The sequence below is a fragment of the Physcomitrium patens genome, chromosome 25, assembly GCF_059467195.1.
Source record: "Physcomitrium patens ecotype Gransden chromosome 25, ASM5946719v1, whole genome shotgun sequence".
Lineage (NCBI taxonomy): Eukaryota > Viridiplantae > Streptophyta > Bryopsida > Funariales > Funariaceae > Physcomitrium > Physcomitrium patens.
In genome coordinates, this window is record NC_143434.1 from 10,470,502 (window position 1) to 10,541,300 (window position 70,799).

The 70,799-nt window shown below is 34.7% G+C and overlaps 5 protein-coding genes and 1 long non-coding RNA gene across 28 annotated transcripts; 2 read left to right on the forward strand and 4 right to left on the reverse strand.

The window, feature by feature from the left end:
• Nucleotides 1–9,836: 9,836 nt before the first annotated feature.
• On the forward strand, nt 9,837–13,133 carry LOC112277584 (uncharacterized). 6 transcript variants are annotated; one of them, XM_024510100.3, is made up of 8 exons: nt 9,837–10,231; nt 10,379–10,481; nt 11,036–11,175; nt 11,329–11,402; nt 11,648–11,997; nt 12,181–12,258; nt 12,460–12,522; nt 12,663–13,133. In XM_024510100.3, the coding sequence occupies exons 2-8, from the start codon at nt 10,434–10,436 to the stop codon at nt 12,705–12,707; spliced, it is 798 nt and encodes a 265-aa protein (XP_024365868.1). In that variant the 5' UTR covers nt 9,837–10,231; nt 10,379–10,433; the 3' UTR covers nt 12,708–13,133. The 6 variants fall into 6 exon arrangements, with proteins under 6 accessions (XP_024365868.1, XP_090103890.1, XP_024365867.1 ...); XM_090247764.1 differs by having other exon boundaries at nt 11,648–11,931; XM_024510099.3 differs by having other exon boundaries at nt 9,837–10,178.
• A 1,403-nt stretch (nt 13,134–14,536) lies between these two features.
• Nucleotides 14,537–20,983, reverse strand: LOC112277410 (serrate RNA effector molecule). 3 transcript variants are annotated; one of them, XM_024509644.3, is made up of 12 exons: nt 20,307–20,983; nt 19,041–19,078; nt 18,769–18,832; nt 18,562–18,636; nt 18,095–18,169; nt 17,896–17,943; nt 17,676–17,744; nt 16,755–17,552; nt 16,393–16,444; nt 15,759–16,207; nt 15,234–15,461; nt 14,537–15,062 (listed from the first exon to the last, which is right to left on the reverse strand). In XM_024509644.3, the coding sequence occupies exons 1-12, from the start codon at nt 20,609–20,611 to the stop codon at nt 15,002–15,004; spliced, it is 2,262 nt and encodes a 753-aa protein (XP_024365412.1). In that variant the 5' UTR covers nt 20,612–20,983; the 3' UTR covers nt 14,537–15,001. The 3 variants fall into 3 exon arrangements, with proteins under 3 accessions (XP_024365412.1, XP_073387285.1, XP_073387286.1); XM_073531184.2 differs by lacking the exon at nt 20,307–20,983 and adding an exon at nt 19,230–19,664; XM_073531185.2 differs by lacking the exon at nt 20,307–20,983 and adding an exon at nt 19,341–19,506.
• A 15,719-nt stretch (nt 20,984–36,702) lies between these two features.
• On the reverse strand, nt 36,703–38,863 carry LOC141044937 (uncharacterized). Of its 2 annotated transcripts, none has more exons than XR_012216748.2 (2): nt 37,345–38,863; nt 36,703–36,797 (listed from the first exon to the last, which is right to left on the reverse strand). It is a non-coding gene; the product is annotated as an uncharacterized LOC141044937 (long non-coding RNA). The 2 variants fall into 2 exon arrangements; XR_016501118.1 differs by having other exon boundaries at nt 36,703–36,829; nt 37,345–37,482.
• A 1,171-nt stretch (nt 38,864–40,034) lies between these two features.
• Nucleotides 40,035–46,768, reverse strand: LOC112277116 (putative glutamyl endopeptidase, chloroplastic). Its single transcript, XM_024509105.3, has 14 exons — nt 46,071–46,768; nt 45,489–45,684; nt 45,014–45,124; nt 44,792–44,840; nt 44,369–44,478; nt 43,673–44,176; nt 43,259–43,387; nt 42,637–42,933; nt 41,914–42,372; nt 41,583–41,648; nt 41,277–41,337; nt 40,925–41,074; nt 40,606–40,743; nt 40,035–40,394 (listed from the first exon to the last, which is right to left on the reverse strand). The coding sequence occupies exons 1-14, from the start codon at nt 46,339–46,341 to the stop codon at nt 40,230–40,232; spliced, it is 2,706 nt and encodes a 901-aa protein (XP_024364873.1). The 5' UTR covers nt 46,342–46,768; the 3' UTR covers nt 40,035–40,229.
• A 343-nt stretch (nt 46,769–47,111) lies between these two features.
• On the reverse strand, nt 47,112–53,620 carry LOC112277117 (uncharacterized). Of its 6 annotated transcripts, XR_016501117.1 has the most exons (15): nt 52,824–53,143; nt 52,191–52,342; nt 51,983–52,065; nt 51,562–51,654; nt 51,072–51,236; nt 50,564–50,922; nt 50,148–50,260; nt 49,774–49,855; nt 49,343–49,634; nt 49,005–49,102; nt 48,753–48,870; nt 48,473–48,607; nt 48,243–48,372; nt 47,499–47,693; nt 47,112–47,255 (listed from the first exon to the last, which is right to left on the reverse strand). XR_016501117.1 is itself a non-coding variant. In XM_024509107.3 (13 exons), exons 1-13 carry the CDS (start codon nt 53,024–53,026, stop codon nt 48,250–48,252), a joined length of 2,016 nt encoding a protein of 671 aa, XP_024364875.1. In that variant the 5' UTR covers nt 53,027–53,340; the 3' UTR covers nt 47,866–48,249. The 6 variants fall into 6 exon arrangements, 5 of the variants coding, with proteins under 5 accessions (XP_024364875.1, XP_024364878.1, XP_024364879.1 ...); XM_024509107.3 differs by lacking the exons at nt 47,112–47,255; nt 47,499–47,693 and having other exon boundaries at nt 47,866–48,372; nt 52,824–53,340; XM_024509110.3 differs by lacking the exons at nt 47,112–47,255; nt 47,499–47,693 and having other exon boundaries at nt 47,866–48,372; nt 49,825–49,855.
• Nucleotides 53,621–60,422: 6,802 nt separating this feature from the next.
• LOC112277109 (stomatal closure-related actin-binding protein 1) lies at nt 60,423–66,790 on the forward strand. Of its 10 annotated transcripts, none has more exons than XM_090247379.1 (14): nt 60,423–60,657; nt 62,145–62,560; nt 62,726–62,929; nt 63,291–63,419; nt 63,689–63,781; nt 63,878–64,018; nt 64,339–64,407; nt 64,515–64,598; nt 64,926–65,100; nt 65,384–65,503; nt 65,630–65,688; nt 65,854–65,988; nt 66,152–66,301; nt 66,434–66,790. In XM_090247379.1, exons 4-14 carry the CDS (start codon nt 63,309–63,311, stop codon nt 66,494–66,496), a joined length of 1,200 nt encoding a protein of 399 aa, XP_090103505.1. In that variant the 5' UTR covers nt 60,423–60,657; nt 62,145–62,560; nt 62,726–62,929; nt 63,291–63,308; the 3' UTR covers nt 66,497–66,790. The 10 variants fall into 10 exon arrangements, with proteins under 10 accessions (XP_090103505.1, XP_024364855.1, XP_024364856.1 ...); XM_024509087.3 differs by having other exon boundaries at nt 60,456–60,657; nt 62,145–62,471; XM_024509088.3 differs by having other exon boundaries at nt 60,458–60,743; nt 62,145–62,471.
• The last annotated feature ends 4,009 nt before the right edge of the window (nt 66,791–70,799 follow it).

The following is a 70,799-nucleotide window of genomic DNA, read 5'->3' on the forward strand; positions in this document are numbered from 1 at the left end:
AATTCTCTTAATCATGGCTTCTATAATTGATAAAAAATTAGCATTAAGTACTATTTTCTCAATTATAATAGAATAAGATTCAGCTTCTTATTCTTATATGGCATTACTCTTTCATATTTTTCTTTCCACGAATTTTTTTATACCATTTTTTTTAAAATTAGTCTTCAAAGGTTTATCAAATCTTATGAATCTTATCCTACTATCATTGAAATATATAATATCATTCTTGATTGCAGCTTTGTAATTATTACATTCACCATGCTTGTAGTTTGAATTGTCATATCACATATATTTCTCTACAAATCTCTTTTAGCCTTCAATTGTCTTTGATGAGCTTGCCATCTAGAATTTCTTCAATTCAGTCATTTCTACTTTCAAATCTTGTATATTATTAATAAATTCTTAAATATTATAGTCTTTGATAATCTTGATTATTTTTTGAGATGGCACTAGATTTTGAAATGTATGCACTAACTTTAGCCTTGATATTAAACCACGAGTTTTAAACTTTTATTGAATAGCCAAAAGTTCCACTGTCTCTTTTACTAACCTCTAATTATTCATAAAACTACTTTCAAATATCTTATCTATTAGATAAAAGAACATCTGATCTTTCAAGTATTGATTAGTTGTCTATAAGAATAATCTAGTTTTTTTCTTTTCAAGAGCTACCTCTCTTATCATTGCAATTGCCCAAACTTAGTCTCAAAGTCCCTAATTAGTTCATTTGGAGCTATTTAATTTCCTAGCCTTTACTTAATCTACTCTAAAAAGATTTTTTTTTATCATTCTCTTTGAATCTTCTTCAAAAAAATTATCTTTTAAAAATTCTTCAAATTTCTTCCATAATATAGCCTTAGTATGTAACTCCAATACTCTATCTTTGATTTCTAGTATCACTACCAAATTAAAGGTGGTAATCATCTTCATTTTTGAAACTTAATGTACTTCAATTTCACATATATAAATCATTTGAAATTTAGTAATGTCCCTCCCATAAAACCTTCCAATCTTATCTACCATTAATTATAAAGCTTTGATGGTGTTTTTATACTTCTGATATACTTGTTGCTTCTCTTCCATAACTTAAGCAAATATCCTAAATAAATCATGGACATCTATTCTACTTGATAATGCAAATCCTAAGATTTGATCCTCCATCTTGACTTATTGAGAATTTAAAAGCCTTAAGACTCTCGTACTAGAAGCACCATTAATGTCAGAGTAGAGAAAATTTGTCTTAAAAAGGTGTTGAGCTTTTAGTTTTCATTATTTCCTCAATTAAGTGTCAAGATAGAGAAGCATCAATTATATATATATATATATATTTATATTTATCCGAATAGAGATAATTACATAAATACATAAGTCCTAGGTACCAAAAAACATCCAAAATTTAATAAAAATAATCTAAATTCTTATATATCTTTAAAGTAAACTTTTTTCAAACTTCAATAGATCATATCTCATAATTGGATTGTTCAAACAAACTAAAAATTTACATGAAATATTGATCTATTTTAAACAACTACCACAACAAATTTTAATTGCAAATTCATTATAAATCTTGAAATATCATCAAAATTCTAATAGTAGCTTCAAATCTTAGCTTGCATATACTTGTGTGTAATTTTCTTCATATATCACAAATGAAATACTTAAATGCTATAAATTTTTTATATATAACTTTTAAATCTAATAAAATATATTTTTATCAATTTTGAGGTAAAAATTCCTCCAAAAACTCAAAATATAGTCCTAACTATTACTATCAACAAAATGGCTTACTAACTCCCTTTGAATTACATGTACTATCTTCAATATTCTATAATTCTTTTATACAAACTTCAAATATAACAATTCTTTTATAAAAGATGTACGTCTTTAAATCATCCTTATAGCAAAATATTTCAATCTCCAAAAGCTATCGTATAATTCCTTATATCGTCAAAAGAACAATAATATTTCTTAAAAATACACCTTAATTTCAAATTACTATAACTTCATTATTCTAATTCCAATTCCTCTAAAATTTGTATATAAATTATAGTCTTAATCTTTAACTTTACAATTCTAACTTCTAATTTTAAAATGCATCTTTTCAAGTCACCAAAATCCTTGTTATGGTTGTAGTTAGCCTCTTGAGAGCCTATTGGACATAGCTTTTGATCAATAAAAATGAAGATCCTGACTCCTTGCCTTCATCTATCCATATCTTTTTGTTATCCTTCCAAATAATCTTCTTAGAGATTTGGAACTTCATATTTGAAACCCAATCTTTTCTTTAAATTTTATACTAAATATCTAAATTTTATATAATTTAAACACTATAATCAAAATAGATAAACTTCAAAATAAATTTTTTAGCATCAATTTTCTTTAAAATAATTTATTAATTATTCTAATATACATCAATATTTATAAATATATTATATATTTTAATTAATTTTTACATACTATAAAAAATTATAATACAATAATGTTATATACTTTATAGTTTTGACAACTTGTAATTGATATTAAGTAGGATGACACTATACTTGTTAGCCAATTTCTCTATAGATTATAATATAATTTTAAAAAAATCATATTCAACTTATATGATCCTAAAAAATTAAATCAATTCATTGAATTTATCAAGTAATCAACTTTTTGAATTTCAATATAAGAATTGCACAAGTGTCCCTCAATGTCATTATAATTCAATGGTAATACCAACATTTCTTCAAGACATACATACAAAAGTAGAGGATATGCAAATTAATACGATATGTTTCAAACCTTGTATTGAATAAGAAAAGATTTATCATTGTTAAGGATTATACTTATATTATGGAGAACCTAAGGATACTGCTCAATATTATCTAAAGAAGCAACACAACCATAAAATAAAAAATATGATTGTCAAACAAGATAGTATATTGGAAAAAAAATTTGTCTAGTTATAATAGAAATTGTGCAATTGGAACCTTGTACAATACCTAGTAAAGTTCTTATTTTTTCCTCAAAATCCATTCTTTATTTTACAATAAATATTATTTTAGGACCTAAATATTACAATTCTTTTATCTTGTTAGATTCAAGAGCCTCAATGTGTTTTTAGATGAAGAATTTTCTAAAAGATAAAGTATATTTTTAATATAACAAACTAAATTTGTTTACATAGAAGTCATAGCTAGTTGTCCATTATCTTTAGGAGATGTAACTCATAAAATCTTTCCTATAGAAGTAACAAGTAATGGTCATAGTAGCTTTGTAATATTTAATATCATTAAATCTCCATCTAATCCAGTCATTTTAGATTTATCATGGTGAAAAAAATATAATTCTAAAATAGATTAGATTTTTTTATAGTCTTAAATTTTTTAAAAGTATAATTAAGAGTGTAATTAATCAAGTAAAATATCATAAGTCTAGTAAAACTATATCTATATATCTATATATATATATATATATATATATATATATATATATATACAAGAGCTTTTTAATATGCTTTAAAAGAAGGATTATCTTGTGTCATTTATGTCACACTTATTTCAAGTGGTGAAAAGACTTCAAGTGGTATTTTAAGCCAATATCAAGATTTTTAAGATATATTTGAGAAAAAAAATACAAATACTCTTCTAGAATATTATTTCTATGAATGTTCAATTGATATTCAAGAGGGAGCTCAATTGCCATTTGGACCAATCTATAATTTATTACAAAATGAGTTGGCTGAACTCAATGAGTATATTAAAGAAAATCTAGGTAAGAATTTCATATGTCATTTCAAATCTCTTATATAATCTCTAATTTTATTTGTTAAAAAAAAAATGAATCATTGTAGATGTGTGTTGATTATTCAGGACTCAACGAAATCACCATTGAGAATAAATATCTACTATCTTTACTATTCAAACTTCTTAATTAGTTGTATCAAGCTAAGATCTATATAAAAATAAATCTACAAAGAACATACAATTTGATATGCATCAAAAAATGAGATGAATAGAAGACTATGTTTTGAATTAAGTATGAAAATTTTGAATACAACATTATGCCTTTTAGATTTATAAATGTACCAATAGCTTTTCAACATTTAATAAATGATATCTTTTGAGAGTTTTTAGATGACTTTGTTTTTTATTATCTAAATAATCTAAGAATATAAAAAATATATGAACTTCATATTTATTGTATATTACAAAAACTTAGAAATGTGGGACTCTATGCTAAGATAAAAATAAATATGTATATTATAATACTCAAGTTGACTTTTTAGAATACATCATTTCAAATGATGGATTTATCATAGATTCTAAGAAAGTTTAAACTATTATGAATTAAAATTTTACTTATGCATTTTACTTGTAAAGACAAATTTTAATAGAATTAAGAAGTAAAAGCAGCATTTGAAGCTGTAAAGGTAGTTTTTATTTCTACACCAATCTTATATTGTGTCAATTTTTTCAAGCCATTTTGATTGGAAACAAATGCATTAGACTTTGCTTTAAAGGCCATATTTTTGTAAATATAAATAGATAATAAATTTCATTCAATAAATTTTTAATCAAAATTTTTTTTAGTATATGAGATCAACTATGAGATTTACAATAAAGAACTTTTTGCAATTATGGATTTATTTCAAGAATGGTGCCATTATCTAGAAGGGACTTTTAATCTAGTTACTATTTATCTAAACCATAAGAATCTTAAATAGTTTATGTGAGCATGTATTTTGAATCATTGCAAAGTCCCTTAAGTATGTCTTTATTAAGATTTGATTTTAAGATAATTTATCAATCCAAAAAATAATAAGGTTTATTAAATGTCCTTTTTAGATGTTTTTATCTTGCACAAAGGAAAGAAATGTATTTTTTGATCAACAAAGAATAATTTTTTTAAAGCCAAAGTATTTTTATCTTTGAGCGATAAAATCAACATTGATATTAAATAAATTCAAATAAGTATATCCTTTGATCTTCTTATTTATGATATCAAGAAAAGATAATATTTTACTTTTTATCTTTTTTTTTAGCTTCTATATATATTATGGTGCTAAAGAGATAGAGGACCAACAACTAGCAGATTCAACTTAAGAGCTATCATTTGTTGATTTGCCAAATGAAACATTGTAATTGTCTCAACTTTTAAGATAACATAATCAAAATAAAGATTCTTAGGAATTTTTATTTTTTTTTGAATAAATAATAAGATACAATATGTTTGGTATCATGACCTTTGAAGAGATTTTTGATGTTTGATAATTTTATTAGACATTGTAATTTTTACAACCTTTAAGACAATAAATCGAGATGAAGATGCTCAAGAATAATATTTCTTTTCTTGAATAATGACAAGATATAATGTGTTTGATATTACAACCTTAGAAGACTCTCAATGTTTGGAAATTTTATTAGATGTAGAAACAACTCTTGATGGTATTTCAGATATTTTATTTGAAAGAAGTTACAAAGGCCTCAACAATAGTCAAATAATAGGGTGGTCTTTTTGCCCTAGTATAGGAAATTATCAATGCTTGAGAAGGCCTATCAATTATCTCCAAAGAGAATAAAGATTGGAATATGTGGCAAATATAATTTACCACATCTTGGATTTCTTCAACATATGAAGATCGCTCTTTGTAGAACTTGTCCCTAGAAATGGAGGTAATGTCACGAACAAATATAGATATTCTAATAAATACCTATATAATTAGGTAGGAGTAGATAAAAGTAAATAAAAGTAGGTTAATTTTATAAGACCTTTTAGAGAAGCTTCTTAGAAGCTTCATAGATGCTACTTGATTTTACATGAATTTGTAGTTGATTGATAGATTAGAAACTTGGTCAACAAATTAACCTTGTGTTCATAGCTTATGAAACAAGCACACTATGTACTACACATATAGAAAATTTACTTTACAAGTTAAGATACATGTTTTGCAAAGTCAACATGTTTTAGAGGTCCTATAAGACATTGTCAGATAGCTCCTAGTTAAGAGTATATATAGAGGTAAGAGTGAATCCTTCTTCACTCTTATCAATCCCTTTTTAGTCCTTAGTCTTATTTCAAGACTTTCTCATTTTTTTATTTTTGGCAATAGCCATTCTATTTCAATATTATATCATCTTTGAGTGACTTTTTAGTTCTTTCTAGTGTCATAAGAGTGTATTGAAGAATTCTTTTTTTAAGATTCATATCTTTAATAAGATACTTTCATGTACTTGTCTCATTTTTTTTTTTAATTTTTGAAACAACTACTAAATCTAAGGTTTTAATTATCATATCTTTTAGAACTTGATAGATTTTCATTTCAAAAGAGTAGAATTTTAAAAATCTAATGATATTCTTTCTATTAAATCTTGTCACCTTGCAAATAATATTCTTTAATGCTTTAGCAGCTTCTTGCCAAATTGCATTGGTAACTTGTTGGCCCATGAACATTTGCATAGACCTTAAAAATTATTTTCTAAGATTTTGACTACTTCCATTATTTAAGCCTCCTTACTTTGTATTCCCTATTTTGACTTATTGAGAAATTATTCTCTTAAGGCTCTCTCAATGGAAGTACAAATAATATCATAATAGAAAGAGTTTGCCTCAAAAAAGGGTTGGGTCTCTAAATACTATTAATTACTCAAACAAGTTATAAGTTTATATAATAAAAATCTTATTTATAGCTTATTTTTATAAAAAAAAATACTTCAAATATATAAGTCTTAGATGCAGAAGAATTCTCAAGATATGACTAAATATCCTAAGTCCACTTCTAGTCTTTTGGAGATTCTTTTCAAATTTATATTATCCAATAACTTCTAATCTTATTGTTTCGTTGGACTTAAACTTCTTTATAGCTTAATTGATACCTTTAACTATCTCCACAAAAATAATCAACTATAAATTTATTACAAATCTTCAGATATTCCTTAATTTTTAGTGGATGCTAAATATGTCAATTTTCAAACATCTACGCATTAAAACCACCATATCTTGTAAATCAAATACTCAAATATTATAAAATTTCATATGCAACTTCTTAACATAGCTATCTATACTCATAGAAATTTTGAGCCTTAAACTCAAGATATGGTCTGAATCAAAATCTCCATGAAAGAACTTACTTATAAACTCTAATTTTGAAGCATTGACTTCTAACAACTCTTTTTCTTTTATTCCAAATTGAAATTTATTGATTCTTTCACATAAAATGTACCTCCTCAAGTCAAATTTTGAACCTCTATTTGCAATCTCTAAAAGTTCTTATACAACTCAAAAAAGATGGCAATAGATACAATTACAAGATCTTAACTACAAGTACCCATTTTTCTCTCATAAAAACCTCAAATTCCTTTATTTTTGCATAAAAATTGTAGCCAATATAAGTAAACAAATTCTAACTTCTAAACTTCAAATGGCCACCTTAAAATGGCCTTAAACTTTAATATGGTCTTGGATAACATCTTGAAGCATATTATGCATGACCTTCAATCAATGGAAATGAAGTCTTCTATTAACTTGCCTTATTTTTCTACATGGGATGGACTAGAAGTCAAAATATTATACCCTTGACACCAAAGCCTTTTTAAACTTCTTACTAATTAAGCCTATAACTTCTATCTTTAATCACAAAATTTAAATTATAAATTTAAATAAATTAAATAAATTATATATATATATATATATATATATATATATATATTAATTGTAATCCAAACTTTCATAGCATTTCATATTATTTTCACATATTATGCTATTTTTCAGTACGTGATTATTGCTCTTCATGGAATTTGGCTCTAAAAAGAGAAGAGAAGTAATATTACAAACATACATAATTATATAATTAAAAAATATTAGATAGAAGGTAAATAAAGGTAGATTTGATAATATATTATAAAAAAAACTTCATAAAAGCTTCATAGACATAAATTTGACTTTAGATGTATTTGTAATTTATTAATAGGTTAGAAACTCGACTAATAATTTAAACATATATTACACATGTTGACAACTTGTGGTATAAGTTGGCCATATGGCGCACATAAAAGAAACTTGTCTTGCAAGTTAGACATGTGTTGGAGGTTCTATAGAATATTGTCATATAACTTCTAATTAGATAGTATATATATAAGCAACAATCAAACCTTCTTTACTCTTATCAACAACTTTCTTGTCTCTTTTCTTATTTCAGAAGACTCTAATTTTCTTATCTTTGGCAATAGCCATTCTAATTCAATATTATACCATCTTTGAATACTTATCTATTATTTTTTAGTGATATAAGATTGTATTGAATATTTGATTCTTTGATTTTCATATCTTTGACAATCTTGCAAATTGAATATTGTTAGAGGTCCTATAGAATGTTGCTACATAGTTTCTAGTTAGATAATATATATGGAGGCAATAGTGAAGCCTTCTTCATTCTTGTCAATGCCTTTCTTGCCCTTAGTCTTGTCTTAAAAGTTTCTAGTTTTTTTGCCTTTGGCAATAGTCATTTTAATTTAATATTATACTATCTTTGGTAGTTATCTAGTCTTTTGTAGTAACATAAGCATGTATAGATCTTTTGGTTCTTTGTGATTTATATTCTTAACATTAATTTATTAATCCAAAAAAACAAAGTATGTTTTATTCAAAAAAAATTCAAACCATTAAAAATTAGAAGAAATCATTATAAATCAAATACTTATAATTTTTTAATTTTTTTTTTCATAATAAAAACTAATCATCAAAGAATATTTCAAAAGTACAATCTTATAAATAAAAGATAAATTACAACTGATGATAAGACTAAATAAATTTTTAGAATATTTTAGAGCTTTATATAAGAATATAAATATTAATATGTGCAATTCTAAAGATTTATGAGTATTTTTTGTGGTTTTTTTTAACAAAATTAATATTTTTATGTCAAATTTGTTTTATTTCCTACCTTACAACAACAAAATTTGACATAAAAATATTTAAAAAAAAAATTTAGACTTTAGTTACATTACTTTAAGAATGTGGCATGGACTTGGTAGTTGAAAAGTCAATTTAAGAGGACTTTTTAAAGACCAAATCCGAAACCAAGTAATTAAATTGAATTTATTAATACTAAAATTTAAATTTGATATATATTTTTTTTGAATGGATTTGTATATCTATTTTGATATGTTTATGTCTTTTTATTATTGTATAATTTAAAATAAAAATAAAATAAATTATATTTATAATAGATTTCATTCTAATATAACATTCAATCAAGATAAATGTGGAGGTTTTTTTTTTTTTTTTTTTTTTTTTTTTGTAGATTTTTGTTGAGTATTTTAGATTTCCTCAAACAATAATCATTTGGAAAGAAGACATTATAATTCTTAGAGCTAAAGACGAGTTATTTGTAATGTTCAAGTTGGTTGCACTATTGCTTAAAACTGATTTAAAATGTGACATTGGTTTTGAATTGTCATATAGTATCTATTAGATCCATTCCATACAATTACATTCTTATTTCATCTCCTTAGATAAATAAATAAAAACACCAATTCATACAAGAGATAGAAAATATTAAAAAAGAATAAAGAAACCTAACCTATCTACCCTTTACATTCACATGCCTCTCAAAACAGCTCACAAACACGACAAAATTCATCAATTCTAAGATACAACAAAAGAAGATGAGACATGAGGTTACAAACGCCTGCCCACCTGCCCGCCTGCCCGAAGAAAAAACGGGGCTCGCCCGGGCCCGGGACGCCCACGGCACGACCACCCGTGGGCGTTGCCAGCATCCCAGCAGGTGGGAGGAGCCATAGTGGCGAGGTGGAGATTAGGGACTCTCTCCCCCGCACGCATGCATTCTGTTGTGTGGTATCTGCCTCGATCCACTCCAATTCCCTTGCGATCGTCGCATTAACTCAAGGTGGAAACAGTTAATATCATTGCTTGCCCCTCGCAGGATGTTACAATCCATTGTCCCACTCAATCTCTCGAGGTGCTCACAAGCCATCTTAGGGTTACCACCATGCCAGTCTTCGCACTCTCGACTGCACCAGGGCTAAACCAGAAACTAGGGTTATAATCAGTTTTTGAAAGGAAAGAAGAGGAGAGAAGAGTAGAGAAGGGGAGGGAACAGCGATTACAGCAGGGGTTGACGAGTTCGATCTACTGCAACTAAGGAGAAAGTTGTTTTGCATCGGGATTGATATGGTGTGAGTGTGGTGGCTGAGCATACTTGAGTTGATTTGTGTGTTATTGGGATGAGGTAAATGATGTGGTCTCTGTGTAGTTTCTTGAGGACTGGGTTATTTAGCTGTGTAGGTTTTGGCTGCCGGTTAGAGACGTCGGGATGTGTACAATTTGGTAGGTTTTGTTTTGTTTGGTTACGAAGCTGTGGATGTTTTTTGTGCAGGCTGGAGTAGGGACGGGTGTGTAGCGGAGGGTGGAGGTGAGGACGGGGTTGTTTGATGTCTCAGCCACGAGTGACAGTCACCTTAGGGCGTGGTGGGAAGCGGGTAAGCCATTGCGTGTGCGTCGTGGTTGTGCGGTTTCTCGCATTGAAGTTTATGGCGAGAATTGGAGTATAAGAATGCGAGAAAACGAGTTGTAGGGTTTAGGTGTGCATTGAGTGGCTTGCTTGGATGCGTTGGTTTTTTTTAGAGGTTATGGTGAGGCTGTTTCTGTTTCTGAGTTGTGTGCTTAGCGTGTGAGCCTTACGAAACCCGCTAGCTTTTTCACACTTTAAGGGCTGAACTGTATCTAGAGAGGAGACATGTCATCTAAGGGTTCAGATGGTTTAAGATACACAGAACGTTTTAGTGTTCGAGGGTGAAAGGGATCGGAAGTGTTGTGTGTTATCATGTCACAGTTCTTCGGTTGAGCAGTGTCAATGAGGGCAACATTGGGAATTTACTTGGAGTTTAGATGCCGAATTACTTTTAATTAGCGTCGCTCATGAGAGATATCAGACAATTTTCATAAATTGTGGTTTTGAAGACCATGACCGAGAGTTTTGAAGAAAGTGCAGTAAAATGATAACAATATACGTTTCATGGGTTGTCTGACACAGGTGGAGAGGCGTGTGTCAGTTCGTACAGAGATGTACGCTGATTGCGTGAATGGGGTAGGGAATAGGAAGCGATCAATCAGGGATCGATTGGGAGGCTTAAGCGAGCCGGTATTTACTGTACCACAGTCAGCTGCCAAAAGGTGATTTCTCGCTATATATGTCAAAGTGCGAAATTTCAGAAAGACTGGAAGACATTTCTTTATGCAAGCCTGGGAAGGATCCGACAAGTTGTGGATGCTGCTTCATGAACTCGATTGATATTTAAAATCAGGTTCTCCATTGAATGTATGCAGGCTAAGAGACGTCGAAGGACAATGGAAGCATGATATGTACTTTGATGGCCGTGACGGCGGTCCTCGAGTCCAACGTATCTCTTTTATAATTATTTTGCCAAGTCGTCCGTTGGTGAATTGTGCTATATTCGCAATCTGCTCTTTTTATATTTTTTTATTTAATTTCCCCTCTTCTTTTCTTTTATAGAATCATATTGTGGTTTGTGTCTTCGCTTTTGTTTCATTCTGTGGATGCAATTTGGTACGTCTAGATTAAAAATGTTGACCGGAATTTCAATAGTGGGATCTGTTACATCCTTGACTAGAGCTGGTTGCACAGGGGAACAAGATTTGCGCTCAAAATTAGGTCAAAGACAAGGTTTCAGAACTGGTAATCAAGCAAGAGCTGGAAACAATGTGGACTTGCGGGACAAGTTGTCAGGTCTCGGTAGTCAGAATCGTCAAACCGTACCAGCAAATGAAGTCCCTAGAGCACAGCGGCGAGTAGCGTCTGTGGTTTTCAACAGTTCAACTGTTACACGAGGTGTGGCCTCAACCACTGCCCCTGCTCCTGTCTCAGCCAGGGCAACTGCAACGGTCAAGAAACCCTCGGATGTACCAATGGTACACAATCTAGTTCTTCTTATTTTGAAATCTCAGTCACGAAAATTCCATGCATTCAGATCTCAAGTAAGGGTTGTTTGGCCTTCTTGCTTGCTGAGAAAATTTGTTGGTTTTCAGGTCCTTTACTGTACGGTTTTCTTTCACGTTCTCTAGTGCGAAACGCTTAGGTGAACCCTGTATATGAAAATGTGGCAGTTATTTAAACATGTTGGTGAGCGACTCACTAATTCTATTTACTGGTTTTGCTAGGCTGAAGAGCAGACCGTGCGTACTCTTCTGCATTCATTGGGACTGGAGAAATACGTGATAACCTTCCAAACTGAGGAGGTAGTCCTTCTTGGCTTCGATTATCGTTCTTTCTGATCATGTTGAAGGGGTATTGCACTAGGATGAGGTTCCGTTTTCTAACTTTCTGTCATTATTAAGGCCCACATATTAATCAATAAACTCAATTGAGCGTAGAGCTTTGAAATTTATTGAAAAATTACTGACTAAAATCTCAAACTTGTCTTTTGTTGCTTCTTTCAGATTGATATGGCTGCTCTGCGATTCATGAGTGACAACGATCTAAAAGAACTGGGTGTTCCTATGGTAATCTCCATATTATCCTTTCTTTAGGTTCTTGTTCTCTTCTGAAGTGTAAATTCCTACACATTGGGGGAAACTGTAGCCATGGTAGCTTTAATATCTTTTAAACATAAGCTTTATTGACTGTTGTGCATCTTCAACAGGGTCCGAGGAAGAAGATCTTACTGGCAATCAGGGGTAAGGAGTGAAAGGCTTTTCCTGAGGCGCAAAGAGATGCAGACGGGTCAATGTAGTCTTTGAAGCTCGACGAATTGTTCGGACCCCGTTCATACGAGCGGTGAACGATGAATTACATGAGCTGGACCTCCTTGTCGTGACATAGACAGCAAATGTATGCATAGACCAGTGACTGGTTAGTGTGTACAGATGTAGTTAACAGAGTGGAAATGTTTTTGCAATAGATACTTTGATGTTGATAGTCATGTAGAGGTCTAGTTTAGACTTTGTATCTCTGGCTACTTTAATTAAGCTTGTACTTGGATACAATGTAGGCGAAATTTCTTTTGCTTTTTCTGAACAGAAATGTTAGTTGCAGTGGGATGTTTCATCGTGTGCAAGAATTCTGTTTTCAGAGCAGATTATGGCAAGAAGTTTTTTCCAATGTTGCAGAGGTACATTTGAGTCGGGGTTATGTGTATTTGTAGTTTCTTCAGCTCAATTTATAACGTTTTTTTGCATATAAGGTAGATGTATACAGACATTGTATTGAATGTAAACTGTAAGTTTCACAACTTATCGTCTGTGTACATGTGCGTCGCTGACAACAAAGTTCTCCAGTTTCATTTGAAGCCTTTGAACACAGTTTCATTCGCGTCCATCAAACCTGCATTTTGAGTGAGCTTAAATCTAAAGTGCAGTTATCAATTGAAATCTGAATCTAACCCAAGTTGATCCATTCATTTTGGAGCCAGGCTGGAACCGCATTGCATAAGCTGTAAATTCTCATAGTGGAATTCTCAAAGATCACTTTGTCGACGTGGGATAAACAACGTTGGTGCTAATGTAACGACAGGATACAAATAATATTGATGCTCATTGATGGAAAATAAGTTTTTTTCTTGTTCGAGGCATCCTCATGTGTTTAAGTTTTTTTCTGTGAGATAATGTCTAGAACAGTTCATCCAATAAAACATTAGTCGTAAAATTTTCTCCCAATTGATTGTGAGTGGTCTGATAAGGATATGTAGAGTATATGAACAACTTGTAGTTGAGGTTTTGTTGTGGAGGCTTAACATTATTCAGGATTTTTACTGTTATTTCATTATTATTATTATTATTTCTAGTGTGATTTCCTTTTTCTTTTTAATTTGTTTGTTTGTTTGTTTTTTGTTTTTTTTGTTTTTTTTTTTTTTTTTTTTGATGTCATTATATAATATTGTGCAAGATTTTCATAAAACAATTTCTTTATTCTCTGTTCAGCTACGTTTGCAACAGTAACTTTTTCATACATTTATCCAGAATTTTGTAAAGAACTTTTGGTAGTGGTGATGACAGAAAATTTTCAAGGATTCTATAAGAGGTTTGAAAATTATGATAAAATTTGCAATATATGGGCTTTTTGAACTATTTGAGGTTAAATGATATAAAGATGGAATCAACATCTTGGTTTAGTTTAATAATTTCAGGGTCATCATAGACAATTGTTCATTGGCAATGCGAGGCTTCAAATATTCTCGTACCAAATTCTTCTTCCAATATACTAGAACAAGTTTTGGAAAAGGTCATAATGCAGATGAAACACACCCATTTAGATGTTAAAGACAGTACAAACCCGTCAGTTAATACTTCATCGATATTATTGGAAAAGTTATAATAACATAGAAAATTAAAAACATTACAAACAGAGACATAAACGGGCATCATAGCAGCCCATAGAAAGAGTAATAGAAATATATTAGTACATACACTCTTAAAATAAAGTTTAATATATATTTTTGTCAAACATTAAGAATTGAGGTATAATGGAGTTTTGTTGACAATTGAAGGACAAGTACTGAGAATATTGTGCAAAGAGAGCTGCTAAAAGATTGTGCCTGCTGTTAATTTATTTGATTAGTGAGGGTATTATACAATGCGCTGCTGAAAAGTACTCGGAAATGATCATCACAGTAGGATCATTTTTCTTTCAAGGAAGAATTAACTGCAGAAAATGAATCACACTTCACTGCCTCTACCGTGTCTACAAAGTTGGAAGCCCAAACTAAATTGTGATCTCGAAACAATGGTCAGCACAAGGCCAGTGAATTTTGTCACTATTTGCTTAAAAAGCGTAGAGTATCCGCTGGAAAATTACTCCACAAAAACTACGGTAGATAATATGTGTGTTAATCTTCAACTAAGACCTCTCAACGAGAATCTACGAAGTCACAAATTCCTATGCAGAAACTTGGATTCCATGAAGTTCAAAACCTCAAGGTAATGCATAGTTGTGTATGGGAATCAGGAGTGGGTCTCTCACCAGATCAAAACCATGAGATATTGTCTACAAACTCCTGTAATCAATGACGCTTACTTCATCTTCAGGAGCATCCAGATCATGATAACTGTTTGTCAATAAAACGATTGCAGTTAAAAGGAGATAACGATAAACAAAAAGGGCAAGTAATAATGCTTAAATGCAACAATCAAGCGATATCTTAGCGAATCATGCAGGAAATACATAGAATTACTAGCTGAGACACAAATATAATAAGGTAGTAAACCGCACAGCCTACCTGCGCACACCCCGTGGATCGCGGCGCATGCCATGTGACGGCATCATCATGGGAGGTATATCCAAAATACCACCTCCCATCATAGGACCTGGAGCTCCCCTCTTGCCACCTCGAGGTCCTTCCTCTTGATAACCAGAATCAAAGCCCCCAGGGCGAAACGGCCCAGGACCTTCCCTCAAAAATCTCATTGCCACTTCAGGGGGTGCTGGCACAAATGGACCCAAAGGGCTACACACAACGTCCAGATCCAGATGTTAATTTGAGTTGTTCTTTGCTTATAAAATCCAGAGTTTAAAACGGCAGTCCTACTCTCGTGTAGAAATTTGAAGCACGCACAATTCATGCCAGCTGAAACCATAATACGTACGGAAAATACCTAACCAACATATTTTGGCTTCAACAAAATTCAAAAATTATGTCGACTCATAAATAAGGTCAGAACCATAAACCTGACCTATTTTAAGCAATCGAACACCACTTAAACAATTTCTAACCCTGAGCTTTTGGGCGCCATTTACTACTTACCCAGCGCCAGGGACAGGCATCAGCACTTGAGGCGGACCGGGCATGTCTGGCACAAAAAGACCACCAGGTAACCCTCGCAAAGGAGGGCCGTTGAAATGATCGAACATGGGAGGCTCCATCGGTCCACCCTCGAAAGGTCCTCCTTGAGCCGGACCACCTTCGAAAGGAGGGCCACCACCTCCCAAAGGATAGTCACGAGGTGGAGGAGTAAGTTCAAGTCCTCCACGATCAAAACGAGCCTTTTCATCCCGACCACCCCGATCAAAACGTTCTTCTTCCCTGCCTCCTGGTCCTTGTTCGTTTCTTTCACCAGTTCGTGGACCAAATCTGTTATCCCGCGAAGGATGATCAGAAGGCAGCCAATCAGCACCTGCTCGGTTTCCTGGCCCACCGACCGGTCCCGAAAACCCAGGTCGTTGACTTCCTCGTCGACCTCTGTCACCATCTCTCTGAAAGGTTACACTCATAACCCAGTCAATGGTAGTTTCCAAAGAGCATCAACCTAGACTGGCAACGTATATAATCTAGCTCCACTGTGCAACCTGGAACATTAGACAATGATGCAACGTTTTCACCAGCCTTCCAAAGTTACTGGCATGCATACAGATGAGTTACTGGTATCCAAAAGCAGTACCTGTCCAGGCTGTGAAGATGTCACTTGATTAGCACCAGGGGCATCGGGGTCACTGCATCATGGAAAAAAAATAAAAATAAAATTTCGTCAACAAGGGGAAGAACTGAGTTACACGAGATTAGTATACTCCAAATTCAACTGTCCTAGAAATTTGTTCATCGTTTCCTTCAAAAATGATAACAAAAGCTAATTTCAATATCAACTGGGGTAAAAGCTGCACTAGTTATTTTAAACAACGATTGAAACATATCATACGGTGAGAAATCACTTGATATTACAGAATAAATATGAAATGCAAAGAGAAAAGTTGGATCTGATACATATATGACACTAAATTTCTTTCTAAACAGTCCTGAGCTCACCCCATATAGTTCTGGAAGTAGAGCTCCTCTCGAGCCTTTGCGACAACATCAGCAACCAAGTCCGAATGCTTAAGCTTTAGATGCTTATGTACAAATTCTGGGCCATGAAATAATTTAGTGCATCCCTTGGCACCACATCCATACTTCCAGCCATACTTCTCATCTCGGATCTTACGCACAAAAGGATCTAGTGCTTCGTTGGCTGTCGTATCTAGCTTCTCCCTCCCAAGCATTGAAACAATAATATCGCCACTTTCTAGCCGTGTCTGCCAAGTTGTATCCAACTTTTTCTCCCAGTCAGCAAAGCCCGCCTCTTCTGCGTTGTTTTTGGGATCTCCGCTATTCTTGGCCTCCGGAGGCCTAATGTGCCGAAGCCGTTTGGGCTGTTCCTTATACTCTGTCATCCCATAATAATCCACAGCGTGCACTCGCCACAAATAAGTGAGCACAACTTCCAGGAGTTCAGTACCTTCTAATCCTTTCACTTGATTACCAGACCTCACTATCACAATAGGTCCAACTGAGCCACCACCCATGGTCCTCTCACTTCCAGCGCTCTGATCTACTGTCAAAAGATTTCCTTCGATACCCTTTTCAGCGTCCAACTTCTTGACGAGAGCTCGCCCAATACCAATATCCTTAAGGACTCTCTTAGGATCTGAACTTCCAGGATGTGCTTTTGGAGCCGCATTGATTTCCTGGGCTTTCACATGTTCCTGAGGGGGTCTTTTCCTCTTACTACTGCCGTCTGCATCATCCCCCGAGTCATCTTTTGCTGAAGATCGTACACTTGGACCCCTGAACAAGAAGCCGACCACATACGATTTTCAATAACACTGTTATGAACATGACGATAAAAGCCAAATGTGAACGTTATGTTGTACCCTAAACTGGTTGCACATGTTGCAAAATAGAACTTACAGATCCAGAGAGCCTGTTTGAAGCTCAGCTAGCAGCTCCTTAGATAAAATCTTGGCATTTTCATTTCTCCTGCAATAGCACAATGTACCACGATAACTATTTTCAGTTTAGTTATATAAAAACTTCATGCGCATCATAACCCAGACGTGAGCTCGCTTTGACACTGCACGTCAACTTAATTGCTTTTGAAGAGGATCGACACAATGAACCAATGTCTCACCGTACTAGAACAATCTCTAATCTTGCTGGGTCGTACTTCTCACGCAACCTGACGGAAAACGATATCAATCCAGGTCAGCGACGGAAGATTTCTGAACACAGAGAGGTGTATACAAGCAATACCAATTACTCGAAATCTGATACATACAAAGTGCAAGCAGCAACAGGCAATCCCAGCTCTGGTCTTTCCGATAAATTACCATTCGTCATCCTTGTGCTGTTCGAAAAAAGCCCTTTTATGAGTTGTGATGAACTCTGACTTGTACTCTTCATACCTGCAAGGATACTTGGTGTATGAGGTACGGTAAGTCTCAATAAATATCCAAAAATTGAAAGCATCTCCTGAACAATCTGAGTTCGTAATTTTTGATTCTAAACTGAAGCTAGCGCGACCAATACCTCTCCAAAATCTTGCTACATTCTGGACAGATTCTCAGAAACGTCCATCCTCACAACCATTATTCACAACAAATTGATCATAGCAAAAAATGGAACACATTATCATCTATTTCTGCAAGTGACAAGCAGCTTTATACAACATCCATTAAGAGCATACGATTGTGTGAGACACGTATTTGTTACCACAAACAAAAAACCGACTTGAGAACATCTCAAGATGAAACCTAATTGAAACCAGGACACACAACCCGAAGAATTGGTAATCTACCTGCGCTCGGCTTCTCCAGGTAGTATATCATCCTCAAGCTCCACGATAAATTGTTTGTATGACATCAACCCGTCTCTGCGAAAATTTCAAGGTCAATTGCTGACAAATTCCTATTCAGAAGAACCTTAATAATTGATGTTAATTTCCAAAATCACTGAATCATTAACTGTTTAAAAATAAAAATAAAAAACACATGCGAAACCAAACCTTCGCGGCGGAGGTCCACCACCGTACATGCTCGGGAACGACCCATCCCTGAAACTTCCACGACCTGATCACGGCATTTTATGGTACACACACCATTAGAACCGATATAGACCAAATGATGACGCTGTAAACCCAAATATTTGACTAACGCCTGTTAAATGAGTAAAATAAAACTATTCAACATCATTCATTACATGCATTTTTCCCTTGGTTCACCTATGTAGATAATTACACACTCAGGACTAGCTTTTCTTCAACTTTCTTTAACTCACCTCGCCCGTATGCACTGACCCCATCAAATCCTCCATACCTGCAACAAGTAGCAATGAGACATCAGCAAAACGAATACAAATTGATCCCCACTCCTGTCAAAATCCCTTACACCATGTAACTAAACCGTTAGAGACTGGGAGCTAAAATCACCTGATGATATCCCAAGTATGCAACTAGCATCAACTTACATGGGTCGAGCAGAGCCCAATGACAGTCTTGACCAGCTCGCATATAAACATGGAAAGACTTAATAACACTTAAAGGGCACTGCTCCTCATTAAGCTGCAAAGCAGCAGCACCTTCATCGGCAAAGATCGTAGCATGGCACGTCATAATCCTCTTGCTTGCCACTGAGTGGGCGCTGCTCTCTGTCTGCCCTAATATTTTCTACGTACTGCAACTGAGAAACTGAGCAACTCGGCAAGATGGTTGGAAAGGGCTGAATCGCTAACTCTCTTCTCTCCGGCAATGAACTACGAGAGTCCTCAAGCAGAGAGGGCAGCTCCGCTCAAACTAAAACTGCTAAAGAACTGAAATGCGAGAAGCTGGGAATCCTCACTATCTCTCAACAGATGCTAGAAGATCGGCAGATATGAGATGTCCTTTCACAATCATCAAAATCCCTGTATCAACATCGAGGTGTCAGTTACTCCCAGTTACTCCCTAGACTGTTCAAAAAATGGTTTACCATCTCGCAAGCACATCATGTGCTCACGAGAACATCCTCATCACAGACTATTAGACTCAGCCGTCCGCTTCCAAAGACAACCGTGTATAATATCACACACATTTGTCAGAGTCTATCTAAAAGATGACATCATATTTGATAAATCAAAGATAATGCGATCCATAGTGGAGACAATTAAGACTGTCAGCAGTGGAGCCATAATGTACTATCTGCACCAAGACACATGGCTATCCTGAAATTCAACGACGATGATCATTCAGCCACCGCAATATTGGTCCCAGTTAGAAGCACGCGTCTGTACTCTAGTTCCAGAGAGAAAAGAAACTTCTATTATCAAGCACCTCAGTATGCTGGTGTAAGTTCCATAAGTGTAAAAAAACTAGTAAGACAAGAAGCAGAGGAGTACCCAATGTCGCTGTGTGAAATGCATCGCAGTACCAGGAAAAAGAAAGTGCAGTACTAGATAGGATATGCATAAAATTAAAATGAACATAGGCACAAAAAATGACTTGCGTTCAAGAGAAAGAAAATCAATTAGTAAATAAATAAATAAAATGAAATGTCGTTAAGAGGATACCTGCGATCGTCCCCAGGACTCCCTCTGCGGCCATCAAACTCATCATCCCTGAGACGTTTGTAAGGAGGAGAAGACCTCCGAGGACTATGCCGTCGGTCTCTGTAAGACCCGTCAGCGGGAGGCGTACCGCTCTTCCTGCGCTTGTAATCCCTGTCCCTGTCTCGGCGGTCCCCGTCCCGTCTTCCTCTTTCATCTCTATCATCTCTGCGATCCCGGTCGCGCCGTCTATCCTCAGAGCCTCGGTCCCTCGACCGATCACGACGACTTTCTTCCTTCACCACTGGCTCCTGCGGCAGGTCTGCCATTGCACCCTGTCCGGCCAAATACTCTAACTCCCTTGCCACAACTTCTTCGCAGCGCAAAGACGAAAAAGGAAGTAACAAAACCAAACCTCTTCCTAATCAACAAAATTCTCCCGAACCGAGCTTCACCGCCAAAACTCCGAAATCGAAGGCAACGAAACGAAATTCGTCCGTAGCCACAAACAAAACCCTCAGTGAACCCTCTCCTCGAACAGTCACCGAAACTGAACAGACATAAAAAAAGAAAGAAAAAAGAAGAAAAAAAGGTCTTGGAAACGGCTAAGAAAAGCCTTCGGAAATCGAAGACGAAAACCCGAGAAGTTGAACAATAGCCAGCGAGGCGAGAGCAGTTCAGGAGACGAGAGCGAAAAGAAAGAAAGTCGAATGTTGGAAGATCCCGAAGGAAGCAAACCCTAGCATGAAGGTCGACGAGCGACGGGCAAGATGGGCGAGATGTGGACGAGATGTGGACGAGATGTGGACGAGAGACGGACGTCACATAAAAGATCGGCAACGAGAAGGGGTATTTCGCTCCCCTTCTCTGGTATCCGTCTTATCCTTGGTCTTTCTACATTTGCTTTTCTTAAGCACCTCCAATGCAGTTACACGTGTCGTAGTCCTTAACTTTTCGGTTTTTTTAAACAGTGAATATTAACTTTCCAGTGAGTCAATCCCTCTCGTTCTATCTCTGTATATAAACAAGAATCTGAATAAGAGAAGACTGTGGGGCCACCGACATTGCGAAAAGAAAACTGAAAGTTTAGATCAAGTTGTCAAATTATATCATCATGCCTAACTTTTGTAATGATTTGATAACCTAATTTAATATTATTCCTAATTCACTTTAAACCAAAATTACCGAAAGGGTAAAACCACAACTGAAATTCTATAATTATCTGCCGTAAAATCTAAGTATATGAAAACGATTAATGTATTCAGTTTCAACATTTCAGAGTTTTTTTTTGTAAGAAATCTAATCTGAAAAAATTTAGTTGGCATTGCCAAAACAAAAAAAAAACCTAATTAAATCCTTTACATGATAAATGTTTCTTCTAATGCTTTTCAAACCTTTTATGCATTTTAAAAATAGAATCTCCATATACAATATGAATCTTATATTTAGAGAAATGATGAAGTGATCCAATTTTTTTCTAAATTGACCCAAATGTTTAAGGTATCATATCCTTTCAACCCCATTCCCATTCCTAACTATTCTCCTATTTCAATTATCATCTCAATTCCCATTTGTTCCCATGTTCCCAACTATTGTCTCCACTCTCGACATTTCCAGACCCCCGCCTCCATCCTTAGCAACGGTTGGGAATGGAGAATGGGTGGGAATAGGGATAGGGATTGCAAGGGTGAAATGATGATTAAGATAGAGTGGGTTGCTTTAACATTCCCCTATCAAAATATATATATATATATATATATATATATATAAGAACCAACATCAAAGACAAATACAAAGAAGTTCACAATATTCTATACAAATTAGCCAAATCAAAATATTTATTAAGATATATGGCACAACATGTAAAAAATATCAATATTTATTATTTTAAAATATTAATATTTTAATAAACATTAATTTACATTTATAGAAAATTGACTATAAAATATTTTTTTAAAGTTGTTTTTAAATTGAATGAATAGATTGTTATTGAATTGAAATTTTGTAAAAATTAAATTATTTTGATATTTATATATTATCCTTAGGTACATTATATTTGCCTAAGTAGAATACAACTTATTCAAATAAAATGTTAAGAACTATTTTAGATGTTTCTAGCAATTGTATAGAAAAAATATCTTATTACAAATATTGTAATATGTATTTTGTGTTAAGAAAATAAGATAATATTTTTAAATGTATAGTTGTAACAGAACAATTATGAGATGATAGAAAGTAGTTATTGAGTTTTAAATGCAAAAATGCTCTTCTTATGTAGCTCTATTCATATTCACATTCTCCATATACATTCATTTGTATTATATATTGGACTTAATAAAAGATAAATGTGACAAGTTGTGTCCTAAATTACTATGTATAGGATCAAATTATCAATATTTTACATTAATAAGGTCTAGAAATTAACTATCTTATAGCAATAAGATTTTATATATTTGATTTAGAACCTTAAAACTTAAATATCAATATACTATTTAAAACTCATCAAATGGGCATCATATTACTTATTAGTAAGTCCTTCTTTTGTAAAACATGGTCTTACTTGTCTTATGTTAAGTAATATAGGACATAGATTATAATATTAATAAAAAAAATATAAAAGAAAGCTTTAATCCTTATACATGCTAGAATTGCACAAGATGGATAGCCTTGCATTTAGAGCTCAATAATTCCTTATTGCCATCCAAGACTAGTTTGTAGGTGTTCTAAGTATCTTACATTAGAAAGGCAATGTAGATAGATAATGTCCTATTTTTTGATGAAATGTCTTATATTAGAAGGGTATATTTATTAGTATGTTTTAATTTGAATAAATATTTTAAATTATATTTTATAATATTTAAAAAATAATAATATATTTCTAAAAATAAAATTTATTATAATATAATATTTAAAAAATATATTATTTCTAAACTAAAAAATTAGTGTGATGTTACATATTAGGGAATCTAATAAAAGAATCATTTATTCAAGAAATTACTTACATCCATAAAAATACAATATTTAATTAAATACCAATTAATAATATATAATTGTATAATACATAAGAACATATATATTAATAATACATAAGATGGCTTATTTGTCTAACTTAAGACATTATTAAAAAGATGTCACTTATTTATGAAATTTAAAAAAATATATAAAGAAAATTTATAGATATGTATATCTATATATATATATATATATATATATTTAAATAAATAAATAATTAATTATATGTATATTTATTTATTGAATTATATTCTATCATTCTTTCAACAATTGCTTCAATTGATTTATGTTGCATTAAATGTATATTGTAAATAAATCTACTTCTAATTGATGTACAAGATTTAAGACTATAAATTATTAAGTACAATAATTAAAGAATTTACATCTATTTTTCTCCTTTATATATATACTAGTTGAAATCCATATTATTTGATATTACAATCTCTAGTACATTCATCTGCTCCTTTGTTCATCCATGCTCTCTTGTTCTCATATTTCACATTCTATAGTTTTTTTGTTTCCATATTCCTTGATTTTCATGTTTCTTCATTCCTATGTCCTTAGATTTTTATGTTCCTTAAGTTTATTGCATTCTCCATGGCCAATCAAAAGATTTATTTATTTATTTATTTTTTTATTTCTTTGTCATATATCTAAGTTGTTTTATATATATACATACATGTATCAATTTTATCAAATATTTATATATTTAAAAATATATCTATTATTCTTTTATAATTTCTATTTTAATAAAAATAATTATAAAAAACTTCAAAAAAATCTTGCATTATATGTATTAGCAACTAAAGAAATATATATATATATATATATATATATATATATATATAATTTTTATAAAATATTTTAGTAATTTGGATAATTTTAAAATTTTATTATATTTTTAAAATTTTATTAAAATACCAAGTGTTATTTAATAAGACCTATAAATATACTATGGTATAAAATTTATATCTATATATATATATCTATATATATATATATATATATATAGCCAATATTTCATGTGATTTCTTTTGATATTATTTTTTTTGGATTGACAAGACTTCTTATTATAAACAAAAGAAATAGATTTAAAATATTAATGTAAAAAATAAAATTAAATAAAGTTAAATACAAATAATTTAATACTAGTTTAATTTTGAGAAATAATAAAAAAAATACAAAATAAATGAAGTCTTTGACTAACAAGTCAAATATCATTTAATCCATATTTTTTTATATATCGGATAAAATATTGATGAAAGTTTGTCTTTATTTTATCTTTATTCTTAATTCAATCAATCTATATAAATCATGTTTTTCAAATGCAAAGTCAATATGAGATGATGCACCTTATAGGAAATAATATAATTTTTTGAAAATAAATTTAATATTAATATAAATTATATATATTTAAATCTACTTTGGTCTTGATTATCTTTTAATGTTACATTTTTTAAAAAATTGTATAGATCAAAAAACATACAATAAGAATATTTAACTTTTTAATATCTAAATGTAGATATTATCATTTTTCATTTAATTTCTACATTAATTCTTGCTATTTTAGTAGAATAAGTCTTACCAAATGTATCCTTTCTATTTAATAAATATTCATCCATCTTCCTTGCTCTTGACCATTGATTTTGTGTTCATAACCATTAACCAATATTATTAGTCAACATCGTTGACTGAAATGTTAATAAATTGGAGTTGTATAATATATAGGATTATGTCTAAACCATCAAAATCTATGATATAAAGAGCCCATATTGTTGCTTAATAATTTTTTGCCAAATGTCTACAAAGAAACTATTAAGATATTCAATACTTTTGCAAGTATTGGTAGAAGACCACATATGCATTGCCTTAAAAGATTCTTAGCTAATATTTATAACATAGTGGTAGCAAGAGATGTTTTCACATTCATCAAATTATACAAGTCTTTATATTGTACCAAAAATATCAATGTTATTGATAATAACAAAAGTTATAATGATTATAGTGAAACTACTTATTATAACCTAAGTCTCTACTATTGAGCTTGATGATAGAAATATGTAGCTTTTTATGTATCTACATATAGAATAGTGGAACAATTGAATAATATATTAGAATGGATCAAACTCTTCCTTGTAACAATAACATTGTCACGGACACAAAATACAGACTTGAAATCTAACAAGAAGTTCAAGAAGAAGTGGCAGAACTAGATTAAACAGATGAGTACAAGAACAACACCAGAAAGGTGAGCTAGAACTCCAAGAGATGTATTGTCGAGACTGAAGAACCCTTCAGCCTCGACTCCTATATATACTACTGAATAGGAAGCTTCTCGAGCTACTTCCGCTAACTAGGACGATTCTCCAACAACTTCTACTAATTATGAAACTTCTCGAGCAACTTCCTAGAATCTATCAGAATATTCTAGAACCTTCTAAGAGAATCTTTAGGGGATATTCTAAGAATCTTCTAGAACCTTCTAAAGGAATCTTTAGAGAATCTTTAGAGAATATTCTAGAAGAATATTCGAAGAATCTTCCAATGCATGTCCATGACATCACCTCCTCTTCTAACTTCGAGGTCTCCGAGAAACAATGTTGTTATCAGTCAATACGAACGCAAGAAAATGAAAATCTGTCGCATCACATCCGCTATGAATTCCAATTGTTGTTCGCGAGGCAAATGATTCATCGGCCCTTGGAGCCAACGATAGTGACCAACACCTTCAACCTCTGACCAAGCGTGGACTTCTGTGTCTTCATTGTGAAAATGTCCTCCAAACACACCTTCTGGCTGACCGTCGTAGGCAGGCTCGACCTCAAATACAATTACTAGCGATCTGTTGCTCGGTATCCTCCGACGTCGTCGTGGTGCAGGCGGTTCTTCATCTCGCGGTCGTCTTCGTGAGCTAGTCGCTTGAGATGACATAACAAGTGTAGTATCTTGACTATCCATGTCCAAAGGCTAAAATGATGAGAGCAAACTATAGTTGCTAACAAAGTTCTACACTATCGAACTATGGGTTTTGGAGGTGCCCTCCCTCCTTTTTATGCTACTTGATGAGCAAGCTTCAGCAAGAAGCTATCGTTGAATCGGCTTAGGTTTATGAGGATATCGTTGATGAAATTCTTATACCTTTTTTGGTGCATTGGCAAGATTTTCGGCATGCTCCCACGTTCGTTCATTGATGTCGTATCCACTCCAATGCACTAAATACTCCAATTTTCTCCTATTACGCCGTGAATCTAGTACCTTTTCCACCTCGTATTCCTCATGGTTTTCAATTTCGATACTTGGTGGCGGACTTTGTACTCTTTGGGGAAAAGCTGACTCTCGATAAGGTTCCAACAAAGACACGTGAAAGACTGGATGTACCTTCATAGTAGCTGGTAACACCAGACGATATGCCACCGAATTGATCTGCTTCTCGATAACAAATGGCCCTAAGCTCTGATAGTCCAATTTGTCACATGGCCGCTTGGTCTTGATATTCCGTCGAAGAAGCCATACTTTACTTCCAACTTTAAAAGTAGGCGCCTCATTTCGATATTTATCTGCAGATGCCTTGTAACTCTCTTGGACAGATTGCAATTGAAGCTTCAACGTCGCTTGAAGCTCCGATAGTTGCTTCACAAATCCTTCAGCTGCTGGGTTGTTATTTGCTGAAGAACTCAATAAATCGAGCTTGGGGTGGTATCCGTAGTTGGAGAAGAATGGTGTTTGTTGAGTTGACGCATGAAGAGTGTTGTTGTATGCGAACTCAGCAAGCGGTAGATATGCAGTCCAATCATCTTGTTGATAGTTGATGCTGCATCGTAAATATTGCTCCAAAACTTGATTCACCCGCTCCGTTTGACCGTCAGTTTGAGGATGAAAAGCCGAAGAGAGCTTAATATCCACCTTCAATATCTCAAAGAGGGACCTCCAAAACTTGGATACAAACTGAGTACCTCGATCCGACACGATATCATCTGGTAGGCCATGATAACGATATATATTATCAAGAAAGAGTCTTGCGGTGTCTTCACTTGACGATGTTTTCTTGCAAGGCACGAAATGCGCCATCTTTGTAAATCGATCCACCACAACAAAGATGCTGTCAAATGAATTCGATGGCGGTAGGTCCGTAATGAAGTCCATAGAAACTGAAGACCATGGTCGGTGCGGAATAGGCAGTGGCTGGAAAAGTCCATACGGACGATGTCGAGGGATCTTGAATCTTGAACAAACATCACAAGAAAGGACAAATTCCTTCACATCCTTCCACATTTGAGGCCACCAAAAATCTCATGAAATGAGCTCCAAAGTCTTGTTGAATCCAAAATGTCCCGCAGCTGGAAAGTCGTGGCGAGATTGAAGTACTCGGAGTCGAGTTGGTCCTTTCGGGATATACAACCGCTCCTCAAAATACAGAAGATCTCCCTCCACCTTAAACTTGTCATTATCGACACGTTGTTTGATGTCAAGAGCTATAGAATCCTCAATGGTCGCAGTACGTACCTCGCTGAGGAAGCCGTCATCGATAGTTGCAACAGTAGCAAAAATCCTGAATTTTTCTGGTTTCAACAGTGTTGTACATTGTTGATCAAACGCTGCTTCTCCAGCCTTTGGCGCAAGATACGATCTCCTCGATAATGCGTCAGATAATCCTTGCTGTTTTCCAAGGCGGTAGGTGATAATAAAGTCAAATCGTGATAGAGACATATTCCATCGAGCTTGACGACGATTCAAAATTCGAGCTGTCATGAAGTACTCCAAATTCTTGTGGTCCGTATAAACAATCACTGGATGTGCAGCTCCTTGAGGAAGTGACGCCACTCTTGGAAGGCATCCACTATAGTAAGCAGCTCTTTGTCGTGGATCTCGTAGTTGATCTCAGCAGCAGAGAACTTCCGTGAATAGAACGCAACTGGGTGAAGCTTCTTGTCTATGCCCATCTGTGAAAGCACAGCTCCCAAAGCAAAATTTGAAGCATCGGTCTCTAAATAGAAAGCCTTTGCAAAGTCAGGGTGTACCAAGATTGGAGCCGTAGTGAATGCCGTCTTGAGATCTTGAAATGCTTTTGCTGCTTGTGATCCCCATTCGAGCTTGTCTTTGCTTGTTAGACGCGTGAGTGGTGCAGCAACTTGAGAATAATTCTTGATGAAGATCCGATGGAAGTTAGCAAATCCAAGAAAACACTGAACATCTCTAACCGTCTTCGGAACTTCCCAAGATATAATTGCTTCTACCTTTTTTGGATCCATCTTCAAGCCCTTTGTAGTCGCAATGAAGCCCAAAAATTCCATCTCATTCTGGTGAAATTGACACTTCTCCAACTTGGCGTAGAGTCCTCGTTTGCGTAGTTTTTCAAGAACCAAACAAACGTGCTTCTCATGTTCTTCTTCATTCTTGGAAAATATCAAAATATCATCCAGATAGATGACAACAAAGTCATCGAGGTACTCCCGAAAGATGTCATTCATCATATGTTGAAAGACCGCTGGAGCATTGGTAAAACCAAAAGGCATGACATTGTACTCAAAATGGCCATACCTTATACGAAAGGCTGTCTTCCATTCATCTCCTTCTTTGATTCGCACAAGGTTGTAGGCTCCTCTTAAATCAATCTTTGTAAAAATCCTTGCACGTCCAAGTTGATCTAAGAGGCCGGAGATCAAAGGTAAGGGATAGCGATTTTTCTTGGTCACCTTATTGAGTCCTCGGTAGTCCACGCACATCCGCAGTGAACCATCCTTTTTCTTCACGAATAGGATTGGTCCTCCAGCTGGCGACTTTGAATGTCGAATAAAATTCTTAGCTAGATTCTCATCGATGTACTTCCGCAATTTTGCCAACTCCGTCTACGATAGGTTGTATATTGGACCAAAAGGTGGTTGCGCTCCTTCCTCTAAGTCTATGGCGCAATCATATGGTCGATGTTCCGGCAGTATATCGGCGTTCTTCTTCTGAAACACGTCTTCAAAATCCCTATATTGCTCTGGTATATTCGATGTTGAGATATTCTCGCCGCTAGTTGGAGCTGCATAAATGACAAATGGTGCGCCTTCCTTGGACGATCTTAAGAACGCTCTCGCTCCAATAAACATGGATTTCTTCATGTAGGTTCTACCAACAGGTTTATTATTATTTTTTTCAGGAAATGTTATCCTTCGTAGCCTCCAATCAATGGACGGATTATGATCTTCTAACCAAGAAAGACCAAGGATAACAGGGCTTGATGGGGTTCTAATAATATTAAAAATAACGTGACTACTATGGTCCTTAAACACCACTTCTATAGGTTCTAATTCGTGGGTAACGTTGCCTGACAATAAGGGTCGTCCATCTATCACCTCTACGTGAACAGGTTTGGACTTCTGTACTAAACGGATCTTGTTGCGTTTAGCAAACTCTTCATCTAAAAAACAAGTAGATGCCTCCGAATCCAATAAAGCTAAAGTTTTTTGTTTTTGAGGGCCTAAAAACAAAGGAATTGTAAAACAACGGGCAGGTTGGACAGAAAAGGAGGAACTTGATTGTTGTCGTGATATTAGATTGTCCAGCCGCACGGTTCCTACTGTGACTGGGCGTCGTCGTTTTCCGGAATCATCGCACTTCTAGTCTTGACAGGGTGCCAATTTTGCTTCTTGGGGCAATTTCCAACCTTGTGACCTTCTTCTCCACAGTACAAACATAACCCTTCCTCCATACGCCGTTTCTTCTCTGTTGGAGTAAGAGATCGGACACGCGCCGTGTCGATTTGCATGTCTGTTGCCTCCGAATGTGAGTTTAAGCTATTTGCAGACATAGTCACGTCGTAACGAGTCATTTGGTGTCTTGGACGTTGGTCTTGGCGACGCTAGAATAGGCGGTTGTCACACTTTACAGCTTGGCTAATAGCTTCGTTACGCGTTTGAGGATCAGGAAGAGATAACAGCAAGTCCTTCACATCATCCTTCAAGCCCCAATAAAACTGACTCACCAACGCCTCTTCACCCCAATTAATGTCACTTGCCAATTGTCTGAAATCCGAGGCATAGACTGATGCAGAGCGTGTTCCTTGTCGTAGCGATCGGATCTTTGTTGTAGTCCATCAAACTTTATCATGCTCGCCAAATGCTTCTGCAAACGCCTCCAAGAACGTTTCAAAGTTGCTCAGGATTGGCGATCGCTTCTCGAACAAGGGAGTAAACCAAGACAGAGCTTGTGCTGTAAGCAAGGTTCCAACAAGCTCAACACGCGCTTCCTCCGTCGGATAACGTTCGGGCTGTAAAATTGTTATCAACCTGATTTGGTTCACAAAACCTCGAAACTTGGAACGAATTCCATCAAACTTATCCGGAAGACTAACTCGAGGCTTCTTTCGTTGTAGGACTACTCGATCTTGTTGAAATGGAGGTAGAACTGCTTCTTCTGGCGCAGAAGTTTGAGGCTGATATGCTTTAGATGGCGCTATCCCAGATGCTCCATTGTTATGGAGTCCTACCATGACTCCTTCGATCTCTGTTGTCCTATGTGACAACGAGGCAAGAGCATTTATGATGGCGTCTAGTTTGGATTCCAAACTTTCAGCCATTTTAACGTCTTAACCTTCGGCTAACCTTCAGAAAGAAGAAAAAAGAGTTTTGACAAGAGGACAATATTGGTTCAGAGGAGAGTACTCCGCAACCTCTAAAACGCCTTAAGTCTCCAAGATGAGGGGTAATCCACTCTCTCCAAGAAGAATAAGGCTCCAATATTGAGAAAGAAGAGATATCAGTTTAGAGGAGGGTAATCCGCAACCTCTAAAACACTAGCACACCTTCAAGAAGAGGGGTAATCCACTCTCTAACAAGAAGGAACTAGCTCTGATACCAGTGAAAATGTAGTCTCGACAAACTGTCACGGACACAAAATATAGACTTGAAATCTAACAAGAAGTTCAAGAAGAAGTGGCAGAACTAGATTAAACAGATGAGTACAAGAACAACACCAGAAAGGTGAGCTAGAACTCCAAGAGATGTGTTGTCGAGACTGAAGAACCCTTCAGCCTCGACTCCTATATATACTACTGAATAGGAAGCTTCTCGAGCTACTTCCGCTAACTAGGACGCTTCTCCAACAACTTCTACTAATTATGAAACTTCTCAAGCAACTTCCTAGAATCTATCAGAATATTCTAGAACCTTCTAAGAATATTCTAGAACCTTCTAAGAGAATCTTTAGGGAATATTCTAAGAATCTTCTAGAACCTTCTAAAGGAATCTTTAGAGAATCTTTAGAGGATATTCTAGAAGAATATTCGAAGAATCTTCCAATGTATGTCCATGACAAACATTCATCCATGGATGTAATTCATCATTGTAGATGTTTATTTAGTTAATGTACTAGTCATGTATATATTTGATGCCTTCATTTGCATCTCTCTTATTTTGATGTGATTTCTAAGATCTACATGGTATCAGAGTATATAGACAGTTATTGATTATTCATGATGTATATAATCTAAGTTGTATAGACTTCTTTTAGTCATGAACCATTACAAATGACATGCAAGAAGAAGTCTTGAGTGGTAGTAGTGCAACTAGTTCTACAATAGATATCAAGGATATCAACACTACTACAAACTAAGACAATCTTAGTCATATTATATACATCAATAGAAACATAGATGTTTCTATACTTGACTCTAACAAAGTTTAAGGTCCCAAAAACTATTATATTTGACTTCTTTATATAAAATATATATTAAAATGTCATATATTATAAATTTACTATATCACCTCAGCTACCAAGATTAATATATCAAATTTAGAAATGAACAATAAAAAAATTGCATTATTAATCATAAAAAATCTATTTAAGATACTTTAGTCACAATAGTAGGTTAATTTATAGATCCCTATAAATTTTGGAATCACTTGTACAATTAATTTGAGTCCAAATTTTTAAACAAAATACTTTTTCTACTTCAAAAAGTAATATATTTAAAAATAAAAGATAAAAATACTATAAAAAATATTTAAAAGAAAACAAAGATACCAAAGATTAACTTATTGATATAAATATAATATCCCAAATGACCTAATCATTCTTATACTTCTACAATTCTTACCAAAGGAGTATTAATATTTTAATTGAGATGTATAAAGCAAAGACACACTTCTCACCTTTATTAAACTAGAATCTATATTATTGGATAAAAAAATAGTGGTTAAACTCAAAGTTGACAAGGAAACCTAAAACAAAGCTTTGTATCTAAAAATAATAAGATAATAGTGTTCTAGCCAAAAGACCTTTAAATACTTGCCATTGTCTATACATGCATAATTATCCAAAATTAATATATTGTAATGTACTTGTGACAAAGACAATTCAAGTTGTTATAAAAAATGCAAGAATAAAATCCAAACATCTAAATTGCAATGAAGAAGATCATTGCAAAAGAAATTCAATTTAATATGTAGCTACCATAAAAAAATCAAAATATGACAACAACAACTATGATCTAAAGAAGATTGTAGAGCAAATAAGGTCCTTAGATAATAAAGAAAAAAATTCAAGAAGCTCAAGTATAACCAAGACTCACCTTCGTAAATTCCATAGTTCATTTCCAAATTATAGTTCTAGTAATTTGGAGAAAATTTGTCAAAAATAAGAACTCAATGAAGGCAAATAAATAAGTAAGATTTTTTTTTAAAGAAATATTAAAAAAAATAGAAATAAAAAAATTATATATTAAAAAGAAACTAAAATGAATATTTCCAAAATTCAAGAAAATTAGAGACCTTTGAAACTAGAGTAGAAGCAAAAAATGAATTGATAAGAGTAAAAAAGGCTTTATTCTTACCTCTATATATATACTCTCTACCTAAAAGCTATGTAACAGCATTATATAAGACCTCCAATTTGTGTCCAATTTATGAGACACATTTCTTAACTTGCAAGATAAGTTTCCTATATATATATATATACCATATCATTAGCTTATACAATAAGCTACTAATACATGCGACACATGGCTAACTTGTTGGCCAAGTTTTTATCCTACCAATCATCTATAGATATGTATAAAGATAAAATCGCATCCACAAAGCTTTTAGAAAGCTTTTCTAAATGATATTATAAAATTAATCTATTTTCACCTACTTTTATTTATTCATATTATCTAAGTAACTATTATAATAAATATGTATGTCTGTGACATAGATCTTGTAAATATCATTGAGAGTTATCTTATAGAGACAAAAAAAATATACTCACTAGTCTAATCGCCACATCTATCTATGATTGTTAGAAAAGACTCATGTGCATATTTGATATCTTACATCTTATACTCCTTCAACTCAAGTACTAAATAGATCTTTGACTTTCAAGCCACATTCTATGTAACAGATAATATTGAACTCATCCATGATTTCAAACTTACAATGATAGTATTAATAGTTGATATTGGCAATAAACACACAATATTAAAAATAAAAGTTTAGTATTTTATGAAGTTCTCCAATGACCCGGTCAAGACCATCACTAATGTTTTTTTTTATGTTTTTAACATCAAATATAACCTCCTCTTGGTTGGACACATCTCTAATCAGAATTATTCATGAAAATTTGTTTAAAATACCTATTTTATTAGAAATGTGATAATTAATCCTATTTTAAAAACAAACATCTAAGTTTATAGAACGAAATTATATCACCTATCAATTCTTAAAATTATTAACATAGAAATATACTTTATAGTATATGATCTTAAGATTGAGAAGGTACTACTTTGGCACAAGCAATTAAGTCATCTTAATTTCAATCTCTTATACATATTATCTCATGATACTTTAGTCTATAGCTTATCTCATTTATCTTGTATTAGATATATTTGTGAGGTTTATCATTGTGACAAATATGTATTTTTATTTATTTATTTATTTATTTTTAGAGCCTTATTACTATATTATAACATCTAAAACTCCTATGTAGTGATTTCTTTGGTCTATTGAGTGTCCTTACTTACAATGAGGTCCAATACTTTATTATATTTATTAATGACTTCAATTGTCATATTTATGTAGCATTAATAAAAATCAAGCATTTTGTGCTTCATGAATTAAAGAAATTCAAAGCTCACACCAAGTTGCTAACTGGTTATAAAATCTACATCTTTTGTAGTAATAATAACATCAAATACATCTTATATATAATTTCTTCCTATTATAATTTACACTAGATTATCCAATAGAATTTCAAGTCTTTACTTTATAAAACAATGGCTTTGCCAAAAGTAAAAAAAGTTCTATTTGTAAAATTACTTATTGCTTATTTTATCAAAGTTGTCTTTCCAAATGCTTCTTATCCAAGGCCATTAAAATTATGATGTTTCTATATAACAGACATTCTACTTACATTTTTTTAGATCAAATATTAGAAAATTTATTCTTAAGATAGAAATATGATCTTTCATTATTAAGAATATTTGGCATCCAAGTCTTTGTCCATGAACTTGTATATGAGTGTAATAAACTTGATTCTAAGATTGTGCCTTACATTCTTTTAGGAAAAGTTTCTTTTATTAAAGTATTTGATGCTATCACCTTGCAACATGAGCTATCATCTTCTCTTCTTACATCACCATAGATGAAATTATAGTTCTTTATTCTATTCAATCACACAAAAATCTAACCACCTTCACTCATTAGTGGCCCCTCTAAGTCATGGAGCTTTTGGTGTCTTCCTTAGCTACTCAAAGATTTCCATGAATCCTTAAATAATCTACATTTTCTTTTTTTCTTTTTTTTTTTCTTTTAGTGAATCTCAATTTCATCTCTTTTTTGGAGCATCTTCTTGTGTCTTTTGTAAAATTATTTGTTTCAATTGTCCTATCTTTACAAACTCTAACTTTGTCTCTAAAAATAACCTACTATGTTCTCCAATTTCCTTTGAGGCCTCTTATTCAACAATTAGTATGACATAGACTAACATTCTTCTTCTTTCATGATTACATTACAAATCTTTAAAAAAAAATAGATTAAAATCATACCAAACATGAGTTTTATTAAAAGATGGTATTAAGGATATGAATAGCAAAGAACCAAATGCTTGATATATTTTTGTGCTACTAAAAAATAATAGATATTTATTCAAAGAAGGTATAATATTAAGACAAGAATAGCTATTGCTAAAGACAAAAAGACTAGAGACTCTTGAAACAAGACTAAAAATGATAAAAACATTGACAAGAGTGATGAAGGCTTGATATTTATCTCTATATATACTATCTAAGTAAAAGCTACATGGTGACATTATATAGAACTAACAATATGTGTCAAACTTATAAGATAAGTTTCTTACATGTACATCACATGGCCAACTTGTTGGCCTAGCTTTCAGCCTATCAATCACCTACAAATCCATTAAAAGTCAAATCTGTCTCTATGAAGCTTCTAAGAAGTTTTTCCATAAGATACTACCTAATTTATTTACTTTTATGTTCTTCTATTTAATTCCTTTAATTTTGGTAAATATATATATATATATATATATATATATAGAAATAGTAGAAGAAATTGAGAGCATCAAGAAAATGCACACTTGACAATTTATATCTCTTTCTCTATATAAAAAAAAAAAAAAAAAAAAAACCATAATTGCTTCTTGGCTTTTTAATATCAAATCAAGTGCAAATAGTGGTTAAGATTGATACAAGATGTGGCTTGTTGTACACAGATTCTAGCAATGTGAAAGTGTTGACTTCAATGAAATATTTGCATTGATGGCAAAATGAAAAACTATTTGTGCCATTAGTACCTTAATTGGCTCTATTAGTTGGCTGATTTACTACCTTGATTTACATCATCTATCAAGGTAGATTACATTTACATCATTTACATCAAGAAATTACATTTACATCATCTATCAAGGTAGATTACACAATAATTTCTTGATGTAAATAATTTCTTGGATACAACACTCCTACTATTATGCATGAGGTTTTCAAGGTTGATTGCCTCTTTTATAGATTGGAATAGGCTCTTTGAGCATAATTTCATAAAATTCATCATTATTTAAACAAAAAAGATCTTCAGTCTCCCTCCTTAATAGGCAATCTATACTTTCTATAATTTGATGGCAAAATTGTTTTTCTTGTTTTTTATATTGATGATCTCTTCATCACCAATGACCATCATTGCATAATCATGTGGCTGAAAACTATGATCGGGAAAAAATTTCACATGACAAAGTTAGGACTATAGTGTCGTTACCTTGGCATCAAATTTGACCAATTAACTGCTCAATTGACTGCTACAAATTGACCATTGCCAACCTGTGTGCTTAACCTCAACAAATGTTACAATAAGCAAGTGTTACAACAAGCATGTGTTCATGGAGCGAGTTATAATGGGACGAACCCTTCCTTGTCACAGTAGCATTCATGCCTGGATGTAGCTCATCTTCTGTAGATGTTTACTCAGTCTGCCAGTCATGTATATATACTCTGGGCCCTCGTTTGCCTCTCTATAAATCTGATGTGATCTCCCGAACCTACACGAGGGAGAGGGAATCAGCAAGTCGCACTGCCAAACACGAATAAATTGTATCATATCGTACAATTCCTGAGTTTTCAACACAATTTCGGGAACTCGCTGGTACAATTTAGCCTTTTGTATTGGGAAAATGAGGGTGCCATCAGGGTGGCGAAGAGTTCTGAGATCCGCTGAAGGTCAGAACTGAGTGACTAAAAGTGCCGCATAGTTGATGAATCTAACGAGTGGAGAGGGGTAAGACAGTTGTATGTGTTGGGACAGGCAGTCGAAATATTGACATCCTCACAAAAAATTCGCTGTGGAATATATAATAACAAATTCGAGGATAGCGACAGCATGAAAGACTCGGATGATCGGCTGGGTTGGTGTCCATGAGTAGTCATGGAGTTGGTATTCACCGAATAGAGTCGACATTACACCAGCGAGAAAAGCACAATACAGTACGTACATGCGTTTATGACTAGGTAATCCTTCTCTCGTCTTCGTGGAGCTGAGGCCCAACTAGATCTACAGCTGAACTATGTCGTAGGTGTGGTGAAGCTTACAGTGGGTTGGTGAGCACTAGTTCTGCACCCAGGAATTCTGCGCCTTCGGTATCAAGTTGGCCCCCCTGCTCGGCTCTCTGTGTGGTGAGATTGATGTCCCTCACATGGTGTGGTCCTGCGGCATAGATTGGTCGAGGTAGTTTGGGTAAGTCCAGAACGTTTTGAACTCAGATTACAATGTATCAAGTTGGTGTATACTCCTTACTTTTCGAAGTGTCAGTTGCTTGACGACAAGAATTTGGCTCCAGGTACAATCGTCACTGTATGATCTTGATCACAAACGACTGGATATAGTCCAGTGTGCCAGGTTTTTCAATGTGTACTATCTGACAACTAAAACTATGTTGCGCAAAGCAGAGATGTGTGCTGTTGTGTCGCCACCACCAATTTTACCATTACCTTCACGACGATGGTCACTTCAGATGTTTTAATATCTTAAGTTGATGACTTAAACACGAAGAACCAAAGTAGGAGACCTGAATAATCTCTGAAGTGGAATGACAAACTCTAAGTGCTGGAAGGGTAAACAATCTGGTCAGTGATATCATAACAAAACTGCAGCTACTATGTATCTGGCACGACTTTCAAATAACTCTGATCTTTTTGACCCCATTTCTGCGTATTTCTGCCACAAAGAACCCCTTTCATCCTGCACGAATTCATTATTTAGCCCTTATATCTGATATTTTTAGTTTATCGTTTGTTATATTCTAAGCTAGAGCTAATCAATGTAGAACTCGATAGACAATTTCCCATGAAGGTCCGTAGCAAGTATTACAGATTCACATCTGTTTAAGAAGAATCAGAATCCCCTTTCGCGAAATCACGTAATTTTTTCAAGGATCACACCGCACAGGCATCACACATCTGATACTATCCTTGGTAACATCAGAGACTTTCCACGACTTCTGCGGTAACCGTTAGTTATACTGCTACTTCAGTTCAGAGCGGTTCTGCCTTTCTACGTGAATACTACCATCGTTTGAGATTTATCATGCACATCTCAAATTCAAGGTTGAGTTCCATATGGTTAAGGAGAAGTTAGATAAAGAGACTTCGGTTCCGTGATGCTAACAGAAGCATTGAACTGTCATTCTGTTTCAGGGTGGCTGCCACGGAATCGCCACAGCTCTCCATCAAGGTATTTGTTTCCTCCTCTTCAACAAAGACTTCCAGCGTGCTTGCTCACAAAAAGGACGTTGGAAGCCTTTGAGGGAGAGGAAAAATCAACTACCCTTCACATCTGCTGAACGTTGTAGACAACTCTTGTGATTCAACTATCATGGTGAGTGATGACCCAACTCCGTCAAAAACTCAACATCGAACTCACAGAAGAGAACTGGACAAGCGTCTTTTCACGTCCATCTATTCCTCAATCCTATTCTGACCCCTAGACCTCAGGCGGTCAGTAGCGCACAGATCCATAACACTGAGACGGCATGGAGAAATATCTGCGTCGGAGTGTGAAGTCCCTATGAAGATGTGTTCGCGGGGGACAGAGGCGGTGAGGTTGGTGCAGGCAGCCAGACTGATCAGTTGAGATTGACGAACTTCCAGAAATCTAAATAGCCAGTGACTATTCCGCGAACTTCGCATGAAGAAGTACAACTGGCTACTTTGATAGGCAAGCTTCATGTGTGTGAATTGGGTACGTACAGATTTCCGTTACCAAGTTTGTGACGTGCTGGATAAGACATGCTCGTTAGTAGTGGCAGGCTTACATGCAGTTGGAAGAATCCGTAAACTGGCTTATCTGAAGATAATGCTTTTTTTTTTTGTAGTAAGCCAGTTCCTCAGAGTTTCGGGGACCTGTCACGGCTTCTCGAAATGAATCGATTTCGAGTTCTACATTGGTTGGTGTAAAGGGTTGGAGACGCAACATTTTTGGATAATACTTTGGCTACTCAATTGGCTACTGGTGGTACGCATCATGCGAAAGCGATGAATGACAACAACGTATTGCAAATGATTTGTGGAGAATGAGTGGAGGAGCAGAATCCTCGTGTAAATGTTGACTTCTGGGTTTTTTCAAATGATAGCTTGGAACCGGGTGAGCAATCTGGAGTCTGGCCAGTTAAACACTTGGCAAAGTTCATGAAACGACCGTATCCAATTTCGAAGGCTTAATTCGATTTGCGACAAACGGCCAATTGCTGCTGCTGCTGCGGAGGCTGAGGAAAAACAGAACCTTGGACCTGGTATTTCCTCAAAAACAGTTGAATTTCACCATTTAGGACCGAAGATGTCTCGTAGTCAGGCAAGTTGGGCATCAAGGCTCACCCAGCCTGGTTCAACAGCTCGAAAAAACACCGCGAAGGTTCCAGAAGTACCCAAGATCTAGGAACGAATTCGGGTTGTCTCCTCGATCAGTGGGGAAATTCCTTCTAGGAGCGGATTCTGGCTGCTTCTGCGTCGTAATGGTGGGATCCTTTCTATTCTGGATCGTTGGTGGGCATGTTTACGTCTTCATAATCTATCGTTCCAGGGTATGGACATCCTCATGATTAGTCGAAACCTAGAACGCTTAGTGGTATGAAAGCGATCCTTCATAGGCATCACTTCCTCGCAACTTAGACGTTGTTTTTCACGAGTCATTTTCATCAAACATCATGTTCCACAACTTGTATTTTTTACAGTGAGAATGCGCTTGCAGGCAACCCAATTGTAACACTACACAGACAAGAAAATGCTGAATTTGTAAATAAATGGATGAATGGTGACAGAGTATCCCGTCATATCTGCCAATCCATCACATTTTGCTGCTTCCAATGAATCTCAAGAGTATAATAACAAGTGGTAAGCGAGCCTCGCTAAGTCAAAGCCATGGCTTCATGTTCAGGTGCACCTGCACTGATCAGGTCACCGTTCAAGTTCCGTTCAGGGGGTTACTCCTCAGACGCATTTACACAATATTTCTGCAACCATCGGTCCATTTCCCAGAGGCAGTGCATTACACTTTCACGTCCCGAGTAGCCATGGCTTTCAAGAGGAAGAAGAACCAGCCGGCATAGTGTTCCGTTTCCTTTCAGAGCAGCATAGAACCGCTCCGACTGCACAAAGATATTCTTGTGTGAAAAGATAATTACAGTGACACGGTAAATGAACAGTCGCTTCTCCAATCTACACACTACCTACTACAAATTACAGTTATAAAGAACTTCTTTATATGTTACTGTATTTATATAGTACTGCTGAGGCAAACATATTCTATCTTATTTATATTTTGTAATACAGATAAGAGTTGAAATTAATGATTTTTACCTGCATAGTAACAGTTCCAGCGTTGTTGTCCTCTTCACCGTGGATTAACAGAATAGGCTTCTTGAGTTTATTTGCTAGCATGAATGGGCTCATCTCAATGTAAGTTTTTTGCGCTTCCCATATAGTTCTCTCCTCCGACTGCACATCAAATGAGGACATATCACTGGATCACACAGAAATGCAGAAAAGAGAAGCACTCAGCTCGAGCTAGGTCAGGATCCAAATCTAAAGGTGTGCCGCGTCTTCAGGGAAAGAGGTGGAGAGGACTAAAATGATTTATTACTCTGTCCAGAATTAATCTTCACATTTGAAACAGTACCTGGAAACCGAAGGGAGTGAGTGTGCGATTGTAAGCACCAGACCGACTAATCCCACAACAGAAAAGATGAGGAGCGTGAATGAGCAAGTTCGCTGTCATAAACGCCCCATAAGAATGTCCACCTACAGCTATCTTCTTAGGATCAGCCACCTGGAGCTCAAACAATCAATTATAAGTTAACTTTTTTTTTTTATGAAAGGCAACCTTCAGTTCATGAAAATGTGCACATACGATATCTTTTCTGAAGCGAATAAGTTTCATGAAAGTTCATCGCTGTTTAGAAGCAATTAAATTGCACAAGCTTGTTTAGCCAAAACCAAAGATACATCTAGGAGAAAAAAGTGATACATACTCCACGTCTAATAACCTCATCAACTGCTGCTTGTGCACTGGCTATAAGCTGCTCCACATACCTGAAAGTAAAATAATTACAGCAGGATTTACTTATCGTTTGACCAAAAAAAATCCTCAACCTCAACCCAAGAGCATGGGCAAGCATTGATCAATCCGCATCTCACAGCTATGCAGCTCTTAAATCAGCAAGTTAATTTAGCGTGCCAATTAATCAGTATTACAAAAACCAAGAGTTTGCTCTGTTTCGAACGTGTTCAGAGAAAGAAAGTGAGACACAAAAAACTATTGAGTTCCTTTGCAATACCGATCATTAGCTTCTTCGTCGCCCTCTCCTATGATTGGCATAGTAGGTCCATCAAGGATAGCAAACCTGTGAGATTGATGAATCAAAGAGTGTCAGTTGATAAAAAAATTACGAGGAAAACAGGCTTACAAGACAGAGAGGCATTTACTGGGATATGTGGGAGGAGATACAATATTACCAACGCTACCACGATCGGGGTAATACGACAATACAGGCCATCTGTCTAGACAGCAGACCACTTACTTCTTTTGAAATTACAACTACAATGTATTGCTTCAAATTAACCTCAAGCCATTCACCTCACTGACCATAACATCAAGTAGCAACTTACCCTCTGGACAACCACAACAAAGCAGAAGTAGATCCAATGCCGGCGAACGTATTTGGAGATCCCCGCATCTGTCCAGCATTATCCTTATTTTTGAATTCTCGAGGATAAGCCCACATTAGCATAGGTAGTGGGCCGTCTCTAGAAGGGTCATAACTAGGTGGTAAATACAGAGTTGCCATCAGTTGGACACCATCATTTCTCTTGTACTTGATAATCTCTTTTTTGAGATTCCGTAACTGGGGATATGGATGAGGGAAATTTGTGACTTGCGTAACTCTCTGTTCTGGCCAGGTCCGCAAATAATATTGAGGTGGATCTATTTGTGATTCCTTTGATATAAGAAGTTTGAGATTTCCAACAGATAAATCAGTATCCACTTTATCTGACATAAGTGCGGCAACATTTTCAAAGTATTTTTCCTTGTCACTCTCCCATATACGTTCCTTCTTGCCGGTCTCCCTGCAAACAGAGCAAATCAACGATCAAAAATGTTTGAGTTTGATGTGCTAACAGCATTGAGCGGACCTGGTTGGGAGACTTCTGTATTCCACTCTATCTGCAACAAATAATAAATTTCGAGAATATTTGTAGCTAAAAAAGAATCACTTTTTCGAGTTTTTTTTTAAAAACTGTGATTTACAGGCATTTGAGCACTCATTTAAGATCTATGACTCAATTGACATGAAAAAGAAAAGTAATTAAGCGCGTATTCAGAAAGATTACGTATCAAATAGGTCTATAAAAGGAACATAGCCATCGGGAGAGGCGCCACTGCCGTTTAGCAATAAACAGCTCTTGCCATCACTGTTTTTGAGTTGCGCCAACACGTAAGTTCCAAGGACTGTTCGGCGCAACATTGGATTTCCAGGATCGGAATACACATCTTCTGTTGAGCGATCAAACAGGATGCGAGGCTCCACATTCGAGTCCTCTGGGGCTATAATCCACGTTCGGGTGCGGCGGGTCTTGTGCCACGACTCATAAACTAATGCCAAGGACTCGTCACCCCATAACATGCCTCTGCTCTTCAAAGAAACCGTAAATATGTTAGGCACAGATGTATTTTAATGCATGAACATTCAGACATCAGTATTCGATCACAAACAGCCCTACCACTCGGGGAGAGGAAGCAAAGCAAGACAACCATTCAGGATACTCCTGATCAAAATTAAGCAGTAAAAATGAGCGTAACGACACATGCTGTCTAGGAGTAACATTCATAATCAGTCAGAATAGATTTCATAAATATTCCAAAATATTCTTATGATTTTCTTGCAATTTCACAAAAAGAGTGCTAAATCAAGTGAGTGAAAGGGAATTTTTGAAAAGAAAAGAAAAAAGTTACCCGTATCGGAGATCTGTTTTGGCTATAATTTGTGGCTCAGTGTTACCCAAGGTTTCAGCGAGTTCCGTGTATACAATGTCACGAGGAGAGGCATCAACTTTAGGGTCACCTCCGTCCTGTGCTTCTACCCTGATTTTGAACAGATGTTTCGTAGGCGCAAGGAGCAAATTATTAAGACAGATATTGAGTCAATCGTTTGTAAAATCTTTTCTGTCTAGAATAAACAGCAAACGAATCACAACAATGATGAGAAAACTATTACAACCAATATATTTATCAAACAATGCGCTGATCACTTGCTTCAGACAAGAAACATATATGCGAAGAACGACCAAACAATTGAAAGGACTCATGAAATACTCCTGATTAAGATCATGAAACATGACTTTACGATGAATGAGAGTGTGCCCGCACCAGTACAAAGATGCCGGCTTGTCGGGACGCCAATTGACGCCTCGCCGACCCTTTCGTGTGCTGTTCGATGCAATTGATATATTCTCAGCAAGGGGCAAATCACAAATTTCTTTGACAAATTCGCCATTCCTCCGCCACACCTCAATCTTTTTGGGAAAACGTCCCCAGGGTACATTAAATGAATATGGTCTATGAAGGGAATCAACGAGTAGAAAATTACAGTCAGGTGAAGCGTCGACAGATGTATAAATCGCCGGTGATCCGATATGCCGCACTGTTCCATCGAGGGTTACTAATACTAGCTGTGTTGTTGTGTAAAAATCAAAAAGATCTTCATCATGCTTGTCCTTTAAAAGGTCTTGGTAAGTGCGATTCTGGACAACAAGTTTCTGCTCGTTGGACTGAATATTTGGGCAAGCTGGAGACAGAGGCTTTTTGGGAGGTGATCCATGCGAGGCAGGGATAGTGCTAACTACGATTGTCTTGTCGTCAACCCAAGAATATCTGAAAAATGTATAAAAAAGCCAATAAAGCATTAGATCATGAACATTCAATATTGTCTCAGGCAGTCTATGGACTCTGTAATCCATCAGTCTTTCTCCAGATAAAATAATTTCAGAAGAAGGCGGAAAAAAGATACACAACTTCCTAATGACTTAAAAAGAGATTCAGCTCCTTTGAATATCCACCACTTACAATCGAAAAATGGTATTAAGGCAAACTTGTGGGGGGCCGATCAGCTTTCGGGCTTGCCCTGTCTTCACATCTGCAACCCATAGACTCAGCAATGAGGGTGGGCCATCCTCCTGCATAACATCAAGTGGATTATGTCAATCACATCATGTAACCCTTCACATGATCCAGAAGATGAGAAAATCTAATCAAGGAAATTTGCAGCACAACGATCAACTCAAACTATCCCCATCTCAACCGAAGGTTGAAAGTGGCAATACACCGACCCACAACAATAGGAACCATAGCCGACCAAAAATCTCCAAGGCAATTCATACTTAAAGACCAATATTGGAAACTAAAGCACGGATTCTTATGCTAAAATCCTACAATTAGTATCAGCATAGGCAATTCAGAAACAGAAATCTTAATCTGAAAGACATATACCTCTTCAGGGACTCGAACACTAAACGCTATATGCTGAGCATCTGGTGACCTTCACAAAGCAGCACAAAACATCAAAATCCAATATTGGACGAAAAGACGAGAAGATAAATCTGAGAGCAAAATTCTTGCTTTACAAGAGAAAGAGCGATGCATAAATCTATACTATTCGATAGCAAAGACCAAGTACGCAGTTTACGAAATTCTAAGTTTGACAAAGCTTACCAACTCACGAAGTTGATTTTGGCACCCTCGGGAAGACCAGAAACAGACCGCCCAGGACCTAACATCCCCTCGTCAAGAAACTTATGGATGTTGATTCCTGTGTAAAAGGACCTGAACAAAAGCTTTATCGCATCCGCACATGCTCTACTTATCAGCCAATCCCAACACAAGTACGCCAACCACTCGAGCGTTCCGGCTCATATTCCTCATTTGTTAAGAGGAAAGTATACAAATTTACGAGTATTTTATGGCTTCATTTAGTTACTCACGTGATATCAAAACCAGGAAGCCATATGGATTCAATCATACATTGGACTTCAACACATAAATACGCTGATAACCATATCATAACAAACGCTATTTAATTCTATCATTTGGACTTGAAATGTTTAGAAGTATAATGATACCCGCACACACTGCGTTATCAAAAAAAAAAATCAGAGCTGTCGAAGGCACAGGGAGAAACAAAGCTTACATCCTGCTTCGGGCATTGTAATCAGGATCGATCCGCATTCCTGCAAGCTTAAGCTCCGGCTTTGCGAAATCAGCCACAGGAGGCAACGAGCGTCGCTGCAAGAATAGGATCTCATCCCGCTTAGGTGAAAATGAGAGAGCAGGTGTCGACGGTGCGTCCACAATCTCCCTGATCTCTTCTGGAGGGAGTTGATACCCTAATACCGTTCATACAACAGAGAAATCGATTACTTTAGTTGGTCACCTTACAAAGACTTTTATTCGAAGTAGATTCAACATTCACCAATTTGTATCCACAAGTAAACACGAAAAGAATCTCAGTTGCATTCCCCCAAACTGTCATTAGAAACAAACACGGTCAGCTGGAAAAATGAATTCATAACACACCGACACATCCACGAAACTTGGGATAAATTGCCTGTTAATACTTCATGCGGGTTCCTCCAGGCATTTTCTAGATTAGATACAGAAAACTCCCAGGACATGTGTAGCTTCTTGGACATACCTACACAACTCTGAAAATTTACTACCACCCTGAGAAGAGTGGAAGTGTAATCCAATTTATCTGTTTAAGGCTCCATACCATTGGTGTCGACGGAGCCATTCCCCTTGTCATCACTCAAGGCTACCACCGACCACCTCCTGGGGAAGAGCTGCGTCGGCTCACTACAAAGAGTTGCTCTAGAGCTCTCCAAGCTGGAGAAGCGCCGGGGTACGCCCACAACCCAGCTGGACTTCAAGCTCTTGTGCTGCTGCTGCTGCGTAGCTGCAAACTGATATACCCATTTTCGATAGGATGAACAAGTGCTCAGCAAACAACCAGAGTAGCCTAATTTGCTCGAGGCGACGTACATCGCCACCCAACTCTACAAAAATCCACGACCTCCTTCGCAAAGAAATTCAAATCTCTCGCAGAAGGATACCGGCTCGACAGACGCTGCTCTCCCCAAATTTTCCTTTGTGCAACAACTTCCTCCAAATCTGGTTGCTACGACTCACGCGTTCTCTACTGAACGCTGCAAAATTTTCGTGTTCTTGTTGGACCGCATACAGCAATTACTTCATGAATTGTCAGCGAACTCAGCACAATTGAAAGGATTATAAAGCAGAGGCGTTACAAAGAGAACTTGAGCATGGTGGGCAGGTCAGGGCTCCCGAGCTCAACCGTGTTGTTCATCCATTTAGAGGTCACGTTCCAGAAAAAGGCACAGTCGACGAGCTCATATCACCAGCAGAATGAGATCAGCACATCTCGACGACTATCTTTCTCAAGTCCACAACCCGCACAGATATGCGGCCGAACGCTCTCGACAACTGTCAAAAGGAAATACACGCGGATTGTGGCGTAAAAGAAAAAATCATCTACCCCAAACCTCGTCATCCGAAGAGTGCCCCTGCTCCTCTCTTTGATATCGACGACAAGCAAAGCCCGAGTTCGGTGCTAGTCCTCCAGAGTCCATTACACTCAGTGGCTTGCAGCAGCTTGGCTCCCTGGTTGAACACGATTCTTACCCAAATATTCTAAAACATTCAAAAATGTTCTACAAAGTACCACAAAATTTGACCTACTCACATACAAATATGAAATCCAAGAACCGATCATACTTTCGTCTTTTCAAAAGAAAAATAGATGAGTTATTTATAGATGTATGCTGTAGTATCTGTATACAGAACTTTTCAATGCTTTCCATCACTTGACAAACTTGTGAAGAATGTAACTTCTCCTTCCGTGTGTTGGAAATTTCTGACAGGAACAAGCGCAAATTTTCTGCATGTGGCAACACCAATTAAGCGAAATTAAACAGATGAATGAGGATGAGTAAAACGAGCACAGTCCGCAGATCATAGGGGACTCTAAACCAGGGAAGGGTTCCTAGCTAATCTTCTTGAACTCGCGCCGGTTCCTGGTTTCGAAGACAGGTTTGTGAAGTAAAACGAGAACAAGACTCGCGAAGATTTATTCGAGTGGATCACCGAGGAGTTTTCTGAACTGCTCACGGCCATTACTCACATCCGATGCAGAGCAGATGACATGGTCTTGGGAGAATGGTAAGCAATTTGCGAACACACTCCCAACAGGAGCGAAAAATTACTGGTGTACACCGAGGGAGAATGGTGTGAAAAGCTTGAGGAAGAATGTTTGTGTCAAAGGATTCGCTCCCCGGAAGCCCGTTACGTGTATGAAGATGCCGAGCGTGCCATATCCCTGCATTTAACATGGTGCATCAGTCGCGGAAAGACGCTGCAGCCTAGGGGTTGGTCAAACTGAACAAATGCTGAAAGCATTCCACGGCATTTCAGTGTGAAGCTGTTAGATTGAAATGTGATGATGTAAGACTATTGTAAATGTGTGTTCCTTCCGCATCGCAGGTTTGAAGTACTCGTAGAAGACCTTTCTTGGACTATTTAAATGAACTGGTACGCTCATTACAATCTCAAGGTTGTGCTTCGCAACAGTTCAAAATCCTACATAGTGACCTTCGGTACACCCCTGGCAAATCACCAGATGATGGGCAGGGGGAGGGATTGTACAACATTCCCTCCATTTTTCCGATCATGAGGAACATGAAACGCACAGATGTTGCTTCAAGATATCAGTCATGGTCTTTTCTTGTAAAGTTGATAAGGACCAGTGATTGAAATGGCACTCACTATATTGCCACTTGAAATTCTTGATCTAAGAATGATATCTTTTTCTGATGTATATATATATATATATATATAGTACATTATTCAGTAGCATTTTGAGCCACACCAGATAATTACTGCGAAGTCCTTCCCAAGTATGAAGTCATCTGTTGTGCGACGATGCCAATAGCAGCTCCACCAAAACCCAACAGTACACTTATCACCTCACTGCCTGCTTTGAAGCCCAAAATTGTCACCTACACCACCACCACCACCACCATCACATCCGAGTAAGGAGTCGGGAGACATAGATGGTTGAAAGACATTCGTAAAGCAACAAAAATGCTTGTCCCATACCTTCGTTATAGTGTTGTCCCACGCCAAGGCTTCGGAGATTGTCACCATAACCTCGAGAGCGAAGCTGTATTCTTCTCTTTCCTTCACTGAAGCATAACTCAAACGACCATCCTTCAATTTTGTGGCCAACTCCATCTGTTTGAGAACCGTCACAAGTTCAAAAGTCAAGTAGCAAGTCTTGGACATGTATCTCAAAATTTCGGAATTTCGAAATCTAGGACTAGATCATCAAAACAAAAGAACAAAAAAAATAAGATCCATTAGCAAATCAGGAGTGGACCTTTTTGAAAACGAGGGTTGCCCCGTGCCCAAGGTGCATGCTATTTGTTTCTCCACCAGGGAATACAATAAGAGCTAGCAAGCCTATGAAGACGATTAGGTCAAATGTTACTACACCCCTGCGCCAAGTCACAACGAGAAAATACAGTGGTTAGATGAAGAGAATCAATCAACAGCAAAATCTATTGAGTGTCGCAATCGTTCTAAACCATAGATAATTTCAAGGATGTCGAAAGTAAGGTACTGTCCGTACATGATATATGACGTTTTCCTGGTGCCACTCGAAAAAAGAGCTATCAGCAGGAATGCCATGAGCACCCCACAGTACACACAAAAATAGCTTGCGTAGTACTGTCACAACCACCCAAGTGCATGAAGATTTAGTGAAAAAGTTATGAATATAAAATTAATAAACATTAAAGACTTTGAAGCGAACAAATCTGATATGGAATATCTAAATAGTTTCAGAAAAACTATCCATTTATGTGAAAATTCCATTGCGGAACTTAACCTATGAACAGATTTGAGAAACAATGGAATTCATTGTGGACATTAAAGTTGTCAAGTGTGATGATTGAAATTAGAGGTCACCTTCACACGCCTAGAAAACACAAGGCCAAAATCTAAAACCAACACTCTCACACACCACCACCCAATCATGGAAGAGGCGTGACCAAAGTCGACGGTCACTGCAGTGTGATATTCCGATTTGCGCCGCGGTTTTTGACTCTTGTATTCCTGTGCGAATATCCCAGCTTCGACTACTGGAGAAGTGTCCTTCCCGAAGCACCCATCTTTTAACAAGGTATTCAAGAGACGAGCAGCAAAATATCGTCTACGGAAGTCAGCGATCCCAGCTATCATGAATGATACACTTGAGGTCCTGAATTGAGCCAACTTCGGTCAGAGTTGCTGGTCGGAAAGGTTATGTTCTCTTAGCAGTCCTTAGTTCTGATCGATATTACAGTTTCATCACACTCATCACACAGCAATAACTACAATAATGGGTAGGCAGTACTTACATAGCATGAAAACTGATGACAATGCTGCTTAAATTTACAACATGAACATACCACGCATTGCCTCCCCAAACGGATGGTACGCCTAATAGCCATCATCACCAGAGATTTAAGATTTTATATATTTCAAAATGCAACCCTCAATTTAAGCCCAAGTTTGTTGTGTGCTTGTGATGGTAACTTGAAAAAACTCAGTCTGCACATTTACGCTTTGAAATTATCAAGAGGTTTGACGGGTATAATGCAAACATCAGATACGTGCAGGCAAACGTAGTTATACCTAACCAATGACACATTTCATATATATTTGCATATAGATCCTATTTGTATCATAGACTACAGCATAGAACATCCAAATATAGCATGATATACCATACCTGTAATACCGCGGACGATATATGGAATGCTTGTGTGTAAAATGGCCACACATCCTGCAGCATACCATACTCGCATAGGATTTTTAAACAATTGATGCCCGAACTTCTTCTTCCTGGAATATTAACCACTTATCAGATCTCCACAATCTACAATCCCAAATTCAAGATGCGATGTCCATGCTTGAAAGATGTTTCATTGTTTTAGCGTATATAACAACATTTATATTAAAAATCAATAAAGTCTATTGCTACTTAATCTTGTTTTAAACCTGAACTGAAGGGTCAAGTCAACTTCTTCATTAGCACTTGCTACGTGAAGCCTAGGTTCCCCAATGCCCCCAAGTTAATTCCCAAGCTCCTCGAATTGGACCGCAACACAATGATAAAAAAATGGAGTGAGAGGCGGTGGGACATACGTGAGGAGGTCACCCGATTGCTGGAGGAGGTGAGCGGCCAACAGGAGTGCTGGAAGGTCAACTTGGTCGGTCATTATCTTCTCTGTCTGAGATGGAACGACGTCAGAATCCATTCCACCAGTCATATTGTCATGACCTTCAACCTCATTATTCCCTTCAGAAAATGCTTCACAGCTCCCTGGCAGGCGACATCTTGGATCCGCGTCAAGTTGGGTCATACAAAGTTGTACCCAACGATCTTCCAGTTCCCTATCCACGAAAGAATTCTTCAAGCAATATTCACAATGGATCGAATGCAATTTAGATTGCATTTTTCTTTTGCGAGATATTACTCTCCCTCTGCGCCAAAAATCCGGACCCTGAAGCATCAAATTACGCAAACATGTGAAGTTCGAAAGTATTACATGGAAGTCGTATCTTGACTGGTTCATCGTTGGTGTCACTAAGATAAAGAAACGCAATCCTGTCTTGTATTTCGATAATGAATTATAAAGACGAAGAGACTCACTTCATGAGAAAGCCGATGCATGATCTCTTGCACAGTGTTTCTGGAGGCGCCAGGCACCAACCGTAAAGATAATGTACATATTAGCATGTTGCTGCGAGCGGCAGCTAGCAGAAGCTGTCGCTTCAGGACTCGCAAAGGGATCGGATTTGTCCACGCTATGAAAAGCTGAATATTACGAAATGTGGTTGACAACGTGTTTTTAAAAAATACAGGTACGATTGCAACATGGCAAGAAAATGCTCAGTCTGAACTACACAAGTAATGCTGTCATTACAATAACAAGGGAGAGGTCACAGGTAAATTCAAGGGAAAAGCAGGACTCAAAAGCTCACAACTAGAACGTGTGACAGGATCAGTTCAACTAAGTACTCCACAAGAAGGTGCAACTACCAACATCTTTGAAAATGAAAGGAAAAAATTCCATGCATGCATGCATTGCAGTAACTAAGTAAAGAATCTGGCATGTCATACAGGAGGAAATATTTCTTACTGTAAGGTCGGCCAATTTCTGATGTGGCAACACTTTCTGTCGCATTTCAGCCATATCCGACTTCGAATTGAATCCATACTTGGTTGCTATAACCTTTCGACAAGAACATAAACCCAGCCAGATTCAAACCCACGAGAACTATACGTCCAATCCAGTCGGGCTACCTTGTTCTTTTCCCTACCACATGAATTTGTAGGAAGGTCCTATTGATAACGGAGGGGAGAGAAAAATAAAATTGACATCGAAATCAAAGTAGGAAGAAGAATTGTCGAAAGTATCAGAAAAACAGCAGTAAGAATGTCATGTGTCTTGCACCACCGGGATGAACATAATCGATCATGTAAATGAAATAAAATACTAACCAAAGCAGGTGGACACGAATGAGAAAAACGGTTCAATAGAAAAGTCTCAGAGAGCTTACCATATGCCGCATAATAATCAGCATGTTCACGATGACGATATCAGGAGTCGTATAAAGCACCGAGAGCACATTCATAGCATAAACTGTATAAAATTCAAAGCTCGATTCAGTTGACCCTTATGCATCAGGAGCAACTGCAATTTCACAGTAACACTGAAATGAGTAAAAATAAATTTGTAGTGAGAATTGTGATGACCCGGACACTTACAAGTAATGCCGAGAACCCATTGTGCTATTGCAAAAGGTGAACCCCAATACTGCCGATTTATAATGCCATTCGTACCACCTTCAAACCAGTAGATCAGAGGCAATGATAATGGAAAAAACGCATGATATATGAGTTCCTTATAAAATGTCATCCTGCAATTCACGACGGTAAAGCCCAGTTATGTCAACCGTCTTGACTACGTAAAAACATCCCACTTTCAAAGCCTTGGGTCAAATTTAATGTAGCTGTTTATATGCAAAAATGCTACCATTGCAAAGCTGGGTACAGGAACTTCATGCTGAGGTTTCATCAGATTCAATCTAGAGACAGAAACTATACATGCTTTGCTGACTGAATTCCGGATACGAAGCTAACTAAAGTATTACAAATAATACTGTTGCTTCATTCCCTGAACAGTTAAAAAAATCTTCCAAATGAACATTTAAAGCAACGAAAAGAATCTAAAGCGATAATTGGCGAGTTATGGCCAAGGCTTGATACCCAAAGTCTCACTGCTCCAAACCGCAATCGAGCAAATAGTGCAGCGCATTGCCCTAGCTACAGGTGGAGGGAGTTGCTAGACTAAGATTTGCGCAATTTTCAACCCCTGGCAAGAGGGAGGACCGATCGTACCACTGAAATTCGACTCGAGCTTCTGCTTCAAGTCTCCGGCAAAAACTCTGCCGCTCGAATTCCTTACAAAAACATTGATACTGGCCTCCGGCGTCCGTGGATGATGAATGGGTTGAGTATTCGTCAGCCTGCTCATCACCCTCCTGGAGCGTACCTCCGATAGATACATCTCTCCTCTCCCCTGCTTCTATGTCTATCCCCATCGCTGTACCCTACATGCCCAAGAGAAAACAGCAAACCCAAACCCAAACCCAACCCTATTGCTGCATCACCTTCATTCTACTCACAAACGACTAATGACACCTGATAGCTAGAGAACCTAGAAAAAAATATATTCCAAGGTTTCTCTAAATCTGAATGATGCAAATCTAGCCTCTGTTGCGTGGTACGGCAATGGGATTCTCAGAATTCATCTTCAGAGTCCCTCCACACACTTTTTAACAATACAAGTCAAGCACACTCACTACCACCAAACTCCGCTTGCGGCGACTCTTGATGGATTGATTTAGCATCGAGCACGCGCAAACAGGAATTTGGAAGTCGAGGCGATTTTTGTCAGATACTCAGCTACCGGCATCTTGAATTTGCTGCCAACATGGTGGTGTCTACGGACTACTTTCACTACCGTTTTGGTAACTGTTCACCAACCCGATCATGACACCGCGGATTACAAGCACCTTTAAGGGACACGATTCCTCCCAAAGTCTAACTTCAAAGAACATGACATATGTACATGAGTTCAGAGGTGGAGATTGCAAGTCGTTCGAGTCTATGGCAATGTTCTTGGTCTCGGAGCTCTAGTCAATCTAACTTCTTGGGGGATCGAGGTGCTTGGTTTCTTGTAAGATAGTGGCAATTCTCGGCTCAGCTCAACAGTGGAAGCTACCAGAAAACCCTAAAGGCAAAGACCTGGGCAGTCAGTCCTTGGAATTGATACGTGTGTATATTTCATAAACATTTTAAATTTCATGTAATATGTGTCTAATGAAATGTAGGTGAAAAATGGTGTTTTGTGCTTGTAGAAATTATCTACGAACAATCGACACCCAAAACTAGCGCCCCGAGAGATGAATACTTGATAGTAATGTTTATCCAAATAAATGTTTTGGACAAGCTAAAAAAAATTAGCAGGCCAAGTCAAGGTGGGAACTTAAGGTAACGAGAAGAGCTAAGCCCTAGAGAAGGTAGCCCACAAAATATACCATGAAAGAATTTGAAGTTGGGTTTTTCCTACAATCTTGAAAGAGTTGGCAATTTCTCCAAGTGTAATGACGAGCCTCCGTAACACTTGCTCTTCAATAAAAATAAACAAATATTTATCTAAGATTGGATTTTTCTCTTGACCCAACTCCCACATATGATAAGCTGTCAAGCAATATGTACTTGTGAATTGGGTCTCACTATTTGTTTTGATAACTTGTTCAAAATTACACAGTTAACAAAAAAAAATTATATCTTTTTTCTTCTTTCTAAAGATCAAAAATTTTAAAACAAATATTAAATATATATATATATATATGAATATTTTTAAATAAAATAATGCAAACATTGAAAAAAATTTAAAAACAATTGTTTAGTTTTTAAAGTCATTAGTATTGATTATAAATGAATAAATAAACAAAAAAAAAAACACACAAATATATGTATATATATATATATATATAGGAATGATAAAGCAATCCATTTCAATAAACATTTATATTAAATATTTTTTGGTATTTTTTTAAGGTTTTTAATTTTTAATAATTAAAATTTCTAAAGAAATTTAAACAACATTTAATTAAAAACTTGAATCAATCTTGTTAATTATATGCACATATAAAGAATATCCATTTTCCTAAAAATAATAGATGATAATTATTGCTAGAACATGAATTTTATGTATGATCATTAATTTTGAATTTGCTAAGTCAAATATAATTAAACTTGCATGAACTCAAGTTTAGGACTTTTTGAATACAAGAAAGTAGAGAATTTCTTCAACTAGAAAGAAACAATATAAATAATTTAATTTAATTACTTATATTCGTAAATAATTTTTGATTTGATTTGATATTTTTTTATATAAAACAATGTAAAAGACATAATTTTTTATTCATACTAATAAAACTATTGACATTTTATTTTCTAATAAAAATTTAAATTTTATAAAATCTATGTCAAAGTCTTACATTTACATCTCCCGTAAGAATTTGGCAATACTATATAATTTCAGATAATCTCTAAGTACTATAAACATTGTAATCAACTTATCAGTAAATTTGGCTGCAATTCACATGTGTCTTAATGCATTTGTCCAAACTCCTAAAAAACAAGTGTATTGAAGCTAAACTTGATCCTGCTTAAATATGCAATTCAGTAAAATATGCCTGTAATAGACCATACCTTTAATGCACTAGTATTTTTATTTCTTTCAAAAGCTTAGTAGATAATGTAGTAGATAAATTGATATTACTTTAATGTACAAATCAATCAAATATGATTATGTTTAATAAGAGCATTGATGCGCCCCAAGAACAAATTTAACTTAAATACTATTTTTTTTCTTTGAGTTTTTCATAAGAATCAATTATAGTTATGATGAAGACAATTTTAAATAAGATAAAATAATTTTAAAAGTACTATATAGTGTTAAGTTCTAATAATAGAATTTTTTTTAATTAAAATTAAAATTAAAATTAATAAACTAGAAAAACATAGATTTAATTATATTAGGATACAAGTGTTTTGTTGCCTCCTCTCTATCATGACGATTATTGTATTCTATAAAGTTGCTTGTGAGTAGAAGAGAAGAGGTCTGGTGGTAATAAAATGCTTTGTTAAAATCACTAATTTGATCTAGGGGACACCAAATATTCATACTTATATTTATATCACAATGCTTCATTTTTAATATTTTGTATAATGTTTTTTTTAACAAAATCTCGATTTTCTTAATGTTTAGGTTAGACAACATCCAAATATAGACACATAAAATAAAAAATAAATCTTCTATATAAAAATATATTATTTATTTATTTATATACAAATTTACGATGATCAAAACTACTAATACAAGTTTAAAACCAAGTACATGAGACAATAATTTCTACTTTAGTATCACAATTATTTACTCATGTGATTGATTTTAAAATACATTTTATATTTATATTGTTTTGTTTAATTGACTCTGTAAAAATTATTAATAAGAACACACCTTTTTAGATTACTCATACTGGAAGGAATCATAGTAATAAATATTTATAGAAGAGGTAAAAATTAGTGAATAAATTTAATAATAAAGAATGAAAAAAGAATAAAAAATACATAAAAGAGACAAATTGGTGCTAAAACAAAAATAGTGATACCAAGAAAATTATGAATTAAATGAAAAAAAATTAATCAAAACTATAAATAATAATAAGGGCTACTTAAACTAAATAAGAGAAGCAGAAAAAGTATCTAAAATTGTTAACAGGAGAGGCAAAAAAATTAAAGAAGCAACAAGAAGAAGTGCCAAAAATTAGTGAAACAAGAATCATAGTAAAAATGAGACGATTTTTTATCGTGATGTTGTCTCTCTTGTATACTTATTTTAATCCATGACATTCTAATATTTGCTTATATGACAATAACTACTTTATATCCTTATATATATATATATATATATATATATATATTGTTTTACAGATTAAAATCTTCAAAATTTTGACGTGTTCAAAATAAGAAAATTATGTAATTAACTCAATAAAAACATAATAGATTCAAATTTATAAATGAAATTTAGCAAATAAAAAATTGAGTCCTTTTTCTAAAAAACTATATACTGTAGAGTATCATATTACTTACTCATAAATTGTCATTTTTTATTCTAAAATTTTAAAAATGGTTTTTTAAAAACAAAGTTAGATCATTATTAATATTCAAAACTTCAAAGAATATATTTTTATTTTAATTAAAAAAATAGAAATCCAATACACGATACTATTGTAACAATAGTACAACTAAAAAATAAAAAATTCTTTAAAAATTAGTAACTTGAATAACCCAGATTATCTAAGATTATAAGTTGTCTTCTTCATTCTATCATATCTCTATATAACATGCTTAATTAAGACTTAAATCAAAATTATATATACATATATTTCCAATTAAAAATTTCTAAACATCATAATATATTTTTACTACTAAAACTTGAAACACAACATGCAGAAATAATAGGTGGTCAAATGAATTTTATTGGATTTTTTTTTAAAATCCAATAAATAAAAACCATATTTTTTTCAAAGCGACATAACTCCATTTATTATTATTAATTTTCTAATCAATGCAGTTAGTTTATTTAAAAGTTTTAATGTTTTTTGCAGTTGAAAAGTGCAATCTTTTCGTTTAAATCTTTCGTATTATTTTGATTTTTCCTTGAATACTCCAGAAAAAGTTTTTTTCTTAAATCTTTAGAAGTAAATTATATATATATATATTTGTATATATATATATATATATATATATATATATTAGAGTAAAGAAACTTATTTATGCCACAAAAAAAGATTTATGTTTTGTTTGTGCAATACATCGATTGATTTATTTTTTCAAATTTTCAGTATTACTGTGAAGTTTTAAGGTTCATTTGAAAATAATAAAAATACACATTTCATCTAAAATTTATTGCAAAAATTGCAAAATAAAAATTTGAAATGAAGCTTAGGTACTGTTTGATTTTATTTATAAATTATTGTAGAGTAAATTGGATAGTTTTGAGGAAGAATAATTATAGGAAGTCTTATTAGATGTTTAGATTTTTCTTTTGATACACACATGGTTTTTTTGAAAATAAAATATAACAATCTTTATTATTGCAAATGAGTGCATGTTGTTATGAAATTAAAGAATTTACAACAAATAATTCTTTATCTTTTCTTATTAATATATACATCTTCACGGTTTAAATAAATTCATTTTCATGTCAAAATAGATTAAAAAAGAGTAAATAATCTAATGCATCATCAAAATGTCATAATTATAAAAATATACTTTAAATTAATTAAAGTCCTAAAATTTATTTTAAATTTTTATTATGTACAACAAACAAGCTTATACATGTGGTTGTTATGAAACTAATATATTAAATTGTAATTAGTTATAACTTTTAATGGAAAAATTAGAACCATCCTTAATCATTTCAAAGTATTTTATGTGTAATAGTCTTGGTTTAAGACTTTCTACAGTTTTTCATTTTGAAAATTTCTTAATTATTTACTATATATATATATATGGAACTTGTGTTAATCATTTTTTAAAATATTTAATTATTTTATGTTCATATTATTAAACACATAATATTCTAAAAATATAAGTTAAAATTTAAAAACATAGTATTTTTTAAATTAAAAATAAATTGCAATATTGATAATAAATCATATGTGTATATTCATATGTACGAGATAAATATTTGCATGATCATGACATCAAAATTTGTGTATGATAAGCTGTGCAAATATATTTTTATAGTCATTAGAGGTTTGATTTGTGTAGACTTTAAAGGTTTGGTTTACCACAACTTGGTTTGTAGAAGGAGCAGATTTTATTCATCGTAAAAATCCTTTAAAAAAATTCTATCCAGTGATAAATTGTTTTTGTAAGTTGCACAATGTGAGAAGCTTTGATTTTATGGTATTGTGTATAACCATTCAAGAAATAAGTATTTTGCATGTTTTTCAACTATATCAAATATTCATAGAGAAAATAAACATAAGAGCATTTTTCAATTGCCATGTTAAATCAATCAAATAAATTTATATATAAAAAAAATTGTTTGAAAAAAGTACAATTGTAACAAATCAGGTTATGCAATTAGCTAATATTATATATGGTGCTGAAGGTAGCCCATTAAACTTTTTCAATTTATTTGATATAGTTGGAATTCATTTTTATTCTGTATTTGATGTATATCAGGAAAATTAGAATCTCATTAAATCCTCTGTTTTCTAGTTAGGAAGAACATCAAGCATTTTAATCTAAGACATAGATTTCTTTATTACAAATAAATTAATAAAAATTAAATTTGAAAAATATTTGGAGTGATTTAATATTATAATTTAAACAAAATGGAAACATGGTTTGATAGATCTATGTTTTTATCTATTTATGATAATTTTCATAAATATTTTTTGGAATTTTATTAACTCATATATCTTATGTAACCTCATCTCTCTCTCTCTCTCTCTCTCTCTCTCTCTCTATATATATATATATATATATATATATAAAGATAGATATGTATTTTATTAAATCGATATCTAAAATATTCTTAATTTAAAGATGGACTGTTATATAAACGTGATTTTTTTTTTTTTTTTTTTTTTTTTTTGAAAATAACAACAATTGAAAAAAATACAAATTATTGTTTACCATATTTAATTTCACTAAGGTTATAATAATTTTAAAAATTAAATTTGGATAAAAAAATTAATTTTTAATCAAATTATAAATATACTGTGATATTGTTTTCAACATTCATGATGTTAACATCCATGACATTACTTTGTGTTGGTCCATTTGGTTTCATCTGAAGCAATAAAACTAAAAAAATGTGTAAATTAACTTATTATTGAAAAGGATGGTTTTCGTGCTCATCAAATCCACGTATTTAATATCAAATTTTCTTCCCTGAGATTTCATCAGATAGTTCATAGATTTTTATTTGAATGCATGCTATTGTAGAAATCCTCAATACCCACTATCAGGATTTTGAGAAATTCATGACCGGGTGTGGAAGATATTTGATGTAATAATATATTCTATTTCCATTTAAATTAATGATAGAACTAACTAAAAAAATCTAAGTACACGCATAGAAAAACCTAATAAAAATTGAGAATAAATTTCCATTACTCTCTGTAATCACCATCAAGCAGTGAGAACATGTGGAGACCAGGCCAGCTGCTGCAGATGCTTGAATTAATGGATGAATGAAAAACGAACGAATGAACGAATGCATTAGTGTTGCTAACCTGTTGATTCATCCATCCATGTTCCATTCGTCAACTCAATCAAGCCCTGCAATCTGCTGTTCTGCACACCATTAAAGTCCTGTCATATGCCAAAGATTTAAAAATAATGAGTAAAATTAAGTATTAGTTGGTCGATTTATTTTTTCTATTTTGTTTTTCCACATTATCGCCAAAACAACAACATTGGTATTAGTGTTTGTGTAATGTCGGGTGAACGATCTTTCAATTAATAAGTACTATAATTATGTTCAAAGAACTGTTGAATAAACGTGAAAAAAGTACTTTAATATGTAGAGGGAAAAAAGAGATTTTATTACACTTTTTTTAAAAAATAATAAAACAAGTTCCATGCTCAACTTTGTGAGGCCGGGAAGCGTAGGTAGTTGGGCCCCCATCCGACGGACGAGAGAGGGCAACGGGGATTGAATGATCGTTAGGATGGCATGGCACGTGGCAACACGAGTCCAGTTGGCAAATGGCCAATGATGATCATGAAATTTGCAGGGAGGATGAAGATGGATGAGGGAGAGTGAATTCATCCATCGCACTCTCATGATGCCAGTGAAAGGAGCGTGGTCAGTGATGTCAGTGTCCACATGCTAATAATACGCCGATGCAACTGTCCGTCGCAGTTTGCTTTGCCAGCCTTTCCCGTGGTCCCTATCCTACTTGCTTCGATCGAGGAGGAGGAGGAGCTGGTGGAGACGGTAATTGAGGCTTTGGTCGTTCGAGCGGACCTACAGCTCGACCAGTGAACCTCAGGGGGAAGTGTACTGATCAGCTGCTCGAGCTCAACTGCGAAATCGCGTCTTCTGCTGGGAGCGGGGGGTTGGTTAGTGACGGTATGTTTGGCCGTGGTGTAGCAATTCAGTGGATGCGAGGACGTTTGAGAGCGAAATGCTGCGTGTTATGGAGGGCGAGGGAAAAGGTAGAGTAGCGTAATTGTCATGGCCGGCATTTTCTCCCGATGATGTCGAGTGAGTTCACAGCGCATGTGCGAATGTGCGGCGTACTTGTGCGAGAGTATCCCGCGGGCGCAGCTGTGCACGCTTGTACGAGTGTGGAAAAAATGTTAGTACTCTTTTAGAACGAGTGATTCCTGCCATTGGACAGTCGCTTGTGCGCTTGCAATGTGTACGGAGGTTGTAACTATGTCGTGAAGGAAGTCCGGCCGTGTTGAGCGGGTTAAGGGATGTGTTCTGAAGCGATGAGAGGGGGGAGTCTCGTAGAAGAATCACGACTTCTCGTGTGCCCGCTGGTCGTGTGTATCTGGTGGTTAGAGTGAATGCACAAGAGTGAATTATTAAGCCTCGTATTCATTGAAATGGCAAATTTTTTATCGACGAAATTGTTGTACAACCTCTTAAAACTAGCAAATGTTTACATTTAAAGTTTTTGCTGTCTCGAGTTGTAGAAAAAAATCCCTTAACAACGAGTGTTTCGTGATTGGTTGCTATTGAACCTAGCGAGCTCCCGGTTCAAGGCGATGAACCTCTCGTTTAAGGCTTGTGGAGCTGCTCAATAAAGAGCTTCGATCAGTCAATTGACGACGTTAGTGTGTAGCTTGATCATGTGTATTCTTGGCTCATGTGCCGGCTTAAGCGCAGCAATCATCCCCCCTCCCTCAACGAGTATGGAGCTTTTGGTATTGACAGCTAGATATTTTTCAAGTGACATTTGATTTATTTTTTAAAAATGATGATGATGATTATTATTATTATTATTATTATTATTTTCTATTGTCAGTAATGTCATGCATAGGTATAACTGCCTCTAAAGAGCTAGGCTATTTTCGCACTTTAGTATTGCGCAATTGTGCCGTGGTTGTGAAAACGATAATGAATATGTTGTTGAACATCAGTAAAGCAGACGTCGGATGTGATCGCTACACATGTTAAATGAGTCGCTCTCAAGTGATTTCTCGTGAACTGTAGTACGTGCTGTTGATCTTCACCGAACCTTACAGGACCGTTCGACAGATGTAGTTTGATTTCGAAATACGTCACAATTTTCGCTAGACTAGCATACTTTCCCGCTGGGCTTTAAGTTCGTATCAGAGGCTGGGATAGGCTCGTTTTCTGACATTCACATAAAGAAATTATTCGCATGGTACTTGAACGAGCTTCTTGATCGCAGTTAAGAAGCAGACCGTGCTGCATTCTTTATTTACACCTTTCTCGAATATTGGAGTTCGTAAAATTCTCTTTTGGGCATGTTCTTGAACTTCCACTTTGCCAATTGCCTACGATCTATTCTTATTGGTTTGATTAGGCAAGTGATAGACCTCTAAATAGAGTTTTGGTCTCAGACACGTATTTCTTTCTGACAGGAAGCATGGATCTTCAATCGGATTACTAGTTTGTGGCAAGGAAGTTTGACTGTGATGAAGGCTAAAGGCCAAGAGAAGTAAGTCTCTTAGGAGGTAGTGTCGAAAAGATTTACAATGAAAGGCATTGCAGCTGATGTGACATTGTCGCGGACCGGTTTCCATGACCAAGACGACGACACAGAGTCTCCGTCGAAAGTTGTTGTAGCCCAGGAAGCTGTGGAGCTTGAAAAGCTACAACGACGACTGTCGGTTCGCGATCTTGCAACACAATTTGAGAACGGGCAAGCGGCTGCTACAGCAGCCGCTGCTAAATTGGCCGACGAAGCGGTAGCGGTTCTTTCAATCTGCAATGTACTTTTTACAAATTGTGTAAAGCTTACAAGGCTCATCCTCGAGTCTTGAAAGTTAATACGAGCGTAAGCTCTCCTGAAATTACCTTGAAATGACGTACGTGTTTTTAAAACAGAAAGTAGAAACAAAATATATACAAACATATCATCATCATCATCATCATCGTTATTTGTCTGTTCACCTTGATATATGAAATATTTCTAAGTCTTCCCTTCCGTCCACACCTACAGAAAAGCCCTAGTCCGGTGAAGGCCGATATTAAACGACGATTGTCCGGTGGCCATCAATGCTCACATGGTCATTCCCATGGTCACTCCCATGGTCATTCGCACGGCAATAGCCCCGATTCGAAGGTCAAGAGTCCTGGTGATGGAGCTCCAGTTTTTCGAAGTTCTTTCAGGCGCACCAGTGGAAATATCCGAGAATGTGAAAGGGTATGCAACTTGCTTTTCTGTTTCCTTGGTGATTCTAATTATGTGTCGTGAGTAATGATATTTTATTCCTGTTAATGTTGAAAATCCTGTTCATATCTGCTATTTTCAGGTGGTTGACTAGTTTTTAAAATAGAATTTGCGCATAGTTAAAAAATAGCTGTATGGCTACATCTTCCCCATATCAAATCTTCTTTGTACTGAAATTTTAATAGTACTAGAGTGCATTGTAGCACATGGTTGCTACAAATCAATCTTAATCAAACAGCGTTCGTTGTCAAAGACGTGAACAATAATTTTAGGTTTTTCTGTGATTATTTCGCAAACCGCTCACTGAAAGTGTTCAGCATCGTATTTTGTTCAGCACAAGGTGCAGGAAGTGATGGTATTGGATAGGACAGCACTGACGAAGAAGTTGAGAGTTCTGCTCAGCGAGCTTGCTGGCCGTGTTGCTGGGAGAAACAAAGATGACGTTACCGAAGCTCTTGCCATTGTATAGCTCTCTTGCCTCAATTTTTGTCGCTTTTACTGTCCAATTCACTAGTGTGATATCGAAGGCAAATGCCAGACTTTTTGTGTTGGGGAGCTCGAACTGCACTTACAAGCTTGATACAAGTTTATTATGTTTTCTCCGTGTCGAGGCTGTTGAACACGGTCGCGATTACAAGCTGTGTACATTCGAATTACCATAAAACATTATATTGTGCTGGATCTTGTAGAGGCTGATCTTTGAATGCCGTGAATGAATTTTTTAATTGGCAGATTGAAGCGATGGATTTGCAATGGATACAAAAAGAAAATGAATTGGCCCAAGAGAAGGCCGATTTAAAAAAGACGGCAGCCTTATTTAAACAGGTAATTGGGTCATATTCTCTGCGTTGGACGTTAGTTGAGTTTTTTTCACAAAGTCTAGATATTAAAGATTTTTGTTGCTAATATTTCGGATGCCAGGCATCAGATGATGCTAGAAGGATGGTGGAGGAAGCTCGAGCAAACGCGCAGGCCGAAGTAGAGGCTGCGCAGGCCGCAGTTCTTCGGGTGGAGGCTGCTCTCGAAGAGCAAACGCAGTCCTTAAGTATTGCCGAGAAAGAGGTATGTTGCATTTCCCTAGGATAAGTGACCCTGTTGGTCAAGTTTTCCCTTCTCATTGTGGATGACTTGTGTTGTGTGTTCAGCAAATGGGCCACACCTTGAATGTGTTAACAATATCCTCATTCTCTGAGCATTACGAGAAGCAAACATCTTAACAAAAAAACAGTGGATTCCTCTGAGTCGTTCAATCAGTTACAGCAAATTTCAGATGTGGCGACTTTTTGAACACACCAGCACTGAAACATATACTTAAACTATGTAACTAGAACGGAACACCTTTATGCGACGACACTTGATATTGATTGTATCTTCTGCTGTAGGAGCTCGAGATGATGAGAAAGGAAATCAATGAAGCGCGGAGAATAAAGATGCTTCATGAGCCTAGCAAGGTAAGAGCATTTGAATTTTGATAATGGAATTGTATTCAGTTGCGAATCAGAAGTGATACCATCATTTTCCGTTCTTAACCAACAGATTCTCTCGTGAATTTGTGCAGACAATGGATATGGAGTGTGAGATTGAAGGGTTGCGACAAGGATTGTCTCAAAAGTCCGTTGAAATTGTACAACTGCGCAAAGAGGTATAGCATCAACGAGTCCAGTAAATTCTTGTTAGTATTAAATTGATGATTGCTCTGGCTGTATTGGAATTGGGTCGGATTGTGAATAACTACACAACAGTTATGTTATTGCTAATATTTTGTGGTCCAAGTCCGAATTTTGAGATGGTGTATTTATATAGGATATTTTACTCTCATTATATGGAATAACTTGTGAGTGCTCTTTGTTCGTAAAAAGTTCGAGGTTCGATGCGGCTGCACGAAAAGTTTTATCCTCGTTTACAGTTGTACTGTGAAATTCTGGGCACTTGAAATATTTGGCAAGCTTAATTTTTATTGGATTTACAGTTGCTAGCAGCAAAAAGGGCAGGGCAGACAGGCCATTACGAGCTGCAAGGCGAAGAACGCCTTGGAGGTGCCTTGGCCATCACACAAATTAATGAGGGGGCAGTGGATGTGAGCAAATGCATTATCCAATGGCACCGTATTGCTGTTGATGGAAGCAAAGGCGGACCAATTACTGGTAACATATTTAGTTCATTTAATTTAATTTTTTTGTAAGTAATAGAATTTAACATGAAGTGCGAAGACATGAGAAATAGCCGGAGTGATGTCTCTACATACGTGGAAGGTTCACTCTGATAATGAAAATTATTGAGCGTTTAGGGGTTGACATCTGAGGCCTCTCAAAATTTCTTTTTACGTATACTTCTCAGTGTTTCGGTTAATCTTTGATTGGATTCTGCTCTGCGTAGTGAAAGCACTGTGAGGATGCCATCTTATGTCAAATACCTTTATGCTTGTAGGTGCCACCAGGCCCCAATATGCACCAGAACCTCTTGATGTCGGTTGGCTACTACGAGCTGATTTGACTATGCCAGACGAAAAAAAAGAATCCATTTTTACAACTGGTCCTCTAGATGCTGGTGGGTCATCCAGATTATATGCCGACTCACTAGTGATGATTTATGTCACTTTGAAGTTTATCTAATTTGTTTTAAATGATTTTCTCATGTTGCCTTGAGTGGCTGATTGTAACCTTGTAATTGCAGCTCCCGGGCTTGGAAATTATGTAGAGGCTTTGTTCAAGAAAGGCAGTTCAGAGTTTAATGTAAGACACATGCCTCTGCCTATGAAATGTTATATATGAATTTTGTAATTAAAAAATCTCCAGTATGTCACACGAAGGCTTGAGTATCTGGAAATCAGATTTTCTCTATTTCATGATGACATGAATTATAATTGGATGGGCTTGTTCCCGCTTATGTGGAAACAGATTAGGTTGGTCCAGCAAAATGGAGAGGTATTGGAAAAGCCGCTACATCGTGTGATGCTTATTGATCGGACGCGGATTAAGCTTTATAAAGGCCGCAAAACAATCGCTAAGGAAGAGTATACGTCAATAATTCAGGTGATTATTCTCAAATCTTACCATGTAATTTCCAGCACTTCCGACAAGTGTACAATTAAGTCACTGAGGTCTTGCAGTTTACTTATATTGACATATGTATTTCCAGCACCAATTTATTCAATAATTGCTACTGAAACCCAATGTTCATAATGGCTTTCTTCAGCTATGTGGAGCGCGTGGTGGGGGTCAAGCAGCCTCCCGAGCCTTATATTGGGTTGCCAATAAGGGTCTCAGCTTGATGCTTGTCTTGGATTCTGAAAGAGAACGGAATGCCGCTATTTTATTGGCGAGGCGATTTGCTCGAGACCAAAATGTACGTGTATTACCTCTCGAAATAGTTCCCTGTTTAAGTGCAAATTTGATAAAGAGCATCACGACCATTTGTGGATTTAGACATGTCTTTGATTGCAGCTTCTCTGTACTGAAACTCTTATCTGTGGAGCAGGTAACACTATTTGGACCTGATGATGGGATTTCAGTTTCGAAAATATCTGGACGTCTTCCTTGATTTCCTATGTCATTCAATCAAGATCTGCATTGATGGGTAGACTGTATATCCAGGTGGTATCTGGATGAAGTTGCACCCTTTGCGACTCGTTCGACATTCTTTTGCCATTGGACTGGTATCAAATAGTTCTGGGCGCAGGACCTCTAGGATCCTCCTAATCGCTTCGTTTAGAGTAAATCACATTCAGTTATAAGCGACACTACATGTCCATGCGAACATTCCCCTATTTTACTTGACTGTCTGTTTGTGTTGATATACTCGAAAGTAATGAAACACTTTCTTACTCCGTGAAAATCATGATGCTTTGAAGATTGAACATTTTGTTTTGTATTTGCATGGTGTTGGAGGGTTACAATAGAATCGGCAAATGAATGACTTGTGTATTGACTTGAAACAAATTTTCAAAGATGAGGTTTTGAAAAAGTACTTATAAAATGAAATATTAGTTTGAAGATAAAAAGTAACTTATAAAAAAATATCTATAATTTGGAAATGGCTATGATTTCTGTGTAATATGAAATTTAATGCCTTTATTTGGTTTTTGATATGAACTTTATTGTCTGTTTGTAAACTTTCAAATGTTGTAATTTTTTAATTTTTGATAAATTTTGAATGTAATAATTAGGGTTGGAAAATATCACATAAGTAAATAGACAAAATTTGATTGTCATATTTAGATATATAAGCTAAACTTTATTTATAATAGTGTTACATAATTACTACAATAATAACAATGAATCATGTATTTTTTTAATTTTCTTGCATTGTATAAAGAACTTGTTAAATAATCTGAGTATAAACACTAAATTTTTAGTTTTTGTTATTAATTTTTTTTAATATCAAATTAATCTTGTACAAAGTTTTAGTTTTGACAATCTTATAATTCAAAAAATGAAATATGTATATTTTACAATATTTTTGGTTATATATATATATATATATATATATTTGTATATAAATTTATATTAAAAATTTAATGTAAATTTAACAAAATTAGAAAAAGAAAAAAATAGGTATATATTAAAATATCAATAGATGATAATAATTTTTTTGGATGTTATTAAAAAATATATTATTAATAGAAGAAATATATCATAAGTAAGAATTTTAAGATTTTTTTTATTTTTTTTATTATCATAATAATAATAATAATTATTATTATTATTCTTTTTCTAATACATAATCTTTAGATCATATTTATTTATATTACATAATCTTTAGATAAAAGAATTAATTTAAAATACTTCATATATATATTTTTTATATTTTATTTTTAATATACAATAAAACATAGATTTTTTTATTTTCATTTCTTTATGTTTTAAAAATATTTAATTAAAAAAAATATTATATATTTTTTGATTTATGAAAAATTAAAAAATTATATCTTTAAAAAATTTAAGATTTTTTTAATAAACTGTTAGATAAACCAACCAATTTTTTGGTGGATTATAATTCTTAAATATTTTAAAAAAGTCAAGACTACAAGAAATCCAATCTATCAAAGATTACATTTTTCTAGCCATGATTAAATCTAAAATAACTAAATTAGAAAGAAATCTATTGATATTAAATATCACAAAGCTATTATAGCCATTTGCTGTTACCTCTAAAAAGAGGATTTTATAGATAATATGTCTAGAAGATAATGGAAAATTATCAATGATTTCTAAATGTATTAATTTAGTTATTTTCACTAAAGATATATTATGTCTTTTAATAAGCTCTTTATTTAAAAAAGAAATTGAGGCTCTTGAATCTAGCAAGGCAAAGACTTTGTGATATTTAGGTCCTAATCAAATATCTATTATAAAATAAGAGGAGGAATTTGAAGATCAAATATAACCTTTATTAGATATTATATAAGATTTCAACCATGCATTCCCTATTCTAGCTGAACAAACTTATTTTCCAATATATTATCTTCTTTGATAACCATATTCCGTATTTTGTAGTTGTATTATATCTTTGAATAATGTTAAGTAGTATAATTAATTTCTCCACAATATAAGCACAATTCTTTTTAACAATGACAAGTCTTTTCTTGTTTGGTAAGAGATTTGAAATATATTGTATTAATTTGCATGTCTTCTACTTTCAAATGTATATATTGGAAAGGTGTTGGTATTGCCATTTGAATTGTAAAAATGCTAGGATTTATATGTGTGACTCTTGGATCAAAATTCAATAAGCCAATTGTTATACTTCATAGTCAAATCAATTGTTTGATCAATATTTGAAGATCAATTAAGTTGAACATTAATTTCTTTACTTTATATTGTAATCCATAAAAAAATTGACTAATGAGTGCAACATCATCTCACTTCATATTGATCACAAGTTGTTAATATTGTAAAACCTATAATGCTCACTTTCTTGTAATTTGTGAGTATTAATAATTTTGACAACACTTGCCTTCTTACAAAATACAAATCTTATCAGTTGCAACACAAATTGCATCATATTTTTCATACAAGGATCAAAACTTTGCCAAAAAAGCCTCTAAATTATCTAGAATTTGATCAAGTTGTTCAAAAAAGATTAAAACTATGATAAAACAAAACTTAAAAGTAGTGTTTGAATAAATCAAACTTATGGTCTTAGAATTGAATATAGCTTTGAGGTTGAAGTTCAATCACCACTTGTCTTTGATTGATGAATCTTCAAAACTTTGATCTCATAGCATCAAACTTCTTTAGCAAAGCAACTCTTCAAACTTTAATTCTTGAACTATGATCTAACATAGATGAAGAAACCTAATTTGGTATAGATGTTGAAGCAACTCTAATCAGCTCTATATCTTTATGTCCTACTAATCTTCTTGCTCTTTGTAGTAATAAATTGAGTTGATTCATTATAAGCATTAATACCGTCAATCACTCTTGAATTTGTACCATTGTACACTTCATTTTAATATTAGTAATACAATAAAAAAGAATATATTTAATATTGCTTGAAAAAAGCAGAAGAAAAGAATTGGGAAGAAAAAGAAAATTTATGAACAATATCAATTTAAAAGTTGCTAATCTATAATTTTTAATATGCTTATGTCTTATAAAAAAGGGATAATCTACTCTTAATTAAGAAGAGACAAAGCTTTAATATTGTCATTATATTCTTACCAGTTTATTAAAAAAAAAAACTTTAAAGAATGTAAATAAACAAGTCAGATGATTTTTAAAGAAATTTGACTAAGTAAATAAATAAATATATGTACTTAAAAGAAAATTAGAATGACTATTGTCAAAAGATAAGAAAATTAAAAACTCATAAAACCTAACTAAAAGTAAAAAAAAATTAATAAGAGTAAGAAAGGCCTCACTCTTACTTCTATAAATATTATTCAACTAAAAGCTTCATAGAGATGTTTTATAAAACTTCCAACATATCACTAATTTGCGAACACATGTCTAACTTGCAAGATAGGCTTTATATATAATATGCAACATTTCCAACTTCTACAATGAATCACTAACACCTATAACACGTTGCCAAATAATTGGCTAAGTTTTCATCATATCAACTAACTATAAACACATACAAAGACCTAGTGACATGTATAATTATAAAATATAAGTATTATTAAAAAAACATTATATAAAAATTTTAAAATAAAAGTTACAACAATACTTAAATTATGTTGTCTTAATCTCTTTTTTACAAAATTAATAAAAAAGAAAAAAAAAAACATAGAAATACAAAAAATAAATATATTACAAAATTCAATACGACTCTTAGTCAAACATGTCTCTTAATCAACTTATACTTAATCTTCTAAAAAGTTCAAAAACATAACAAAAATTGTTGCAAAAAATATATAAATAATCTTACATTAGAATCAAACAAAATAAATACAAAAAAAATAAAAACAAAAGAAAACAAAAAAACATTCTTTACGTATATTCATACAAATTACAAATTCAAATATAAAAACCAACTTTTGACCCTACTAAGATTTGAATGGTAAATATAGAACATTTTCAACAAACTAACATACATACTCTATACTGTTCCTGAATTTTGATTCAAAAAGTCAGTAAACCATGTAAAAAGTACTTAAAAGATACAAATTTTCCTCAAAGGCTTAAAATATAGAAGTACATAATTAAGAAAACCACCTGATAAGCATCTCCCCTTGAAAACGAGAATGCCACAAGCCTCCTCATATGAGAAATAACACATTTTTACACAAAAAATGTCCAAAAATAAAAAGCAATGTGTCAACTTCATGGCACACTAATTCAAATGTCATGACAAATTTACCAATTTTGTAACTAGCTGAATATCCAAAACTTAACATATA

What these genes read in the sequence shown, in the direction of transcription:
- LOC112277410 (XM_024509644.3), bottom strand. Translation starts at nt 20,611, where the DNA reads ATGGCAGACCTGCCGCAGGAGCCAGTGGTGAAGGAAGAAAGTCGTCGT. An exon ending in CAGCACAAGGATGACGAATG is followed by an intron (nt 17,944 to 18,094) that starts GTAATTTATCGG and finishes GTTTTCCGTCAG; the next exon opens with GTTGCGTGAGAAGTACGACC. An exon ending in GATCCACGGGGTGTGCGCAG is followed by an intron (nt 15,063 to 15,233) that starts GTAGGCTGTGCG and finishes ATTGACAAACAG; the next exon opens with TTATCATGATCTGGATGCTC.
- LOC112277116 (XM_024509105.3), bottom strand. Translation starts at nt 46,341, where the DNA reads ATGTACGTCGCCTCGAGCAAATTAGGCTACTCTGGTTGTTTGCTGAGC. An exon ending in AAAATCAACTTCGTGAGTTG is followed by an intron (nt 44,841 to 45,013) that starts GTAAGCTTTGTC and finishes TGCTTTGTGAAG; the next exon opens with GTCACCAGATGCTCAGCATA. An exon ending in AAAACAGATCTCCGATACGG is followed by an intron (nt 42,934 to 43,258) that starts GTAACTTTTTTC and finishes TTTGAAGAGCAG; the next exon opens with AGGCATGTTATGGGGTGACG.
- LOC112277109 (XM_024509083.3), top strand. Translation starts at nt 62,259, where the DNA reads ATGAAAGGCATTGCAGCTGATGTGACATTGTCGCGGACCGGTTTCCAT. An exon ending in CAAAGGCGGACCAATTACTG is followed by an intron (nt 65,101 to 65,383) that starts GTAACATATTTA and finishes TTATGCTTGTAG; the next exon opens with GTGCCACCAGGCCCCAATAT. An exon ending in AAGGCAGTTCAGAGTTTAAT is followed by an intron (nt 65,689 to 65,853) that starts GTAAGACACATG and finishes ATGTGGAAACAG; the next exon opens with ATTAGGTTGGTCCAGCAAAA.
- LOC112277584 (XM_024510100.3), top strand. Translation starts at nt 10,434, where the DNA reads ATGTCTCAGCCACGAGTGACAGTCACCTTAGGGCGTGGTGGGAAGCGG. An exon ending in TAGGGCGTGGTGGGAAGCGG is followed by an intron (nt 10,482 to 11,035) that starts GTAAGCCATTGC and finishes TGTCTGACACAG; the next exon opens with GTGGAGAGGCGTGTGTCAGT. An exon ending in TCCATGCATTCAGATCTCAA is followed by an intron (nt 11,998 to 12,180) that starts GTAAGGGTTGTT and finishes TGGTTTTGCTAG; the next exon opens with GCTGAAGAGCAGACCGTGCG.
- LOC112277117 (XM_024509107.3), bottom strand. Translation starts at nt 53,026, where the DNA reads ATGGGGATAGACATAGAAGCAGGGGAGAGGAGAGATGTATCTATCGGA. An exon ending in ATGGGTTCTCGGCATTACTT is followed by an intron (nt 52,066 to 52,190) that starts GTAAGTGTCCGG and finishes AATTTTATACAG; the next exon opens with TTTATGCTATGAATGTGCTC. An exon ending in TGATTATTATGCGGCATATG is followed by an intron (nt 51,655 to 51,982) that starts GTAAGCTCTCTG and finishes TCTTGTCGAAAG; the next exon opens with GTTATAGCAACCAAGTATGG.